Source organism: Macrotis lagotis, chromosome 2, assembly GCF_037893015.1.
Source record: "Macrotis lagotis isolate mMagLag1 chromosome 2, bilby.v1.9.chrom.fasta, whole genome shotgun sequence".
In the NCBI taxonomy this organism is placed as follows: domain Eukaryota; kingdom Metazoa; phylum Chordata; class Mammalia; order Peramelemorphia; family Peramelidae; genus Macrotis; species Macrotis lagotis.
In genome coordinates, this window is record NC_133659.1 from 5,960,754 (window position 1) to 6,032,842 (window position 72,089).

At 35.9% G+C, this 72,089-nt stretch overlaps 1 pseudogene; it reads right to left on the minus strand.

Moving 5' to 3' along the window:
* Window positions 1-2,675: 2,675 nt before the first annotated feature.
* LOC141510967 (glutamine synthetase-like) lies at window positions 2,676-17,138 on the minus strand (annotated as a pseudogene).
* Window positions 17,139-72,089: the final 54,951 nt, after the last annotated feature.

Genomic DNA, 72,089 nt, shown 5'->3' on the forward strand with positions numbered 1-72,089 from the left:
GTCATTGAATCCAACATTAATTTTTACATATGAGGAAACTGATGCTCAAAGATATGAAGTGACTTTCCAGGGTCATACAGATAAAAAAAAAAAACATATAGGTACAATCTGAACCTAGGTCTTCCTGATTCTTAGGTCAGCTGAGAATGTATGTAATTGATTTGACTTTCAAAATTTTTCTATATCTGTTAGATGTCACATGATTTGTTCTGATTAAATGTTTAGCAAATGATGATCTGACCAGTGGGTTATCCAAAAATAAATTTATCTTTCACCAGATTAATATTAATAATTCATTGAAAGAAACAGAATGACACAGTGGGTAGAGAATTGGCTATAGTGTAAGGAAGATTGGTTCATATTCTGCACTTATACATAATGGCTTATAAGTCACTCAGCCTTTCAATGGTCCAGGACAGTGATTATAAGGTTGTACAAGAATTATTTATAATTGGGTAACAAGCAGTGAACTGTCAGTGGGAATTTGCCATTTTGCAACCTTTTTATTCTAAGAAAATCACAGATATAGTAATAATAATAATAGCAATAATAATAAATTCTAGTTTAATAACCTATTAATTTCAGAATTTAAAGAAAACCAAAGCTTGATTTTTTTCCAGTGGAAAGAATTCTCCCCAGGTCTATTTTGTACATCTGTATTTTGTTTATGGAGCTGATTTTGAACATCTGTAGTAACCATCAATTTCTCTGTCTTCTTGTGGGTCATAATAAATTGAAATCCTCTGATCCTTCCCCCCACTGAGGTTCTAGCTGCTAAGTGTTCTGCAATGAGTGGCTCAGACTATTAAAAACCCAGGGATGCCCAGTGAGAAATACTTCATCTCTTTTATTAGTTTTCACTCAAATCTCCTTTCCCATAGTAGCAATTGACTGGCAAATGTTCATCCTTCTGCATCCCCTGGACTTGAATTTCTTCATGACAACAGCCCTGCAGATTAACTTGGCATAAATAACAGCTGCTTTGGCCCCTTGTGGTAGGAAAAAAAAAAATATATATATATATATATATATATATATATATATATATATATATATATATATATATATATGTATATATATATGTAAACTATCCAATGTCTTAGGCATGGAAATAACATCGATGGGGGATTTTGGTTTAGGTATTGAACTAGAGGAATCCCGGATTAATGGATAACCCAAAAATATCTATCAGGAATGTCCCATGTTTGCTCACTGAAAAACCATGTCTCTTTTTAAATCTTTTCCCTAATGCTCCCTCAAGGCTTTGAAAAACCAAATATCACATTCTCATTTTGATGAAAACAGACTATTTCCTCATTGAAAGCAGCTGAAACAAGTGTGTTCTTTTTTTTAATGTCTTAAATAATATATTCACTGTTTAATAAAGATACAATTCAGTTAGCAATTGAAGATTTACCTCACACTTTGTATAGGTTACCTCAGGTGAGTCTCAGGGCCAGCTAGGTGATGAGAGGATAGAAGCCTATCCCTGGAGTCAGGAAGATGAGTCTTCCTGAGTTCAAATTTGACCTCAGACACTTACTAGCTATGTTATCTGGGACAATCCTATTTACTTCTGTTTTCTCATTTGTATAATGAGCTGAGAAAAGGCAGAACAGAACTATACTTGGTGAAAAAACTGAGGTTTGAAGAAACCTTCAAATGGCAACACAAAGTCAGACATGACTGAACGACAACAGTGTTTGATCCTCAAAACATTACTATGATCAATTTATGCTCCTTTTTCAGGTGAGAAAACTGAGGTTAAATAAGTGCATTAATTTGCCCAGTCCCCCAGTTCAAACATATAATATTCCTGACTCCAAGTCCAAAATGCTCTCCAGTGTTCCATGTAGCTTCCTGTATAAGGAAAATGTTTGTGTGTGTGTGTGTGTGTGTGTGTGTGTGTGTGTGTGTGTGTATGTGTGTGTGAGTGTGTGTGTGAGTGCGTGTGTGCGTGTGTGCGTGTGCGTGTGTGTGTGTGTTTTACCTAGGCAGCATAATATATTGGAAAACTTGGAATCAGAAGATCTGGATTATGCTTTTCCGTTTTTTCCACTTGATACCAATTGATAAATAAACAAACATTACTTTTGAAACTGCTATGCTCCAGGCACTAGGGTTGTTTGGGGAGAGGAATTGAGGGAGAGTTATTGGTCATCAACTTTGCTTCCTGAGTCTCACTTTCCTCTTCTATGAATTGGGAATTCTACCATCAACACCGTCACCATTACTGCTACTACAAGGAACAAACATTTATACAAAATTATAGGATTTTAACAAATTTATTTGCATCTGAGCTTCACAATAGCCCTTTGAGGAAGGGATAAAGAGTACTGGTTTTTCTATTTATACAAAAGTGGAAAATAGAACCCATAGAGATTAAAGAAATTTGCTAATGGACATAGAGTTGGAATTGACATAGTTATAATTTGAATCCGGGTCATGCCTGACTAAAAATATTTCACTGTTTCCATCATAATTAAAAAGTTAATGATACTATGTCCTCCACAGTTTTTTTTTTCTTTTTTGTGGGTTCAAAAATACGGGGTATATTGTGCTCTGAACTACATCTAGTAGAGAACCTTGGAAAAGGGGAGAGGTGATGTGGAAGATGCCATATGAAAAGGGTTATGATGTGGGGGATATGGAAGGTACCTGTAGGTCTAGTTCACTTAAGTTTTATACTGAAAGGGTTTTACTCCTATCTCATTCAGGAGACAGATATGGATAAGTGCCTCTGTCAACGAGGAAGGGTCACCACTGGCAGAAGGGCAGCAATCTTCAAAGTAGCCCTTCTTGGCTTGCCCAACCATGCTGAGAATATGCTGGTGTCTCAGTTGGCCACATCAGTGAAGAACTCATTGATATTGGATGTTTCATTGAAAACTGTCAGGCCACAAGCAGAATCTAGACCCCTTGGGGTCTTAGGCTCAGATGTGCTCTTTGTATCATTTACTCAGTCTCTCAGTGGGTCTCTTCTCTCATACCTTGGTACTGAAGTTAACATGGCAAACAGCTCCATTGCAGTTTCCATGGATTGACTTGGGATCAAATGCCATGATCATTCCAAACTCTTCACACATGCTATGGAGGATGAAGAAGGAAATTCAGAGATGATTTCCCATTTCAATCTCTTCATGTGGTCCTGTCTGGAACTCCCATCGAACTGGCATCTTTTCAGTGTTTGTTGCCCACTCCCCAAATTTGACTCCAGTATTTAGGCAAGTGTGGTAATGAACTTCCACCATAACTCTTCCATAGGTTTGGTCAGCTTCCATGTCATAGTAATATGGACCCTGGGGCCCAAGGAATCTATTGGAGGGTCAACCAAAAGAGTGCCCATCTGTTCCCGTGAGAATAAACTCTTGCTTTCTATCAAACCAAGGGTTTCTGGTTGGTCACCACATGCATTATGCATGTACAGTGCACCTCAAATTGATTTCTGCACGCTTGCAGACTTCATAGAGAGCCAGTTTGTTGGGGTCCTTTAGGGAGGGGTCTTGGAGCAGAGCAGCAGGAATAAGGCATATGTCACTCTTAGAGCCTTTAGACTGAAAAGTACTGGAGCCGCTAAAATCCCATTCAGGTAGATCCATTCAGGCTTTTTGTGTCACTGCCTAAGGTCCATGTTTTACAACATGGTTCCTCGCCCGTGCCGCCCTTCCAAATGTACACTGCCAGGACTCTTCCCTTGAGGCAGGTTCCAGTACATCTGCTTGATACTTTTGTCCAAGTGAGACCTGACTGAGGTGGTCCTGTTAGAAGTTGTCCTGGACAGGGGGTGGAAGGGAGCGGAAAGAAGCTGAAAACTCAAGGGTGCAAGTGATTATTCGGCAGGCTCACTGCAGCCTGACTGGGCTGCTTGGAGGCTCAAGATGTTCCAATCTCAGCTCTTCCCCCTTCACAGGGGTTTTTAATTATCATTATTTCCATGATCACTTATCCCTGGTAATAAAATTATTATAAAAGGATTCTCAACTTTTAAAAAATGCCATTCAAATACTGGAAAACAACTCTCCTTCTCCCGGTGACAGTTCTGTCTCCTTATCTCTAAACCAAATATTTTGAGTTTTTTTTCAAAAAGTTACTATACATATATATATATATATATATATATATATATGTATATATCTGTGTATGTGAGTATGTAGTATATACATATCTCTATATAGTGTCTGCTGTTGTCTCCCCTATTTGATTATAAGCTTCTTGAAGTCAGAGACTATCTCTGTTTCTTTTTGTATCATTAGCACTTAGCACAGTAGCTCCCAGAGTATGCAATTACTGTTTATTGATTGATTGCTTGATCTCAAACACTTTTAGTGTTGTGGTTACCTTCATTCAGATCCACTGTAGCTTATAAATGCCCATCCTAAAATGTGACCTCTCTGCTCTGGACATGGTTCCAAATTTGTTTGCAATCCTTTAACTTTGTGATATCATGAGATCCTTTTTCTCCTTTTGAATGCATATCTGACTTTAATATTTCTCTCTTTTAAAATTTTATTTATGATTTAAGGAAAATGGGGTTAAGTGGCTTGTCCAAAGCCACACAGCTAGGCAATTATTAAGTGTCTGAGGTCATATTTGAACTCAGGTTTTCCTGGCTCCAGGGCCTGTGCTCTAGCCATGCACCACCTAGCTATCACTCAAAGACCTTCTAATTCTTTTGCACCAATATTGATCAAATATGCAAATTTCAAAATGAGTTTACAAAATACTTTAGGAAATATTTCGTATCCATGAGAAATCGCAGAGGAGGAGAACCTAAATAGAAAACATATCACAAGTTCTAAAATGTTTTAAATCAGTACATTTTTTTGCTTGGCTCCAGAAAGAAGAATTAGAAGCAAATAATGGATATTATAAGGAGAAAAAAATTAATTGGAGATAAGAGAAAGCTTCCTAAAACTAAAGTTACACAAAAGTAGAATGATCTATCTCCTGAGAGCTCATTGTACAGTAGAAATCTGCATGGTCTACTGAAGGATTTCAGAGAAATTCCATCTTCTCTCTAATCTGCCAAGGGTTACCACTAGAGTCCAATTTAACCTCCTTTTGAGTCCCAAACCATGAGTGAAAAGTAGATATTAAACAGGGAATATTTTATGCATAGGTTATGGACCATGCAGTAAATTTGACTATGAAAATGTTACAAAATCAAGACTTTTTTCCTAAAATAACTGAAAAGGCTTTATTAAAACATATAAAATAAACATAAATTAAATCACTTCAAAGATATTATTTCCACCCCCAATAAATAATTGCTTTTAAGCTTAACATGTCATTATAAATTTGCTATGTATTCTGATCTTTCCTAACCAGTGTTCTCTAACGAAGTTGTTTTTAACTATGGTTATGATTAAAGTTCACCTCATATCCCATTTATTTCACACTTTTTAAAATATATCAATATCATTCTTGTAGATGACTAAAATTTTTTTATTGCTATGGATCCTAAACCAACATATTTTAAAGCATGGGATGCTTGAGGCATTTTCCACATGTCAAATTTTAGATTTATGGGTCCTGAGTGTTTCCTAAGTTTCTCAGCCATGCCATTTCTACAAATGCCATTTATCTAATTTCATTTTATTTAATAGATTAAAATAATATTACATATAATCTGGGATGAATATATAGAGATGGAGAGAGATATATAGAGATCTATATCTCTATATAGAGAGATTATCTATCTACCATCTATCTATCTACCTATCTCTATCTATCATCTATTTATCATCTATCTTCTATTTATCTTGAATCTATCAATCCATCAATATTCTATCTATTCATCCATCTATCTATTTATCCATCTATATAGATAGCTAATATCAGTACAGTCATAAAGACCACAACTCATACAGACGAGGATCATTCATCTTTTTGGTATGAAACCAAGAAGTACATAGAATGATCACTTATACAAGACAAGAACTTTCTGATCATCTGTTCCAACAATTTTATTTTCACATAAGTAAACTGAGTTCTAGATAAATAAAGTGAATTTTCTAAGGTCAAAATAATGTTACTGTGCAGAGCCAGAGACTGAACTCACATTTTCGGTATACAATTCTAATACTTATACCTACATCAATATACAGTACATCTGAGAGATAAAATGAGTTTTTACTCATCCAAACAACTAATTTTATTTTTAAATAATAAGATGACCATCTAAATTCATCCATAAATACACAGCTGATTTTTACAAGGCAATGGGGTTAAGTGACTTGAGCAAGGTCACATAGCTAGGTAATTATTAAGTGTCTCAGGCCAGATTTGAAGTCAGGTCCTCCAGTGCTCTATCCACTGTGCAACCTAGCCAGCAGCTGATTTTAAAATTAATATGTTTTGCTTTTAATTTCCAGCATTCAAAATTAATTCACCAAAATTGGAAAACAATGAACCCTATTTAATATTGAGACTGAGAAACCTATAGATTTTAATTCAGTTTCTTTTCTCATCTCTGGTTTATGTTCACTATTCTGGGAGAAAGGTCGATAATGTTTATATGAAGAAAGAGAACTTCTCCAAAAACACTGTAATCGAAAGGGTCATGTTTCTCCTTTGCTGGTTGCTGTTGACCCTAGAGAGTCATAGAGGATATAAAGAATGGGAAGAAAGAAGGGGAAAGGTTTAAGCCCTGTACTAGTTGACCTGTGACTTTGTGTTGATGGCTTATTAAGAAAGATCAACTCGAGACTCCTGGGTTTTTCACAGAAGACAAAATGTTTCTTTCACTTTAATTTGCTATGTGCTACAGAGGAAACCTCCAGTTTCCTGGATTTTTATTATTATTATTAAGAATTCCAGAGAGTCCAACAATAGCTTTCAAATACTGTGACCTCCAATCAAAGGCATTACTTTTCTAGATGCTCTGCCCCCTTTAATAAAATCCATTTGCTTTCTTGTCAAACAATAGAAAGATTCCATTTTATAATGTGCCTGCTCTAACATCACATTAATCAGCTCCACAAACTGTTACATGAAAATGGGTGGATGCTTCCACTGTAAAAAAAAAACAAAAAACAAAAAAAACATCCTTTCCATGCAGAGAACAGATTTCTCTTTTAAACACAGGTAGACATTTTGGAGCTATCTTTAAAACCTAGTACTTGTAAGTCTGAAATTAAGCTAGCAAACATGCAAACATTCCTGCCTTATTCACTTTGCTATATTATTTTTTTGGTATAGAGAGAACATTCTGGCTTATTTTCATAGACTCAGACTGGTTATATCTGTCCCTCAAGGAAATAGAGTAAGCCAAAGAGCTAGGGATGGGTCTTTTCTAATAAAATGCCTTCAACTCAAAGCACCATCAGTTACGTTTTGTTCAGTGTTAGTAGCAGGAAACATTATTTTAATCAGTTAATACTGATAAGGTCTTATCAAGGAATATTAACTTTGATAATATAACAAGGAAAAAGCACAATTTTTAGCCTAATGCATTCTTACCTGTGTGGCTTTATTTATTCAGAGAAGGTAGGTTCAAATTTAACCTAGTTCCTACATTGTATGACACTCACAAAGTTCATAGAGAAATATATCATTGATAGACAAGTTCTTACCTAAAGCATGTTTTCTTCTCTGCTATTGGGCTGAGTTGTAAAGGTTTTTTGGAAATGTTAACATTTACTATTCAGAGCATAAATTCTATGTAACTGGTAAAATCTAGATGCTAGGAAATCATTCTTCCTTCATCTAAAACAAAAGACCAAAGCCTGCTTTTCATAGGGCCACATGTGGACTTCTGAAAAATCTATGACCTTCCTTCCATCATTACTGTCTCTCATTGCATGTTGTAAATGAAGGAATCAATGAAATACTCTCAAATCATTCAGAGAAGAATAATTAATCAAGCATAATGGCAGAAGCCAACACTGGCCTTCTTGAAGGTGCTACTAGTTCCAAACTTTACAGCTACCAGAAAAAAAAATAAATCTTACTACATAGTAAGCATAGTAAAATCAATCACCAAATGTCTCTTCCTGCTCTATGTTCTAAGTTACTTCTATAAAACCAGATTTTTTGAGAATCTGTACAGGTTACACCCTATACTAGTTGACCTGTGACTTTGTGTTAATGACTTCTAAAGAAAGATCAACTCTAGATACTTGGGTTTCTTTTCATCAGTTTCTCACATAGAGAAAATTTTCATCAACCAAAGTTGCTGTTGTACTCTACACAAGTCTCAGTCACATGGAAAGATGAAAATTGTCAAAATATGGGATTTATTTACCTAGAATTACAAATACAAAAATACAAACTGAACTCTTTGTTAACTAATCAGCTTGAAAACTTCCCCAACAGCCTCTCTTTATAAGTCAGAAGAAATTAGCCATTCCAAAGTTTTCTAAAAACCCAAAATCATTGTGTCTTACAGTATGCATCTTCCTTTCTATTCCCCATGGTTTACACTTAATGGAGTTAAAGCCAATACTGCTTATTGTAATTTGCCCATAATAATATTTGTGAAAGAGAGATGATTCAAATCCAGATACTTTTACTTCTGGATCATAGCTTTTTCTACTATATCATGATGATATGATAAGAGGCAATCACTGACAAAAGCCAGAGACAAAAGGTGATACCTGAGAGAAGGCAATTATATTTAAGAAAAAATGGTGCTTAATAACCATGATGAGAGAAGTTTCATTCAAGTGGTAAGGTGAGAAACCAAAGATAAATGTATTCAAAACTGAGTGACTCTGTTACCAAAAAAAATATGGAATACTAGAAACTTTCCTCAGCATTTATTAACTCTCTTTGTCCCTAGAGAGACAGAGACACAGAGAGAGAAATAAATTACACAGACACATAGAGACTGACAAAGAGAAAAATGAGATGCTGAGAAAGATACAAGAGAAATTTTGCAGCAAATGTAAAGCAATTACACTTGAATCCACAAAACAGAAATAACAAAACCCCAAAATGTAAAAAAAAAATATGAATCATCAATAAAGAATGTAAAATCTTAATGGCATTACTCAGCACCCTTGGTCACCAGCCATCATACTATGCTTCGCACACACAAACTGACCTATGAGATTTCTCTATTGATTCAGAATCAACCCTAATATCTCCCTATATCCTGTTTATTCCTAATGTTAACCCATTATTATGTAATTCTAACACTGCAAATCTCATAACTGAGCTACTTTATTTAAAGAAAGAAAAATAAAGGAAAGAGAACCATTGGAAAGAAGCTATAGTGAACCCAAAGTAAAAGTCACAAGTATACATATCTGGAAGATCCTTTACAACTATCCAGACCCACCAAACAGCCCAGCCAGGCAGTCAATGAATTCTCAGAGGAAAAGTTAAATGAGTTACAGGAAGACATAGGCAGTAAAACTATATTACTGGGAGACCTCAACCTCCTTCTCTCAGAATTAGATAAATTTAACCACACAGTAAACAAGAAGTTAAGGAAGTGAATAGAATTTTAGAAAGGTTAGATATCGTAGAAAGGAACATACCCTCTTCTCTGAGGTACATGGAACCTACACAAAAAAAAAATGACCATGTATTAGGGCATAAAAACCTCACAGTCAAATGCAGAAAGACAGAAATACTAAATGCTTCCTTTTCAGATCATGTTGTGATAAAAATTATATATAATAATGGATCAGTCAAAGAGAAATATTAAAAATTAATGGGAAAGTAAATAAGCAAGTTTTTAAACAAATGGATCAAACAGCAAATCATAGAAAGAATCAATGATTTTATGCAAAACAATGGCAATGATGACACATCATACTAAAACTTGTTGGATATAGTGAAATTTTATATTGCTAAATGATTACATGAATAAAAAAGAGGAAGATGAGTTTAATGAATTGGGCATGTACCTAAAAAGCCAGAAAAATAAAAAAATAAAAATCCTCAATTAAATACCAAATTAGAAATTCTGAAAATTAAAGGAGAAATTAATGAAATTGAATGTAAGAAACCTATTTAACTAAGAAATAAAACTAAGAACTGGTTCTATGGGGAAAAAAACAATAAAATAGATAAACCTTTGGCTAATATAAATTACAAAGAGAGAAAGAAGAAAACCAAATTACCAGTATCAGAAATGCCAAGTGTAAGCTCACTATCACTGAGGAAGAAATTAAAATTAATTCACAGCTATTTTACCAAGTATATGAAATAAATTTGACTATAAAAGAAATGTATGTATATTTATTAAAAATAAGCTTCCTAGAATAATAGATGAAAAATACTTAAAATAATCATTTCAGAAAAAAAAGAAATTGAAAAGACAACAATAAAGTCCTTAACAAAAAAATCTCCAAGCCCAGATGGATTTGCAAGTGTATCCTATGAAACACTTAAAGAACAATTGATTCTAATTCTACATAAACTATTTGAAAAAAAGATGAAGGAGCTTTAACTATAACACCAACATGTTACTGATACCTAAACCGGGAAAAAACAAAACAATGAAAATTATAGACCAAATCTCCCTAATGAATATTGATGCAAAAATTTTAAATGAAATATTGCCAAAAAGATTACAGCAAGTTATCTCTAGGATAATATATTATAGCCAGGTAGGATTTATACCAGGAATGCAGGGATGATTCAAAACTATTAGCATAATAGACTATAACAATATTCACACTAAGAAAAATCATATGATTATCTCAATAGATGCTGAGAAGTCTTTGAAAAAGTACAGTGTTAGAAATAGTAGTGAAGATAGGAATAAATGGAGTTTTCCCTAAAAATGGTAAGCAGTATCTATCTAAAACCAGCAGTAAGCATCACATGGAATGGGAATAAGCTAGAAGCATTCTAAATAAAATTATAAGTATGACCATAAGCTTCAACTCAAAATCAACCAACTAAAACCAAGTGTCTTGGAATTAACCTGCTATAACATATAAAGGAAAGAATACCCCTACAATGCATTCATTACATATATAAAGATAGGTATAAAACTGGATATATATACATTTTTGATTGCATAATTTAGAAGGTAATTTTGTTTAGAATTATTTAGTAAAGAGGAAACTAGAAGCATTCTAAATAAAATTAGTGGTGAAACAAGGATGCTGATTATTCAATATTGTATTAGAATTATTAGCTTTAACAAAAAGAGACAAAAAAGAAATTGAAGAAACTAGAATAGGCAATAAGAAACAAAACTCATTCTTTCTAAATGATATAATGACATACTTTGAGAATACTAGAAAATCTATTTTAAAAAGCTACCTGAAAGAATTAAAAACTTTAGCTTTTTTTTTCCACCTGTCCAGCCATCGTGGTGGAAGCTCGGCTGTCATCTCATCATCATGTCTTCTCATAAAACATTCAGAATCACGAGGTTCCTGGCCAAGAAACAGAAGCAGAATCGTCCCATTCCCCAGTGGATTTGGCTGAAAACTGGCAATAAGATCAGGTACAACTCAAAGAGGAGACACTGGAGAAGGACCAAGCTCGGGTTATAAAGAATGGCCAGGGAAATGAAAGACATTCTACACCAAGACCACCTCCCCCTCCCTACCATTGCATCCATCCATCCACCCATTCATTCATCTATTCATCCATCCATCTATCACTTAAATCGCCTCATTGCTCCCAATAAGAAGTAATGACTACTGCTGCCCCTCCCATTTTGGAAGCCTGTCTGCCAAAGCACAGACGTCAAAGAAACCCCCCAGCAAAGTATTCGACTTGGTTTGCCCTTGAATGTCTTCATCTCTTGCATCCATTCATTCGGTAAACTGTGTATTGTGATATAGTTAAATTCCTGTTCTCTCCATCTCTGTGTGGCATTCGTCTGTTTGAGGTTATGCTTAAGAGGCAGAGATCATCCCGCAACAAGTTATTCCTGTCATAAAGAACCAAGCTCCAGCCCTGCCTCAAACTAGCCTTCACAATCACCTCTCTGTGTTTTGTTTTGTGTTCTAAGCAGTTAGAAGAGAGCACCTGCCTCACAGGGCTGTTGTGGGGATCTAAGATCTGCCAGCCTTCAGCGGGAGCCTCCAGAGCTGCTAATCCGGGGCTGTCTCCGCCAGATTACCTGCAGCTGCCTGTGGGCATTTCTCTACCTCACAGTCAGAGAAGGAGCCTGTTTGACCCCCTGCTTATTTCACACGATAAGCCGTCTTCGTTCCTTGTTGGGAGGTGGTCAATTAAGTGTTGGCAACTTTCTTAAAAGTTCTCGGTTATTTGTGTGTTTGGGAAAGCCCAACCCTTTTGTTAGGAACTAGACCTGGTCCAGGTGAATGGCTTCATAATTTTCTGAAGATGCAATTCTGCTAATAAAGGGCTTCTACAAAAAAAAAAGAATTAAAAACTTTAGCAAGTAGGATATAAAATAAACTCACATGAATCATCAACATTTCTACATATGACCAACAACGTCCAACAGCAAGAGATAAAAAGAGAAATTCCATTTAAAGTAACTGTAAACAACATGAAATACTGCCAACACAAACCCAGAAACTCTATGAACACAATTACAAAACACTTTTCACACAACTAATGTCATATCTAAACAATTGGACCAATGTCAAGTGGTCATGGGTAGACCAATTTAATACAACAAAAATGACAATTCTACCTAAATTAAATTATTTATGCAGTGCCATATCAAACTACCAAAAAATTATTTTACAGAGCTAGAAAAAAGAACAATAAAATGCCTATGCGAAAAAAGGTCAAGAATATTAAGGGAATTAATGAAAAAGAAGACAAAGGAGAGTGACCTTGTATTAGATCTAAAACTATATTATAAAGCAGGAGTCATCAAAACTTCTTGGTAGAAACAGTGGCAAATGATTTCATTAATCTAATGTTTGATAAACCTAAAGATTTGAGTTTCTGGGATAAGAATTCACTATTTGACAAAAACTACTGGGAAAACTGAAAAATAGTGTGACAAAAACTATTCATAGACCAACATCTCACAATCTATACTAAGATAAGGTCAAAATGGAGACAAGATTTAGACATAAAGATTGCTACCACAATCCAATTGGGAGAATAGTGAATAGCCTTTCTGTCAGATCTGTGGAGAGAGGAGAAGTTTATGACCAACCAAGACACAAAGAAAATTATAAATTGCAAAATAAATAGTTTTGGCTATATTTAATTTTAAAAGTGTATAGCATAGACACAATGTAAAGACTTACAGACTGCCTTCTATGGGGGGGAGCAAGCTTAGGGGGGAAAAATTGCAAAATTCAAAAAAAAGTTTTTACATAAGTAAAACAAATGCAATCAAAATTACAAGGAAAGAGAAAAGCTGAGAAACAATTTTCACAGATTGTATTTCTGTTAAAGGACACATTTCTAAAAATATAGAGAGAATTAAGTCAAATTTAAAGAATACAAGTCATTCACCAATTGATAAGGGGTCAAATAATAAAAACGGGCAGTTTTCAGATGAAAACCAAGTCATATGAAAAAATGCTTCAAATCATTATTAATTAAATAAATGCAAATTAAAATAACTCCTGGGTACCATCTCATGCCTATCAGATCGGCTAACATGACAAAAAGGTAAAATTATCAATGTTGGAGAGGATGTGAGAAAACTGGGATATTAATGCATTATTTGCAGAGTTGTGAACTGATCCAACAATTCTGGAGAACACCTATGCCCAAAGGCAATAAAAGATAAAAAAAATGTACTATCTTTCATTCAGCATTACCTCTACTAGTCTGCATCCCAAAGATATCATAAAAAGGGGAAAAATCCATATATACAAAAATATTTTTAGCAGTTTAGAAACTGAGGGGATACCCATCAACTAGATAATGACTGAACATGTGATAGAATATGAATGTTCTGAGGTACTGCCCATAATTGGGCAGACATTAGAGAAGCCTGTAAAGATGAACTAATGCTGAGTGAAGTGAACAGAACCAGGGGAACATTGTACATATTAACAGCAACATTTGAGAGGATCAACTATGATGGACACAACCCCTCTCAGCAGCTTAGGGTTCAAAAACAATTCTGAGAAACTTCTTTTGGAAAATTTCAGCCACATCAAGAGAAAAAAACTATGAAGTCTGAATGTAGAGCAAAGAACAGTATGTTCACTTTTTAAAATTGTCTTTTATTCTTATTCTTTTCTTTCTCAGGATTTTCCCCCTTAGTTCTACTTTTTCTTTCACACATAACTAACTGGAATTATATTAAGCATGATTGTAGACATACAATCTATGTCAGATTGTTTGCTCCTTCGGGAAGGGGAAGGGAAGAGAAGGTAGAAAGGAAAAAAGAGGGTCAAAAAATGTATAGCTCAAAAGCTTACATAAGGATAAATGTTGAAAAATATCTTTACAAGTAATTGTTAAAAATAAAAATAAATAAGAAAAAAGAAGTAAGTAAAAAGAATACAAAAATAAATATTTCTAAATAAATGAAATCTACTGATGCAAAAACCTTATGCAAAACATATGGTCTATTTATATGTCACTATTCTTACATGTAAATTTATAAATAAAAATGTAAGTAAATAACATAATACAAGAAATTGCTATGAGAAAACATTTGATATAAGATCTGAATATATAATTAACAGTAAATAAAAAATCAATTACTAATTTATGCAAAGTAATTTAATATAACCTGAGTAAATGAAAAATTTCAATTTTCTATTGTTACTGACAGAACCTGTCATGAAATTATAAGTATAACCATAAGCTTCACCTCAAAATTAACCAACTGAAAACCAAGTATCTTAGAATTAACCTGCTAAAACATATAAAGGAAAGGACATTCCTACAAAGCATTCATTACATAAATAAAGATAGGTATAAAACTGGACAGATATATATTTTTGATAGCATAATTTAGAATGGAAAAATAATATAGATGAAAAAATGTGAAGAATATCAAGGCAAATTTATTTTTATGAAATAAGGTGAGGGTAACTCATGATAGACTTCAAACTATACAATAAAATAACCCATATTAAAAAAAAGAATTGTTGCAAAAACACAGTGGTGAAATTTACCTATCAAGCCCTATTTCTTACATGTACTAGGAATCTCACATGTTCTAGGAAACCTCACCCTGGTTGACGGATATTCTTCATTCTATATTGCCAGTTGCACTATGGATCTCAGAGACTGGATACCATTCTATACCCATCTTTACCGCTATATGGTGATAGATGTTCCCCACTTAAATGGTTTAAGGGTCATTTAACAAATCAGAATGAGCTTCAAGCCTTCATCCTACTGGGAACCCTGTCTCATTTCTAATCCTGGCTATATCACTCTTTTTCAATAATGTATGCTTGCCCCAATGTAGTCATTTTCCTGTAGAAACTGAAAAACATATTTAACTTCATCCAGTATATGAACCAAAAGGTATAGTAAGATATTACCAAATATCATTATGCTCACAATCCTCCACTTTTGAACTAAAACAGTATCTACATTGCATTTATTCCCATCTCTCTTAATGTATATGTATATCTCCTATATGTATGTCTCTCCTTTTCAAAATTTGTATGACCTTGTTCAAGTAAAGGCCAATTGTCTCTTCTGGAAAATGGGGATAAGGTTGTTTAAGAATGAAATGAAGATATGCATATAAAATGTTTCCTAAATCTTAAAGATCTATAGAAATGTTAGATGTTTCTTCTTTTTCTTCTACCTCCTCCTTCTTTTCTTCTTCCTCATTCCCTTTTCTTCTCATTCATTTTAATGACATAATTTCCACCCTTTCCATGATCTTAATATCCTTCATGAAGTATAATGTTCAGAACTGAAAACAATGTTCTTGATATAATCTAGCCTATTACATAAATATATTTTCTGAATTCTTAAGATTATACCTTTGTCATTCCTTTAAAGATTGAATCACCTATCCTGGCTTTCATAGTACTGCGGAGTCATATGATCTTGTAGACAACTAATGGGCCCAATGATTTTTTGACCTCATGCCAAATATTGGCTAGCCTTGCTTTCCCTATGTAAAATTGTGGAGTTTCTATTATAGACACAAAAGTAAGACATAACAAGATGGCATTCTAGGCTCTCTCCATTTGGGGTCTAATCTGTTTCTCTTGCCTATTTTTCACATTACTTTCAAAAATGGCTTAGTTTGCTTCACCCAGAAATTAATCTTGCATTTTCTTGCTGATGAGAGAAACTCTAGCGCTACTCTGCACCAACTGCAATAATATAAATATTTGAAGGGATCCCCTCCAGTCCACAGAACTTACCAACGAAGCAAATTACAAAGCCAAAGCAGAGGGAAAGCAAGAACCTGTTTGATCATTAATCACAGTTTGGGAAGAGAGCTTTCAGAGTATCTTGTCTTGACAGCACAGTAATTTCTGCTCTAGGTGTGGAAAAACAAAAAGGGAAAAAAAATCATGCATGAACTGTTTAAGCACACTTTGTCACTAAGTTCAGCCCTAAGATTTGAAAAGAAAGTTCTGATGCTTAACTTTGGAATATTAAATAAAATCAAGCTCAAAAAGCCTTTCTAAATATGCAGTCAGTTCCTTTTCTCTAGGTACCACAATGATTAATCTTTGTGACCTGACTTTAAAAATGCAAAGACAATTAAATAGCTCCAGTTTGACTTTTATTTTGGGTGAAAACAAGGAGAGATTTTGCTTATTCTTTAACATCTTAATTGGCCTTTGGACAAAAAGTATAATTGTGCATAATGTCATTTGAGCATCTGATCACCCAACACAATTTTTTTTTGTAAAAGTCTTATGAGATCCAGAACTTTCCCTTCTGTAAATATTTGGCCAGAAGTTTGCTATTTGTTCTACAAAGCACAGTAATGATTCTTACAGCCTTGTATTATAGATTTATTAACACTGGCCATGGGTTGTCTAGCTGTCTACCCATATTCTCCCCCTGTAGTTTTCAAAAATGATGCTTTATTTTTTTTTTATTTCTTTGGAGGCATTGATCTAAATGGTGTTCCTTACTTTCAACTCCCCCTTCTTTTTATTACCCAATCTGGACTGAACAGAACAGAAGATGACTGACAACTCTCATCTAACCTGCCAGTCCTTCTGGGGTCCACTAGCAGCACTCCAATGGTTGTACATTGTATTTAACGAACCATGAAGATAGTCAGGCCCATAAAAAGGGAAAAAAGTTCTCCTGTCCTCAGAGCAGGAGGCCAGGTTCATCTCCTATTACAACTGTTTAACAGCCCGAGACATCTGCCTGAGACTGGGGAAAAGGTGAAATGGTGATGTAGTTGAGCGACTCGCCATGTCCTGTAATGAAGCATCTGGTCTGAAAACAGGGAGGACTTGATCTTGCTCAAAAGGTTCCCCAAGCAAAGGTGAAGTCAGCATGCAGGGAAAGAAGCAGGCGATGGAGCCAGGTTTGCTAATTGGAACTGGGGAGAGGGAGAGGTTCCAAAGCACCAGGAAAATAACTGGAACCTTTTCTCTCACTGATGTGCTATAGGATATCGTAATTGTCAGTTCCGTGAGATTTATGGCCATCCAATACTTTAAATGGGGGGATGGGACCACCAACCTGAGTATGTTAATATGGTTGGATATTTATAGAGCCATATATGTGTGTGTGTGTGTGTGTGTGTGTGTGTGTGTGTGTGTGCGTGTGTGTGTGCATGTGTGTGTCTATGTAAATACATATACACAGTTATTTATATATGCATATGTATGCAAATTTCTATGAATATACAAAATACCAACCCAATCATCTTGGGTTGTCTTAATACAGTTAGATATTTTATATACAGATATAGATAGATATAGATATAGATATAGATATAGATATAGATATAGATATAGATATAGATAGATATAGATATAGATATATAAAATCCTGGGTTATGTTAATATGATTAGATATTATATATTCATACGTATATTTATATAAATATATGTAAATATAAATATATAAGTATATATAGAAAATAGCCTAGTTTATATTAATAGGGTTGGATATTTTATATTTTTATATATGCTCATATCTCTATATAGTTGGATATAATATGGATGATATGGATGTGCTTTTCCTCATTTTACAGAAGGTCATGGAAGTCTCTGAGAAGTCAGTTGACATAGAGACATAACAAATGAGGTGGGATTCAAATTCAGATCTGCCTTATTCAGAGTCAGTATTCTATTCATTATGTGGTAATTGACCCTCTTCCAAGAGTGAGAATGGACAAACCCATCAATGCTTGATAAGAGGGAATGAAATTTGAAAAGAGGAAAAGAAGTCATCTGCATAGAGAGATTTTTTCTTGCTTGTTGATCACACTAGGACCCCCATTTCCCCTTTTCATGGCTTCGTGACATTTTACCCCATATGTGCCCTTTCCTGGCCATGCTTTTGGCCATTTTATTTATTTATTCCTGTGATATGAAATGGGATTGGGGAAATGATTTAGGGGAAAATCCATTAGTTTATGTCTCAAAGAGGCAACCATTATACCCTGGAGGCATTATCTAGTCATTTAAAGGTTATCTTCCTCATTATAATGTAAAGTTCCTGAGGGCAGGGCCTGGATTTGGCTTTTTTTTCATCCACAGAATTTAGTGGTTATTTTCACATAGTATTTAGTCACTTGACAATCATTAACAAAGCACTTCCTGTGAACTAGGTACAGTTCTAAGTGTTGGGGAAATTCTCCCCCTCTATGAGATCCTCTTTCTTGTTTTTTTGCCTTGATGTTTTTTCAATGAGATTGAAGGAAGAGTTAGAATAAAGTTAGGACTACATAGAGCAGAAGGATGGTTCACATATTTCCAATTCGTTTTTTTTTTTTAGGTTTTTGCAAGGCAATGGGGTTAAGTAACTTGCCCAAGGCCACATAGCTAGGTAATTATTATTGTCTGAGGCTGGATTTGAACCCAGGTACTCCTGATTCCAGGGCCAGTGCTTTATCCACTGCGCCACCTAGCCACCCCAATATTTCCAATTCTTATGTATATTAAGTAAGTAGTGAATCATGTGAGGGCTTGAGGGTCTTCAAAAAGCCTCTCTTCACTGTTCCTCATCTACAGTGTTGGGAAGTCCCAAGGGTTTTCTCCTTGCCAAGACTATAGGCCTTCTTCTTCACCTAGGCCTCTTAGAATGGAATGATTGGTCCACAACACTTATTGAGCCTGTGTGCTGGATATTCTGCTAAGAGCTCCAATTTCTTTCAGAAATACATCAAACATATTCTTGAGAAATGCCTTGTTGATCCCCTCAACTGCTAGTACCTCCATCTCAAAATTACAGGTAATACTCTTTCTGGATACTTTAACTCAACTCTTTCTCTTTCCTTTTCATTCCATTCCCTTCAAAAATCTATCTTATTTCTGGCCACTGCAGGAAATCTGCCCTCCTTGTGATCGTCCCTCCCCCAAATCTCATAGCCTTCCCCTCCTAAGTCCCTATTAGAGAAGAAAGGTTTCAATACTCAATAGTGTATATTCTTCCTTCTTTGGAGTAATTCCTATGAGAGTAAGGTTCAAGTCTTGCCCATCTTCTCCATTTTTCCATTTACTATAAAAGTTCTTTCTCATTTGTCTTCTTTCTGTGAGAAAATTTCCCTGATTCTACCTCTCCCTTCCCCTCTACCCAATGTATTTCTTTTTTGTCACCCTACATTCTCATACCTTTTTCCTATAAAGACTCTGTTCAAGTGGCCTGATAAGGATAAAGTTCTTAGGAGTAACATGTATGTTCTTTCCAAATAGGATTATAAAGAATCTCACTCCATAGAGAGACTTATAATTATTCTAATGTTTACCTTTCTCTTGAATCTCTTCTTTCATTGTCAGATTGTCTATTCAGCTCAGTCTTTTTATCAGGATTCTTTGTAAGTCCTTTATTTTTTTTGTTCATTTTTTTTTCATCTGAAGGATTATGTTCAATTTTGTTGGATAGATGACTTTTTAATTATAATTCTAGTTGCCCTCTTGAATATCATATTCTCATATTCCAAGTGATCTGCTATTTTAACACGGAAATTCCTAAATCCTCTGTTATCCTAACTGTGGCTTAATAATATTTGACTTGCTTCTTTCTGACTGTGTGTAATATTTCCTCCTTGACCTGGGAGCTCTAGAATTTGGCTATCATGTTCCCCTGAATTTTCACTTTGGGACACTTTTCAGGAGATATTCAGTGTATTCTTTCCATTTCTATTTTATCCTTTATATCTTATCTTATACCAGCATATTTTTCCTTTATAATTTCTTGAAATATAATATCTAGGCTATTTTATTCAACATGACTTTCACCTAGTCCAAAAATTCTTAAATTATGTTTACTCAATTTACTTTTAGGATCTTTCTTTTTCCATTGAAATAGTTCATACTTTCTTCAATTTATGTTTTATTCCATTTTGAAGTAATATGAAATAATTGGCTTCCCTACTTGTCCAATCATAATTATTAGTGAATATTTTCTTCAGTGAGTTTTTGTGCATCTTTTCCCAATGAACCAACGCTGCTGTTTAAGGCATTCTTTTCTTCAGTGAATTTTTATGCCTCTTTTTACGAGTAGTCTACTGTTTTCTTTGGCAATTTTTTATTCTATCTTTAACAGTCTATTAATTCTCTTCTCATAATTTCCTTGTATCATTCTCATTTCTTTTTCCATTTTTTTTCTTTACCACTCATCTCTTTCTTCAGATCTTCCAGAGATTTTTGGAGATCTTGAGTTCAATTAGCATTTTTCTTTGAGTCTTTGCCTGTAGCTGTTTTCACATTCTTGTTTTTAAGTTTATGTCTTGGCATTCCCTGCCACAATAATAACTTGGTATGACTAAGTCCTTTTTGTTATTATTGTTTGCTCATTTTCCCTGCCTCTTTCTTCACCATGAGCTCTGTGTTAAGGTTGGGCTTTGTTCTCCTAAGATGAAGAAGCACTATGTCAAGTTTTAGGGGTTTTTTAAATTTTTTTCAGAGTTACTTCTGGGAAATTGTGATTTTTTTGATTCTTCCCAGATAGAGTGATCCAGACAGAGAAGTGTACACTTCTCTTCTGATCTGAGCTCTGATCTTTACTCAGGAAGAATCTCTGCTCATCTGCAGCCTTCTGTGCCAGAGTTAACTCTTGGCACTGGAATTATGATCAGATTTCCTTCTTTCCTGCAGACACAAGTGCCAGTGTCCTCCTTGGATATTGAACTGTGATGAGGAGCCCTTCTCCCTTGTGATAAGTATTTCTCTTCATTCTAAAATGTCAATCCAAAACTACTAATGAGTAATAGAGTTGTCAATTAGCACAAGCTTTACCCAGTGCCAGCAAAGACACTTCTGTAATCCTTTCTGATCAGATATCTGACTCCCTTATCATCTCTGGGTTGATAGTTCCTGAGGCTGCTGTTGCTACTGTCTCTACTCCCCCCAAAACCCCATCATGGTACTCCTACCATGCTCCAGTCCTGCACCCAACCTGGTATTACAGACCTATCCTTAAGACCTCTAAATTATCTTTTTTTTTTTAGTTTTTTTTTTGCAAGGCAAATGGGGTTAAGTGGCTTGCCCAAGGCCACACAGCTAGGTAATTATTAAGTGTCTGAGCCCAGATTTGAACCCAGGTACTCCTGACTCCAAGGCCCGTGCTTTATCTACTATGCCACCTTAGCTGCCCCTAGACTTCTAAATTATCTTAAGCTCAAAAATGTCTTCCTCTGAATTGTTGGTTCTCTGCCACTAAAAATCTTAATTTGAAGCATTATTTAAAGTTGTTTGGAATCGATATTCCCCCATCTTGGATCTACCTGCAACAGAAGGCATTTCCATATGTTCTGATTTAATTGATTAACTCTACTAATGGCTATAAGGTTTGTCTGCAGTGAACTATTATTTCCAGGGCTCTTTTTATTTGGCCCCTGGAATGTATTCCTAGAATTTGAAGGGAAGAGTTAGATGATGTGGTGATGGTGGTTTGATCACCTTATACCTCATGCTTCTTTTCTTTCCCTCAAAGTATTTTACTACATCAGTTATACTGGTTTATCTGTCCCTCTAGGGGGGATGTCAGTCAGTAGTTGCTGAACATAGACAGTCCCTTCTGTACATGGGTGATCCTTAGCATGAAGGCCCCTGTAGTTATGCTGGAATTATGGTCAAATAGGCTGGGGTCACTGATATTCCCAAGAATATTGGCTTATTTGCTAATTGATGCCAGTTGGTCAGTGTCTGGTGTTTGGAGGGGGGAAGGCTGGGGAATAGCTGTTTCCTTCTCTACTGGGATTACTTCCCTGGATAATGACTGCATGGGCTGGTCTAGAAGTGGCACAATTGTATGAGGATGGGGGGGAGGGAGGATGCCATTGATATTTTTAGAGCTCAGAATTTTAGTCTATCACTATTTGGTTTTAAGGTGATAGTGGTACTGTTTTGACTCCTCTGGAATATGCCTTACCTCATCTCTCCCTCAAGGGACCTTGCTACTTTGACTATACTTTTGTTTTTTAATTGCCTTCCCAAATACTGTGTCTATGGTGGCAAGTATGAGGAAGCTAAGGATCCTTCAAATCTTTGAGCTATTAGTAAACACTCCTATGTACCAGATTCTAGCCTTGTTAAGCTCTGACATTCTATTAATGGAAAAACATCTATGGAGATACAAAATTTTCAGTCAAAACAATCATGTCTGACTCTTCATGATACCATTTGGGTTTTCATCACAAAGACACTGCATTGGTTTGTCATTTCCTTCTCCAGATCATTTTACAAATGAGTAAACTGAAGCAAACAGGGTTAAAGGACTTGCCCAGGATCACACAGGTAGAAAGTGGTTGAGGTCAGATTTGAGTTTGGGACTTCCTGACTCCATGTCTGGTGCTTTATGTATTATAGGACTACCTAGTTGCCCCAAGATAAAATATGGACAAGGAAACTTCCTTGAGAAGAGAACATTAACAATGGTGGCCTCCCTATCTCCATGCTTGGAATGCATATGTATCTAGGCACTATAATATATATGTATATGTATTTGTCCATTTCTATGCATATATACATATATTTATTCAAATTGTCTTAAAGGAGGACTGAGCTTTGGGAATGCCCTGGCATTCCTCAATGCCTTCCCTTTAGGATTTGGTTTCATTTGCCATATATCTTATATATGCAAAGTTGTTTGTATGACATTTCCCCTATTCAAATAGGAGCTTCACAAGTGTAGACTGGTCAAGGCTTTGTCTTTTCTTTGTATCTCCGGTGCTTAGTGTAGCCCTGGCAAACAGTAAGTACTCAATAGTTGCTTCATGACTGAGCAACCACATAGGATAATCAGGAAAGGGCCTTGAATAAGAGGTAGAACTGGAGAACTTGAATGTTTGGGGGAGAAGATGGTAACAGCCAGGCCAGCTCGATGGCAGCCTGGAAGAACTGAGATCCATTCTGTTTTCAGATTCTTACTTACTCGATCTGTGACCCTGGGGCAATGACTTAAGAACTCTTCGACTCATTTTTTTTTCATCTATAAAATGGGCGTACCAGCACCAGCTTCCCAGAATTGCGACAAACAAGTGAAATCGAAGTCACAAAGTACTTAGCGTCATGTAGTCTTATTACCAATACCCTTGATAGCGGGGATCAAGAGGAAAATAACACAATAAGAAGATTTCGCGGGCTACAGTAGACAAGAGACATCAAACAATTGGAATTCCATATAGTCCCCAGCTTTGTCTAATGATCATCCTCCAGGGACCCATTTCCAGAGAGTTTTCCTGTTCTACCTTTGGGACATTCCTTTTCAAGAACCTGTGAAGTCTCCAACAAGACAGGAATCAAATCTGGAAAAATACCATGCTGATCACATAACTACCAATTGTAAGCCAATTGTCAATAAAGTCAATTCATTTGAAAATAACTTCCTAAAACATCCAAGTTTTAGGCAGGTGAGGCGTTTTACTGCTACTCTGCAAAGTAAGTAAAACTTCTGCCTAATCTAGAAGGAGAAATAAATATTTGTGTCCCCATAAGCTGTTCTTTCGCACCATGATTTTACTATATGGGAATTTTGCTGCAAGCAGAAAAATGTACTAACATTCTAAAAGAAGAAAAATGGAAAGACATTCTATTGGTCTGTATCACATAAGCCTGACCTTTTAAATATGTATTCAGAGATTACCTTGTTTATACTGCTTATGACAGGATTCTGTTATCCAGCTGAAGATGAACTTGACCAGGGGTTGAATGCAAGTCAAAATTCATATGTTCCCTGAAAAAAAATTAGATTCTTAAGTATCCTTTTGGCTCCTGGTGTGAATAATATGAAGCATTAGTTTGTCACGCTGTCCAGCAACTATATAAATATAGCCCATGTTTATTTGCCCTTTAAAATTTGTAACAAGCAAAGTATTCATTTAATTTATATTGGGGCACTCTACAATAAGCTTAGGATATTATCATCTGTTAGCACCACAATAAATAGTGAAGAGGTATTCATCAGAGATTATCATTATTCATCAACTACTTCTAATGACTGTACTTAATTCTTTCTAACAGCCCCAATCTGTCAGCGATGCTATTGTAGATAAAGCAGAGAGCTTTAAGATTTCAGCCATTTATAGGTTCCTATAAAGACAGTAATGTATAAGTAAATAGAACCTAGGTTTAGAATCTGCAAGTCCTGAGTTCAGATTCTGTCTGTTAGCTTGATGGGCCATTTAATACCACTGAGTCATAGGTGATGAATAAATAGCAGTTTTTGGTGATGAATGAAATTTCCACATAGGGAGACCTGCCACTGGGATGTGGGGCAGCTAGGTAATACAGTTCCTATAATGTTGGCCCTTGAGTGAAGACAACCTAAGTTCAAATGTGGCCTCAGACACTTGCATAATTCTGAGCGAGATGTTTACCCCTGTTTGCCTCAGTTTCTTATCTGTAAAATGTTCTGGAGAATGAAATAACAAACCACTCCAGTATCCTTGCCCAGAAAAGAGTCACAAAGATTCAGATATGACTGAACACCAACTAAACAAAAGCAGCATATAGGCTCATACCTATCTATATGTCTATCTATGTAGGTTCATATCCCAATTTCTATTTCTCATTGAAAAATATCACAGTTATATTCAATTTATATTACTATGTATGCAGAATTTATCGATGATTTTTTTATTTAAAAAACTCCCTAAACAGGACTTCTGTCCATTTGTAAGAATTGCAACTTATCAGTAATTTTAGTGGCTAGGTACTTGGAAGTTGCCTGTGACATATAACATTGAATCTCACCAAGTGTCACAATTATCAGAAGCTGGAAATTAATCACATTATATTATAATATAAATTCATTAATAGCATATAAATATTTTAGTATCAGAGATCAGGCAGTGATGCCTAAATTTCAAATATATAACAGGATTATATCATACGTATTATCTATAAATACATATGATACATATATTCAAGCATATCTATACATATATAGGCACTAAGAGATTTGCTGTCTTGCCAGAACAAACCTAATCACACAGCTAGTTAGATTTTATTAATCAGGGACAGAATTTGAAAACAGGTCTTCCATTCAGAATATTATCCTAGGTCAAAAGCCAAATGAGCCACCAAGGCAAAAGATTCAGCCCATGAATCTGAAACTGATGGTGGGGTCCAAGGATCTGACTCCCATAAGGAATATGGACATGACACCTCAACCAGGACCACAGAGTCCTGAATGTCTTTTTGTCTCTTTTCTTCAGGTTTCATCATTTTGCAAAAGCAGAAGGTCCTGGATGGCTAGTGGCAAGAGTAGAATCTGCCAGAGCAGCTGTGTTTGGAACAGAACTATCAACCTCAAGCTTAAAAAGAAGGGGAAAACTAAGACCAAAAGAGGGAATAATCCCTGGAAAGTGGATCCCCTATGGTGTTTGATTGGGCAATCCCAAGGAAGAGTGAAAAAAAATTGATTAACAATTTTGTAGGTGTTAGGTTCCAAGAAGGCTTAAATATTAGCTTCCCAATCCTCTGGTGCTCAATTATTCTATTTTCATCTGATCGTTCTATGATTCTTTTGCCTAATAGATTTTAAGAAATGATCTGAAAGAGACCTCAACAGCAAACTCTTTGGGTGACCTTGATCATAATGCCCTGGAATACATTCCCCTACAGACTTTGCTAATGCTCAGCAATTGCTCCAATCTCAGAGAAAGATACCCCCAAATGGATCTGAGACTCACTCCCTTTTTTTCTTTCTTTTTAGCATGACATTACTAATGTTTACTACCATGAGACTAGAATTATGTTAGGTTTGCAGTATATAAGTACAAATGTGAAAAGCCACTGCCTTCAAAGTTCTTAAATTAGGCCTAGTGTGTGCTTCACATACTATTATCACTTAATGATTTTTAATTGATTGTTAACAAAGTCAACTTTTAGCTCTTTTCTGAAGTGGACTATAAAATAGGATGCTAATAATGCATTTTGATTTGGTCTTGCACTAAATTAATTACTGAAAAGGGAATGAATAACAGAAAGGCTAAACTAGCTGCAAAAATTGGTCAATAATTTTGAGGAGGGGTACTAAAAACTGGGCCAATCAGACCTGAAAGATAATTGGAAATTCAACAGAACACAGCTTCTCCCCTGCCTTCTCAAATGGAAATAGTATTTTTACCTCCAAAGATTAGTAAGGTGACTGGTGATCGATAAATTCTATTTGACAGATAGTTTGATTGACTCTTCCCTAGAAATAATCTGGATTGGGTCCCTGGACCCTTGCCTGTAGTAGTTCAACTTTTGTTTCTTCTCACTGGAGGGCCAATTATCTCTACCACTTCCCAGATTGCTCCATGCCATACTCCCTAAGGACCTACTAGTCCTTGTCCAGTTTCCAAATGGATCATTGTTTCCCAATAGACTATAAACTTCTTGAAGGGACTTTTGCTTTGTCTGTAATTGCATTTTCCCAGAACTAGCACAACTCCTGGCACATATAAAGAAGTTCATAAATAATTGATTTCTGTCCTTTTCCTATCTATCCACCTACCCATCCATGTATCTATGGATATTTATCTCCCTATCCTTTCTATTCATCTAGAGGCCTAAGAGTTTCAGAGATGTCCATCTGCCTATTATTTCTCTATTGGGTCCTACTCTAGATCCTGAAGATAAGAAGGCAAAAGTGAAAGGACAGTCCCTATCTCAAGGAGTTCAAAATCCAGGCAAAAGTGATGACTAACACATATACCAAATCAGCACCATGTAACTCTGGAAGTAAGGTGCCGCCACCTGGGAGAACAGAAACACCCTCATGTTGAAGATGACATCAAGCAGTCACAGCAAAATACTGGGTGTAGGACATTCAACTAGTACTCCAAAGCATGATGGTAGGAAGGGTTTGTTGGGGCTGTTGTTAGTGGTTTGTCCTTGTTTGTTTGTTTTTTTCCTGTTGTTTGACAGAATTATTTAGAAATGCAAGCATTAAGGCTGCTATCCAAGGAATGACAAAAGACTATGGAGGATTCAAAGGGATGGTAGTGAGGAGGGGGGGACTATAGTTTAGTTCAGACAGATAGTCCAAGCAAAGGACTGGATATGAATTAGGGACTGGTGAATAAAAGAAACAGTAATAAGGTCCATTTCCTGGACTATTGTGTGTGGGTGAAGAAGAAGAATCTAGATTATGACTTGAAAAGGAAATTATTAGCAGATTAAAAAAAGACTTTAAATGTAAAATGAAGGACTTCCTATTTGATTATTTTACTGGTAAGGATCCCTTGGAAATAGTTGAGTAGAATAGTTTTCTTCTCTCTCTCTCTCTAATCATATATATATATATATATATATATATATATATATATATATATATATATATATATGTATGTATATATATATGAGAGTGAGGGATTATGTGCATATGTATATAGGCACAAGGACAATATAATATGTATGTATGTATGTATATGAACATATATTTGTGCATTTCTATGCACATATGAATACATATATACATACATACAAATTGTCTTGAAGGAGGACTATGCTTTGGGAATGCCCTGGCTGCTTTGATGTTGACAACTCTTAAGTCCAGACTGTATCACTCCCATTCCAGGAAAATATCAAATTTTAGAAGCCAGAGGTCATTTCATCTTTCTCTTGGCATTCACAGAACCTACCTTCATACCTTCCGCATAGTTGCTTTCTATGCATTGCTGGCTAGGGACTAGGGCTCTACAAGATGGAGGTTTATGATTAGTTTGTGTTTTTTTTTAATGGCTGAGAGGAAGTAAAGGAAATTGCCCAAGATCACACAGGTGTTGAACAGCTGATCCTCAAAACAAATCCAGGTCTCCAGATTCCAAATAGCTGGTGTTTCCCTCATATGTCATGTTGCCTCTGACTGTGATGGAATGTTCCCAAAGTCATAAGAATCTGGCTTTTTCTGCTTAGATAGTTTGGGCCAAAACCTTTCCAGTTGGGTAGGTAATGGAGATACCCTTGTCGGCACCCAAAGTCCAACTCAGGAAGCAGAAACCGCCAAGAACAATAAAAGCTCAGTGATCCATAGCCACTGGAGGACAGCTGTTCAGAGTTCTACAGCTCCAGCCCCATGATCCCTTTAGAACTCCCTCAGAATCCCTTTAGGCTGGAGTTTGGGAAACCAAGTTTTAGACACATATCCCACATTTCCTATCAATTACAAAGATTTTTTTTCTAAGAAAATGAACTCCACCTGGTGTGAGACTTACTATTCTCATTCCTTAGGCTTAATTCTTCCTGAATCTTAATTCATTATTACCAAACACAAAAGATTTTACTCTATAAAACACCTTATGGGTTCACTGTGTTTTCTTTATTACAAATGGATGGCCAAACAGACAAAGCAGATAGAGCAAGCTCCAACCCCTAAACAAATCCATATAACCTCTTAGCCAGATGTGCACAGTGAATAAATCATATTATGGTTTCATCAAGGGCTTGGGGAAGGCTTCTCTGTGACTAGAATCTTGGCAGCGTATACTGCTCATTAGGGAAGGGAGGCTGAGGCCCCAGCTGGAATAGTAGCCAGTGGAACAATATGAGTGAGTAGAGTGTTTGTGTGAAGTGGAGTCCTAACAAAGGCAAAGTAAACAGCTCATTTTTACCAGAATCCCACATTCGCAATCTAAGAAGACAAAAGGCTATAATAAGGGAATAAACTTAGAAATCCCATTATGACAGAGCTATAAAAAGTAGCATTGCAATATGAAGTAGCCAACGGGAACTATGGAAAAAGGTACATGGGTGACTTGTCAGCATTATTTTTAACTGAATTTTAATTGAATTATTGTTGGAAAATTTTTGAAATATATCAATTATTAGCACCAAATTAGAGGACTAAAGATTTAGATAATACATGAATGAAAAAATAATGCATTTATTATGTGCTACTATGTGTAATGATCTTTGCTAAGAGCTGGGGGAGCAAAAATTGAAAAGATATTCCTTGATATCTCCCAAGATAACATAGGAAAATTCAGGGAATCAGTAATGGGAATGGAGTCAATGTGAAGTCAGCTAGCATGTAGGTCAGGGATTCCAGAAAGTCAGGAAATGCAATGGAAAATTCTGATATGGGGAAAGAGCAAAGAAAATAGTGAACAAAACATTTATTTAGCATTAGGTTCTGTGGTTAACACTTATTTTGCTGATATTTGATTTGGAATTTTCTTGTTTTTAATGAATGTCTCTATGAATAATCCACTTATATAATGTCTAAAGTTGTTGCAAGATCCATAGATTCATTGGACTATAGATTTAAACCCTAAATAATTTTACTAGTCACTAAGTCCAGCACCCACATTTTATAGATGAGGAAACTAAGGCAAAGTGAAATAAGTGATTTGCCCATGGTCACACCAGCAGGATTTGACCTTCGGTTTTTCTACGTTTTGCCTTGTGGATGTCTGCAGGATTTAGAATGGCTACATTTTCTTTGGAAATGAGAATTATTGCATGGATGCTCTTGTTCAGTTGTTTCTTATCTTACTCTTCAGGACCCCATCTGGGGTTTTCTCGGCAAAGATACTGGAGCAGTTGCCCATTTTTCTTCTCCAGCTCATTTTACAGAGAAGAAACTGGGTGCTATTTATATATGTGTGGCTTCTATGACCTGAAAAGTCATCATGTACCAGGGTGCTTGAAGAAAATTTATGATTGAAACAAGTAGAAAAGAAGAGGGAGTACATTCCAGATTTAGGAGATTGAAAACCTGTGGAGACCAACATTTTGGAAGGAGTCAGTATTCAAAAGGATGTCAAGAAGTCATTACCCTTGGGCAAATTTAATTACCTTCATAATCTAGTAGATCTGTAATTTCCTTGATATGGATATATCACAGTGGTTCCAACCCAATTACACATTCCTAATCCCAATATGCTTGTCTCCTTTATACCCTTGCACAGAGGGTTTACTGAATAATTCTAGGAGACTTGTCTAAGACGTCCTAACGTTAGGGCACCAATGGAGCAGTTGGACTATTCATTCTTATCTTTACACAGGGAATCCACCTCCCTTTGTCATCATTTATTTCTTGGATAATTTCATTTATTAATGATGTTTGATTGAAATAAACAAATATAATTACCTAGCTATGTGGCCTTGGGCAAGCCACTTAACCCCATTTGCCTTGCAAAAAAAAAAAAAAAACTAAAAAAAAAAGAAATAAACAAATATTTGATTTTTAAAAATCATCTTTGGATAAGAACAGAATAGAGGAATAACTTGTATGATGAAATATCTTTTGCTTGTTTGTTTGCTTGTTTTTCAAGCAATGCAAGCTTACCTTAGGAGTTTATTGCATGCCAGACAAAAAAAGCAGCATCAACTTAGATCATGTGAATGAAAACATGACTTGATAACTTAGAGTTTTTCCACTGCCTGCCTGATCTGATCACATTATAATACATACTCATTTCAGTTTTGCATTCCCTAGGTTGGGAGAGACATTAATAAGCTGTTGAATATGAAGAGGGTACTTCTACCCTTCCTTTCTCTTCCATGAAGCCTTCAGAGAGAGAGCTCTTTTGCTGAAGATCTTTAATAGGATCTTACTTTTGGCTAACACTGTCTCCTGTGTGATGATTCTTTGAGTTTACTGATAACTCATACATATAACATATATATATATATATATATATGTTATATGTATATAACACGCAGAGAGAGACAGAGACAGACACAGAGACAGAGTGAGACAGAAACAGAGACAGAGAGAGAGAGAAAGAGAGAGAGAGAGAGAGAGAGAGAGAGAGAGAGAGAGAGAGTTTATCTCAAAGCCTGTGGTATCTATGACTGGACCACAAACTCCCTAAGCGCAATGGTCATGATTTACCTACCATTCCAACTTCATTCACCAGCACAGTCCTCTTTCCACAGTAGTTGGTACATCACTATTTGTTGGCTTCAACGATTAGCAGACAATAACATTCAATATCCATTGAATGATTTTGTAAGGCAAGTAGAGCTGAAAATCTGCTTATATTTGTTATTAAGAAGAGTCTCCTGTCATTTTTTCCCTGGAAACAAAACTTCAATATGCTATTATCCCACATATTAATAACCATTCAAGCAGGGGAATCATCCAGTTCCTGCCTAGACTTTTATCCCCTGGTAAAGCCACAGCCAGTAGGCACCAGAACCAGTAGCTTCCCTATTGTCCTACCAGTGGACATTGCGATAGTGAAAGATCCTTGAGTAATTTATAATAGGGAAGCTCCCTTTGTTAATTCAGATCACAACCCAACTAAGACTTTAGTAAAAAAAAAACTATTCAGTTTCCTGAGATTCAGAGAGGTTAAGCAATTTTCCCGGGGTGACATGGATAATCAGTTTAAAAAACTAAGTCTTGAGCCCATTACTTCTTACCTCTGAGCAGAGTATTCTGGGCCATGCATGGCCTCTGGAAGAATTCTGCTAATGAAAATTATAGGAAATCAAGAAGAGATCCCCACAGACAAATTCTTTCTTTTTTCACACAGTTATCTTTCTTGTTAGAGTTAAGAAAGAGTTCCTTTGACTTTAATTAGTGCATCTTCCCCTGATAGCCAAGTGATCTATTGAACAAAATAGTATAGATTTTAATGAAGCAACAACTTCTGATGGAGCCTTCTTTTCACAAACACATTTACTTGGCTAATCAGTGAACCAGAAAAACACAGTGCTTGTACCTGAGGCTGAAGCATTTCGTTTTCCCCCTGAGGTCTGTAGCACTAATGAGTATTGATGACATCTGTGTATGAATCACAAAGAAGTTGGCAATTTGAGTTTTCAGAGTAGAAAAGGGAAATAAATTCATTCATGCAACAAACATTTATTGAGGAGCCACCCTAATCAAAGTACTGTACCGGGTAAGGATGCAAGGAGGAATGACATCTTCTCCCTCTTTTCCAGTATCCTGGAATCTAAAGAGATTGTAGGTACCTAATTATTTGGATATAGTACTTCAGGGTCTCCCAGATAGAACTGTCACTTGTTCCCTGAACTCACCATTGAATCTCTCATCTCCATGTCCTTTCCCAGCATACATCCCATGCAGGAAATGCACATCTTCCTCACCTCTTCATTCATCTCTTCTAATCTTTATTGCTTTCAAGACTCATATCATGGACACTTTCTTACAAAAACCTTTCTGGACTTTTCTATGACTTAAGGCTCTTTGCTTCTCAAATTTCCTGTAGTTAACTATCTATATCAAAGATTTTGAATCTTGGATCCCTTTGGCAATCAATCTGGAGAGCACCCAGAATAGCATTTTTAAAGGTAATAAACTAAAATACAGGGATTTCAATGGAAAGCAATTATATTGCAATATAATTAATGAAATTTTTGGAATTTTGGTTTTATTTTGTTATGAGCTACAAGGTAAGAATTTCTTCTCTCCATTTCATGCAGATCAGAGGTATCAAACATGAGGCCTGGGATCAAACTCCCAAATTGAACCCAAACCAGATTAAATTGTAATTTTAAATAGTTGGCAAAATAAATAAAAATATGCTAAATAATGATAATGTTAATGTATGATTTTCTGCCAATACATGCCAATATTTATTATTATTATTATTACTCTTCTTCCCCATTTTCTTCCATCTCTTCCTCTTCTTCCTCTTCTTCTTCTTCTTCTTTTTCTTCTTCCTTCTCCTTCCTCCCTCTCCTCCTCCTCTTTTTATTTCTCCAAACACATAATCTTTGTTCCATAAAGATACTGCTAGTACATCACAAGTTCTATCCATGTCTGAAAAGATTTGAGTATGACTTTGACATCAGACTTTGAGCCCAGAATCAGAGAAAAAGTGTAGCTGAGACTAGACAAGCCTCAAGTAAAGACATATCATAGTGACAGGATAAAGAATTATCAAATGTTAACTATCATCTACCAAACTGTAAAAGGGATGCAATCTGCATGGGAATACCAAGAAAGACAAAAATTGGATTTCATGATGTATGCAAGTTTGGAAATGAGATACACAAAGTCAAATACAATAATATTTTTGCTAAAATGAGAAATAACACCTTTTTTCCTCCTTAAATGTTAAAATTATCTAATAAGTTTGGAAATGTAGATGGAATGGTACAACTGTCATACTTGGATATAGAAAAAAAGCAAAATCTAATGCTATTCCTAGTAGCAGAGTGAGATATCAGTTGACCCTACTAAGATAAGAAGTTCAACCAATCTCCTTAGTGAAACAAGATCTCCCTTTAGAACAAAGGCACATGTCTGGCTCATTATTTATTGGAGGGGGCAAGATGAGGAGCATCACCAGACAAAGAGGTCTTACTGAAATGTAACCTAGAAAGCAAGTCTGAGGATTCAGCTTTTTCTGACTGTTATTCCTTTTCCCATGGCCTCTTCTGGATTATGTAATTCAAATAGTTTTCTTCAGGGCCACCACATCATCCGGAAATCAAGGCAGATTTCAGTGCAATGGCTGGATTCCTGTATGTATTAGGATTGATTAGCTGCATTCATGAATCTATAATCACACCTGCAAACGATGAAGAAATCTATAGAAATGAGAAGCATTTTGAAAAAAATGCCATAAATATGCATGCAGTGTATATTGCCAGAAATATCATAATAAAAATAGTTTGTAAGTATTCAGGATCCAGCAATGATACTTTTATTTTCCAGATGTCAAGACTCAGCCAATTTTGCTTAAAGATAATAAACCTGTGGGTTGACATTCAAAAGTCAACATTCACATGGCTCATCCAGCTGTGGTTGTCTCACATGGAGCCAAAATGATAGTTTTGAATGAATTGTACAGTCATGTCCAACTCTCTGTGACCCCATGGACCACAGCATGAAATTTTCTTGGTAAATTTACTGAAGTGATTTTCTATTTCCTTCTCCAGTAGATTAAAGCAAATGGGGTTTAAATGACTTAACTAGGATCACATAACTTGTGTCTGAAGACAGATTTGAACTCAGATCTTCCTGACCCCAGACCCATCTCTCTATCTACTAAACCTTTAGATGCCTAAATTAAACAAAGGCGTCCTCTAATTTTAGTGTGTTTATATGAATACCATTAAGGCCTGATGGTTGAAGAAGATATAATTTCACTAAAATTTATAGGCTGAATCTATTATCACCCACCATAACCTTCATTCTATGACTGAAGGCTTCTTTTTATTATTAAAAATCAAATATTCCTTGAAGGCATAATTTTTGAGCCTCAAAAAGCCTTTGAATTGACCAGTAGGCTGAAATCTATTAAGATGAGATTTTATATTGATTAATGTAATCTAATTGTATTAATCTAATTAATGTAATCTAATATTACTCTTGAGTTCAAAAATGTATCTCTCCAAGTTCAAAGAGGAGACATAGAAAACATCAGTTAGTCTGATAAAAGATCTTGGACTTTAGGTGGACAATATATTTCATATGAATCAGTAATATGGTGTGGTATCAAAAAGGGTTAAAATTAATTTGGACTTCCTCAAGTCAAACCTAATGTGATGGAGTCTTGTTGCTTGGGCAATAGTTCCTCTGTAATCAGATTTGTTCAGACCATAACTATTTGAGATCTGGTTGTAAAATTTTGGAAAGGACATGGACTGGAGACCCTAGAAGGATAGTGAATGACTGAGTTTATGCCTTGTGAAGATGGAAGAAAATTGGAATGTTTAGCTTGGAGAAGAGAAGGCTCTTGGGGGGTGGAGAAAGAATAACTATTTTCCAATGATTTGGCACATATTAGTCTTAATTTCAGAGGAAAATGCAAGCAAATAAAAACAAAACAAGCAAACTTTTCCAACAATGAAAACTGAAAGTAGAATGAATGTTATAGAGGGGGATGGGTTTCCATTCTTTGTCCATCTCCAAGCAGAGGCAAAATGACCACTTCTCACATCTGGTGTAATGTTGACTCCTTTTGGTTATAGTTTAGGCTAATTGGTCTCTGAATTCCCCTCATGTTCTCAAATTTTGCTCTTCAAAAGTTGACTGTTCAAATCCAAGATTTATGAAGCCTCGTCAGATAGCAATTTGTCTTTATTTTAAAATCTATTTATCTTAGTCAATCGTCAGCAAAATATGAATAGTAGGGTGGTCTCAAATAGAGAAAAAATGTTACTTTGAACTGAGATTAGATAAAAAGTTTGATGTCCAAGATGGAGACAGTGATTGTCCCCCTTTTTATTGGGGGTAAGGCAACATTTGAAGCAATGCATTAAATTGTGGAAGTTTCAGAAACCAGAGCACCTTCCACCTGCATCTGTCATTCTGAGGAGCCTTTAAAATGTGCATATGATCTTTGTACCAGAGATGTTCTGCCCTATTTTCCAGGTGAAGAAATTGAAATTAGAAGAGATTAAGGGACTTGCCATAATCACACATGTGCAAAGTGAATATAGCTTGGAAGAGATGCTGATAGCAATGGAGGTTTCTATATCTGTATTGAGAGAACAAAAGTTTGAGTAAGTCATACAGAGCACACAACCTTAGGGTAGAGCTTTCTTAGTGTCCCCTTTTACTGCCATTTTATTATAATTGAGATTTCAAAGAACTCCATTCAGATATAAGTGGGACATTCACAATAAAGTGTCTCCAAACAGCACAGGACAGTCACATAGTGGCCACATCAATGTCTCTATTTTCTAAGATCTGACACCTGTCTCTAAAATAAGCTGTCCTGGTTGTCTTCCACAGGAAAAAATAGTAACCCCACATCTTGTTGCATTTAAGCTAATATTCTGTCAGCAATTATTTTTAGACCCTGGTATTCCTCAGAAATGGGCAGACATAGGCAAATCAATTCTAAATACACTTTATTCTTTTCCTAAAGAGGCCCTTACAACAGAAGACCTTTGACTATACCCAAGCAGAGATTCACATCTTAAGGCATCTTATTTATAAAGTTCCTCTAAGATTTGCTCTCAGTCTCCCATAAATAATGTAGACATTCCTTCTGTTAAATAAGGTCTATGGATTTAACTGTTCCACCATGCTATCAAATAGCAACACTAAGATATATATATATATATATATATATATATATATATATATATATATATATATATATATATATATATATATATATTCAAGTCAAAAAGTGGTGAATAAAGACTGAAATCACAGCCCCCATTCTTAGGGAGTCTTGTTCCTATTCTTTCCAGAGTGATTAGGGTAATAAACTACATCTTAAAGCACAGAAATGTATTAGGGTCGATTTAGACAATACTTCCTGCATCCAGAATGAGGTTTGGAAAGTTCCTTGCAAGAAGTTCAGAATCAGAATGAAAGATGCCTAGGGCAGGTGGTGGTGGGAGAGTCATATGATACAATCGATAGTAAACAAGAGTCCCCAGTGCATCAGAACCATCAATTGGTGCTCTTTCAGTTCTGCTATGGACCACTAGGAGAGGTAGCTCACTACCTTCAATGATAACTCAGCACTTTATATTATCTTAAACTATTGGATTTTCCCTTCTTATTGGACTAAAGTTTCTCCTTTGAAACTTGTAACTATTATTCTTAGTGCTTTCTTCTTGGGATAAATAGAAAAAAATTCTTAAAAGAAATAACTCTTTTCCATGGTCATATGAAAAATATTCTAAATCCTTATAGATTAGAGAAATGCAAATTAAAACAACTGTGAGGTATCACCTCCATATACAGATTAGCAAATATGACTGAAAAGGGAAAAATGATCAATCTTGGAGGGGATGCGGGAAAACTGGGACACTAATTCATTGTGGGTTGTTATGCATAGCTCCAAATTTCTAGAAAGCAACTTCGCATTATCCCCAAAGGACCATAAAACTAAGCTTACCTTTTGTTTCAGCAATGTCACTACTAGGTCTGTATCCCAAGGAGATCACAAAAAGGTTTAAAAAGCCACATATGCAAAAATATTTATAGCAGCTATTTATATAGGAGCAAAGAATTGGACATTGAAGGGATACCCATAAATTTAGGAATGGCTAAACAAATTGTGTTATATGAATGTGATGGAACACTATTGTTCTATAAGAAATCATGAAGGACAGACTTTCAGAATAGCATGAAAAGATTTGCACAAATTGATACTGAATGAAGTGAACAGAACAAGAACATTATAGCTAATAGCAATATGCGATCATGATCAGCTGTGATGGACTGCAGTATAAAAATCAAAAACATGTTTGATAAACCCAAAGAGTCCAGCTATTGGGATAAAAACTCTCTCTTTGATAAAAGCTGTTGGGAAAATTAAAAGTTAGTGTGGCAGAAACTTAGATGAGACCAACACCTCACATCCTATACCAAGGTAAGATCCAAATGGATACAGGATTTAGACATAAAAAACAATATTATAAACAAACTAGGAGATCCAGGACTAATTTACCTGTCACATCTATGGAAAGGGAAGCAGGTTATGACCAAGGAAGAGATGGAAAACATTAAAAACAAACTAGATAATTTCAATTACATTAAATTAAAAAACTTTTGCACAGACAAAACCACTGTAACCAAGATCAAAAGAAATGTAGTAAATTGGGAAACAATTTTATAACTAGTACTTCTGATAAAGGATGCATTTCTAAAATATACAGAGAACTGAGTCAAATTTTAAAAAAAGCCACTCCTCAATTGACAGATGGTCAGAGGATATGCAGAGGCAATTTACAGATGAGGAAAATAAAAGCAATCCATAGTCATATGAAAACATGGTCTAAATCACTACTTATTAGAGAAATGAAAATTAAAGCTTCCCTGAGGTACCACCTCACACCTCTCAGACTGGCCAATATGACCAGAAAGGACAATGATCAATTTTGGAAGGGATGTGGGAAATCTGGGACATTAATACATTGTTGATGGAGATATGAACTCATTCAACCTTTCTGGAGAGCAATTTGGAACTATGCCCAAAAGGCAACAAAAATGTGCATCCCCTTTGATCCAGCAATACCACTACTGGGTCTATACCCTTGAAGAGATGATGAAAAAGGGTTAAAAACATCATTTGTACAAAAATATTCATAGCAGCCCTGTTTGTGGTGGCAAAGAATTGGAAATCAAGTAAATGTCCTTCAATTGAGGAATGGCTTAATAAACTATTTGTATTTGTATGTGATGGAAAACTATTGTTCTATTAGAAACCAGGAGGGATGGGAATTCAGAGAAACCTGGAGGGATTTACATGAACTGATGGTGAGCAAGATGAGCAGAACTGGAAGAACATTGCCCACCCTATAACAGCAACATGGGGGTGATGAGCAACCTTGATGGACTTGCTGCTTCCATCAGTGCAACAGCTAGGGACAACTGGGCTATCTGGGATGGAGAATCCCATCTGTAACTAGAGGGAGAATTGTGGAGTTTGAACAAAGACCAAAGACTGTTACCTTTAATTTTATAAAAACGTTATCTTATGTAATTTTTCTATCTCTTAGACTTTATTTTTTTCCCCTTAAGGACAAGATTTCGCTCTCATCACAATCAATTTGGATCAGTGTATACATGGAGACAATATAAAGACTAACAGAATGACTTCTGGGGGGGTTGGGAAGCGAGATTAGGAGGAAAATTGTAAAATTCAAAATAAATAAACAAATTAAAAAATAATCAAAAGCAATACTAAAGATTTGTGATGAAAAATTCCATCCTTTTCCAGAGAAGGAATTATGGGATTTAAATAGAGAACAAAGTTTACTATCTTCAATTTAAAAAAGAGCTCTCATGAATTGTTGTTTTTTTCTTTTTTTCTATTTGGATATGGTTATTCTTTGAAGATATGATTAATATAGATCTATGTTTAGCATAGTTATAGATGTAAAGCCTAGATTATATTGATTTGTGTCAGAGGGAGGGAGGAGGGAAGGGAGGGCGGGAGAAAAATATTTTTTTAAATTATTGTAAAGTACCATTACATGTAGTTGGAAAAATAAATAAAGAAATGAAGGAGGGAAAAGAGATAGCTTTTCAAATGCTTGAAATGATCATTTACATCTCTTTTACTCTTTTCTTTCCCGAACTAAACATCAAGAGATCAATGGCAAACATTTTCAAGTAACTACTATATGCCAGAGGCTATAGTTACAGAAACAATTTTTGCCCTCAAGATTACATGACTTTATAAGAGACCACACGCATAGCCAAATGAAGATACAAAAGATGTGCAAGGAAAATACAAGTGAAAGTTGAAAGGAGGCTACTATCACGTCACAGCATCAAGAAGAACCAAATTCAGATCCATTTTAGATACTGACCAGGTCACCCTCGGCAAGTCACCACAAGTCACTTTACCGCTAAGCGAGTTTATTAAATACTGACTGTTCACCAGGAACTGTGCTTTCTTTTTTCTTTTCTTTTCTTTATTGCTAATTTCTTAAGGAATATTATCTTATTTGATCTTCACAACCCAAAGAGGTCCATACTGCTATTCCTATTTCACAGTTTTGGAAACCAATGAGGACAGAAGTAAAATGACTTACCCAGGGTCACCCAACTAATATGTGTCTGAGGCTGGATTCTCTCTCTTCTGACCCACTGCTCTTATGAAACACATTGAACGATTGTCCAGTCTCTTGAAGAGGGTAAGCTCACCATAATTCCTACTGCTCTCTAAGTAAGGGGGTTCTTAAAATTTTCGTATGTAATGGACCTCTTTGGAATTCTATTAAGAACTAAGTTTGCTTTCTTAAATGAATGGTTTAATAGTGTTTCTTTTCTTTGATCTGATAATTCTTGAAATTAGCTATGATATGCGTTAACCTTTCATTCTGGAGTGTCTTTCAGGAGGTGACAGGTGAATTCTTTCAAAGACCATTTTTACCTTCTGATTTTGGGATATCAGAAAAGTTTTTCCTGATGATTTATTGAAAGATGTCCAAGTCTCTTTTTTTGATCATGACTTTCATGTAATCCAATAATACTTAACTTTTCCTAGATCTATTTTCCAGGTCAGTTGTTTTTCCAGTGAGGTATTTTACATTTTCTTCTATTTTTTCATTTTGCTCAAGTAATTTGTGCTATCTCATAAATTTATTAGTTTCTATTTGCCTGATCCCAGGTTTTTTGTTTGTTTATTTTTGCAAAGCAATGGGGTTAAGTGACTAGCCCAAGGTCACACAACTAGGTAAATATTAAGTGTCTGAGAACAGATTTGAATTCTGGTCCTCCTGACTCCAGGGCTGGTGCTCTATCCACTGTGCCACTTAGTCACCACATAATTCCAGGTTTTAAGAAATTATTTACTTCAGTTAGCTTTTGTATCTCCTTTCTCCTCTGGTCAATTGTATTTTTAAAGAATTGTTTTCTTTTTGCCTTTGCCCAGTAGAATTTTTTTTAATTTTTTAAAATTGATTTTAAGGAGTTAAGAGTGACTTGCCCAAGGTCAGACAGCCAGTCAATTATTAAGTGTCAGACTGGATATGAACTCAGGTCCTCCTGACTCCAGGGCTGGTGTTCTATCCACTGCACCACCTGGCTGCCCCTACCCAGTTGAATTTTTAAAGGAGTTGTTTTTTTCAGTCAACTTTTCTGTTTCCTTTTTCAAGCTGTTCAATTTATCTTGCATTTCTTTTCCCAATTTTTCTACATGATTTTTAAGATCCTTTCTGAGCACTTCTAAGAGTGCTTTTGGGGCTTGAGACCAATTGAATTCCTGTGCAGTACTTTTTCTGCTGAGCTCTTCTGAGATGGTGCTGTGATCTTCCCTATCACTATAGTAGCTTTCTATGGTTAGGGCTTTTCTCTGACTTTGCTTGCTCTTTTTGAGCACTGATGCTGGGCTACAGGGGCTGCTGCTCCCCCAAGCTTCTTGTGGTGGCCCACAGGGGCCTCCTTATAGACTTTCCACTGTGGTTGTTTGGGCCTACCAGCATTGGAGCCCACATAGCTGACTTGCTACACCATTGGATCACTGGACTGGGACCTAGAGGACTCCGTGGCTGGTCTTTGCTTTGGCTGACAGCCTCCAACTGGCTTCCCCAGCTTCCCACCTGCACTGGACTCTGCTCTCTGAGCTGGGAAATGTCCCCGCCTCCAATGAAATCAAACTTTCCTGAAGTCCTTCTAAGATATATTAAGCTTGGAAAATTCACCATTCTCTCTTTTTTTATGGACTCTGCTACTCCATAATCCTTCTGAGGGAAGCTGGAGAGTTCAGGGAAATTCCTGGCTCCCCACCCCCATCTTATCTCTGTTCCCAAAGGAATGGTTAAATGGTTAAAATTTGTTGAGGGAAATTTCTTTTTGGAGGAAGAGAAAATTTTTTAAAATAATTTTTTCATCCATTGTGGAAGACTGCCTGAAATTTATCAACAGATGCTGTAGCATCACAGAACAGGTGCCAGTGTGTTTTCTCAACAGACCATTCTTACACAAAGAAATCACATGTCTGATTTTTAAAAGTTTTATTTATTTAAGGTAATGAGGTTAAGTGACTTGCTCAAGGTCACACATCTAGGAAATGATTAAGTTTCTGAGGCTGGATTTGAACTCAGGTCCTTCTGACTCCAGGGTTGGTACTCTATCCACTGCGCCACTTAGCTGCCTCCACACATCTGATTTAAAAAAAATCTTATAGGTTGCTCCATCAGTGTAAGGGAAAGAAATTATGATCAAATAAGAGATAGAAAACATTATAACGTAAACAATGGATCATTTTGATTTTATTAAATTTAATAGGGTTTTGTACAAAGTCAATGCAATAAAAAAGCTAGAAAAAATTTTACAGTCTGTATTTCTGATAAAGATCTCATTTCTCCAATATATAGAGAACAGCAAATTGATAAGTGGTCAAAGGACATGAACAGGAAGTTTTCAGTTGCAGAAATTAAAGCTACCATAGTTTCCCATGTAGAGGATGCACTTTAATTTTAGGGCCTAAAATTTTTTTAAAATGAATTACATAAAGTTATTGAACGCAACTTTTATTCATCACAAAATTCATACAACTCCACATCACTGTCAAAACACTCATCCATGAGCTCATCATCATCTGTGTTTAATGTTGCATCACCATCTTAGGAGAGGCTCTGACTGCTCTCCTGCCTGGGCTGTGATCTGGGTTTGACCGCCAGCACTCCCTGGGCAAAATCTGGTGCCTGGACACATGCTCAGTCCATTCTATTTCATGAACCTGAAGTACCCGTTCTGTCCTCCTTGGAAATCAGTCACTTCTTTTTTATCAACAATCCTTCTGGCCTCCTACTGAACCATCTTGGTGGACACAGGAATTCCAATGGCCCTTTGCTCTTCACTCCATCTCTTCAATTCCCTCTCAAACTCGGGCCATTTGGCTGCCCTGCCTCTCATGGCCTTCTTCTGTTGAGCTGTTTTCAGTTAGGTTTCTTCTTCCTATAACCACTCTTGAATTGTTTTCTCAGTTGGAGTAGAACCAAACTGATGTTCAGCAACATAATTTCCATTCACTTTTGCAAACTGAATCACTTAAAACTTGAATTCAGAACTGGATGAAAATCTTTTCTGAGCCATTTCTGGACAGAATGTGGGAAAACATCACCCAATATATCAGTAACAAACGTGAAACAATGAATGCAAAAACGAGGGTGGAAAAAAGCAGGAAATGCAAGTCAAAAAATCTACAATCACTGTATGATGCTCCCAATTTTTAGACCTCAAATTTTTTTTAAAAAGAGTATGTCTTATACATGGGGAAATACAGTATCTATAGTCATAAGAAAAATGTTCTAAACCATTGTTGATTTGCAAAAGGTTAAATAAAACAAGTCTGAGGTACTAACAACCCCCTATCAGAATGACTTCTATGACAGAAAAGGAAAATGGTAAACACTGAAGGGGCATGTGGGAAAATTGGGATGCTAATGCATTGTTAGTGAAGTTGTAAACTAATCCAATCATTCTGGAGAGCAATTTGGAACTATGTCCAAAGGTCAATCAAATTATGTGTTTCCTTTGATCCAGCAATATTACTACTAGATCTTGGGGCCGCTAGGTGGCGCAGTGGATAGATCACTAGTCCTGGAGTCAGGAGTACCTGAGTTCAAATCCGGCCTCAGACACATAATAATTACCTAGCTGTGTGGCCTTGGGCAAGTCAACCCCATTTGCCCTGCAAAAACCTAAAAAAATACTACTACTAGATCTGTATCCAAAGAAATCACAATAAAGGGGGAACCTAGATGTACAAGAATCCTTGTAGAAGTTCTTTCTGTGTTGGCAAAGAACTGGAAATTGAGGCGTTGTCCATCAACTGGGGAATGGTTGAAGACATTGCAGAATATGAATATACTATTATACTATAAGAAATGATGAGGAAGCGAATTCAAGAAAGAGTGTGAAAGACACTGAAGAACATTGTGCACAGTAAGAGTAAAACTGCAATGAGCAAGCAGGACAGACAAGCAATACAATGATCCAAGACAATATCAAAAGTCTCCTTCTGGAAAATATTATCCACGTTTCAGAGAAACAACTAAGGAAACTGAATGCAGATTGAAGTATATTATTCTTATTTTATTTAAATTCTTTGTGACTTTTCCATTTTGGTCTGTTTCTTCTTTGACAACATGACTGATGTGGAAAATTTTGACATGATTGAACATATACACCTACATCGAAATTCTTGTTCTGTTGGGGACGGAGAAGGGAAGCGATTGGGGAGGGGGGGAATTGAACTCAAAATCTTAGAAAAATGAATGTTGAAAACTATCTTTGCATATAATTGAAAAAAATACTATTTACAAAAAAAGAATTAATTTGTAAATTCAAAAGAAAAATATTCCTAGACCTAGAACAGAAAAAGTCTTCATAAATAATTGTTGAATGAATTGAGTTGAACCAAAGGGAAATCAAACAAGTGTAGGTTGCTGTTTCTAGGTATAAGGCAAATCATTTAATGCTTTTGCCTTCCTCTCCCTTGTGATATAAAACTAAAACCTTGGAAAGCTGAAAGCAGTAATGATCATGACCACAGTTTGCAAGCTAAATTGTCCTTTAATGTTGCAGAAAAGCAGGAAGACTAAGATCTAGAATAATCCTCTCCTTTTACATTTATCTAGAGAAAGCAGGAGTTTTGTTCATCACCTAGATGTTCAAAAAAATTGTTATTCTGTTCACATACCTGATTTGTATCTCTAATTAACTGTTTGAGCTGTATAGGACAGAAGGTTGCTAAATCAAAATCATTCTTGGAACTAAAAGAAAATAGTGGAATATTGCATATTTTTCCATGATAGGTTGGAAAAGAAAGGTGATTTTGGATTTATCTGTGGTTGCATGTAATTTCACCCAGTACAATGTAAACTCTTTGAGAATAATCATGATTCCATTTCTTTTAAATCTCCAAAACTTGGTCCAATGATTTTCATGGGATGAGTGTGACAGAAGATTGGCCAAAGAGAGTCCAGTCTTGGAAGCATGTGCAAGTGACCCACATAGATATATGGATATTAGGTGAAACTAACTCTGTGCATGCATAATGGAATCCCCTTATTGCAGAACATGATGGACAGTCTGTGATTTCCTCGTGTCCTTCCTTTGTTGTAAAGAGAGGCTGACTAATTGAATAAGAATCCCCTTTAAAACAAATAAGGCAAGGGGTGATTGCACCTTTGTTGGAAGATATTCAGTGTGGAGAGTCATCACCTCTTCTGGGAACTCATTCGACTTTTGAACAACTTTAATTCTTATATATTCGTTTCTTTATAGCAAACTTGAATTTGATTTTCTGCTTCTGTCACCAATTGGTCTTTGTTTTGTTCTCCAAGTTCCAACAGAGCAAGTTTCACTCTCATCCAAGAGACAGCTCCTTAAATCAGAGAATAGATTTAGAGTGAAAAGGGACCTTAAAGTTAATCTAGTCCAGCACATTAATTTTACACATGAAGAAACATGGACCTGAACATGTTAAGTTACTTGTTCAAGGCTAAAAAATACTCCAAAGCAGACTAGAGTTTCAATATTAAATGTCAAAATCTCCTCTGGGTGTACTCAGGATAACACCCAACACTGACCCAATCAATCCTGGGTCAAACCCAACTAGCTTCAGATCCACCAAGGCTCGGATAGAAGCCTTGGTTGCTTGCCTCAATTCATCCTGCCCTCTCGGAGGCACCCTTATCATCGTCACCGTGAATATTATCCTGTGAATGCTCCAGTAACCGCAGGAGAAGAATTGTTGTTATCCTGCCATCTAAAGACTAGCATTTGGAAAGCTCACAGTCAATAAGATATATCACATCAACCTAGTGCCTAGCCATGCATCTGATACAAATTTCTGGGCTCCTATAACAAAGCCCGTTCTCTACTTGGGCAAGAGAAAACCTGTTGAACTTCAGAATACTAACATTTTAGAATACTAACATGATTTTTATATAGTTTCTAACCATGCTTTAGCATTTTTACCAAAGTATTATATTAGGAGAGATGGCTATTTTATTTAGCCAGCAGCATCAAAAGGAATCTGAAATCCAGACGGCTAAAATGTCGACCATCTGTTTTTTGTTATTTTTTTCCTATTCATTGATCAGAACAAGCTTGAATATTTTACTCAGATCTCATCCAACTGAAATCTGTTCATTCTAGCTAGTGTTGCATATAACCAATGAAGATCCCATATCCTGTTGAAGGAGAGCCATATCAAACTGTGGGTTCTATCTTTCAAAAGATCACACATCTGGCTTCCTTTAAGAAATTCCAAGAACAAGTGGCTTAGTAGACCTGAAACAATTTTAGTCATGGTGCCTCAGTGTCCTATTTACACACTCGTTTACATTCATCCCTACTGGGCTCTGTTTGTGAACTAGGCAGGTAACAACTATGATCCTGGAGAGACGAGTAGTAATCACATCAATGATCTATTAGGTTCTACTCTTGGAAAAGCTCGACATTTACCCCTGACTAGAGGAAGAAGAACAACAATGGAAAACAAAATAAAATAAAAAGCAAACCAACAAAACAACGTGCCTTTCTTTGTGGAGTTGCATAAACTCAGCCTCTTATCCAGAGGCTGCCAGGATCCAAATCAGGACCCAAGTCAGGATTCTTTGAGCTCATTACATTGTTGAGGTAAACACATTTGTGGAGCTCATTACAGGGAACATAGAGGAGATCATTAAAATCCTTCCCCAAAAAGTATCCATTTATAGATGGCTCCATCTGTACTGACGGCCACTCAGCTATGTGTTTTTCCATCAACATGTGTAAATGTAGTGGGATTTAAATTGCTTCTCTACAATGCAACCACAATTTGGTTCTAGTTCCCTGATTGTATATTATATTCTTTCAGAGTATTTTTGTTGGGTCCCTTGAGTGGTAATTGGCATTCATCCCTCACATGTTGTTTCATCATGTGCTTTTCTCCCTGGGTTCTGAATTTGGCTGTGAAAAATATAGGATTCTGAGTCCCCAGTATTTGTATTTAGGGAGATCTATTCTGGCTAAAGAGGAAAGGAGGGAGCAGGAACTTGGAAAGAGAATAAACTACATTTCACAGGTGGAAAAATAAAGGTTGTCTATTTTGTAGCTCACCATGGTCATTTCTTTTTCTCAAATAAGATTTTGAATTTTTAGAGAGAGACTTTCTCTGCAATACAAATTACTTCATACCCGAAGTAGGAGTTCAGGTAAAAATATTCCCATTTGATTTGAGTATTTAGAGAATAGAGACCCAGTCTTGGAATTAGAATTAGAATAAAAAGGTTTTAGGATTCTTGGAAAGCAACTTTGAAGGTCATTTTCATTTAACCTCTTCATTCTCTCAGATAAAGAAACAAAGGACCAGTGAGTTTGTGATTTCCTAAGTTCACGTGTTGTTTACTCATTTCAGTTAAGTCCAAATATTTTTTGTGAACCCATTAGGAGTTTTCTTGGCAGAGATGCTTGAGTAGTTTGTCATTTTTTTTTCTCCAGTTTATTTCACAGATGTATAAATTAACCCCAACAGGGCAAAGTGACTTGTCCAGGGTCACCCAGCTAGGAAGTGTCTGAGACCAGATTTGAATGGAGATCTTCCTAAATCCAATCCTTGAGCTCTGACCACTGCACTACTTAACAGCCTTCAGGGTCACATGGATATTATCTGGCATGGTCTGGATTTGAAGCTGGTTCCTCTCACTCCAGAGACCTTTCCATTGGTTTCAAGATCTGCTTTCCATATACACTATCTTTGTGATTAGGAGCAAGTCACCCTTTGGAAGCAGTGAGAAAACTTAATGAATAGAGTATGTTAAGTGGGATCAAGAAGACCTGTGTTTGAATCCTGTCTCAGAACCAGCTGAGTGTTGGGAAATAAGTTCTCTAAACCTCATTTCCCTCATCTGAAAAAATAAGACAACAATAAAGAACTGCCTTTTAGAATTATTATGAAAATTTTAAATGAGTGAATGTGTGTGATTATACCTTGTAAATCTTGAAACACATCCAATCTATTTGTGATATACACACTCATATATAGATGTGATTTTAGCTATCCAGAAACTTTCCACTTTGGGACTTGCCACAGGGAAGCAAGTGGCCAAGCCATTTGTCCAGTGCTGACTTCCATCATTTATATGGTAATATAAGGTTGACAAAGTACTCGATAGACCTGCACATACAAATATCATACACACATACATACATCCTATGTGTGTTTATATATGTGTGTATTTTGCAAACCTTGATAGATCATCAATATAAATGATAGACATCAGACTTCTCAGCCTTGGCCACCTGATTTCCCACCCTCTCTGACTGTGGAAGCTCCCACCATGGAATTTCCTCACAGATGAGAACTTCCCAGACAGATTCTACCCCCAGCTCTGGAAGCCCGTATTTATTCAAACATGTAGGGTTTTGTGGTCTTTGCAGCACTTTCCTCACATCAGCCCTAAAGGTGAAGTAGTTCAGCTTTAAACATATTTTATTTCTGTGAGCAAGTCACTTAACTTTGTCTTCCTTGGTTTTCTCAAAATGAGGATAACAACAGAGCTTTCCTCCTAGGGTCACTGTGAAGAGGAAGGAACGTAACCCTTCTAGATCAGACTGGTGAAGTAGAGACAAAATCCAATTTTTGAATCAACTATGTTTTAGGAATAATGACAATGGTAATTAATATTAATAGTAATAATACTTAGATATTCTATAGCACATTAGCGTTTGCAAAGTGTTCACATATATTATTTACTTTGTGTGCATGTGAGTGTGTTTTGCATTCATCCTTTAAGTTAAGAGATATGAATATCATGTTTATTTTACAGAGCAGGAGTCTGAGGCATAGAGAGATCAAATGATTTGACCATTCTTCAAACCTAGTAAGTGTCAGAGACAGGAAATGAATACTTCACTCAAATTTTAGCTATCTGCCCACTGGTGGATCTGAGAGGTAACAAATTGTGCTAAGTAATGGAGATAAAAAAGAAAAAAAAAAAGAAAAAGAAAAAAAGCATTACTTCTGGCCTCAAGGGCACTAATATTCTGCCACAAATAGTTACATACATGCTAGGGAAACACAGTTTTTATTACAGATATTCATAGAGGGAAAGTGCTACCACTCTATAGGTAGATGGATGGCTAGAGTGAAATAGAATCCTCTCACACAGTACTGACTCAAGTCAGCCATGCAGATAGATAGCTAGATAGATAGCTAGATAGATAGATAGATAGATAGATAGATAGATAGATGATCCGATGGATGATTGATGCTTCATTGTTTTTTTATCTTTCAGATTTAAAAAAAGACCAAAATGACATCACTGTGTAAGAGACAAGTTGCTCAGTAGGCCCATCTGTGTATGATCAGAGTACACAAGTTTAGAATGCTCTGCCACAGGTTGGGCACAAATAGTCCATGTGAACACCTGGGGGGAATCACTTTAAATTTACTCATCTCATGTGTCCTTTGAGCTGTTTCCATTCTCCATATCTCATAGAGCATGCCCCTCTCTGTAAGGGCACACCATCCTGGGTGATCATATACCAGTGTCTCCCAAACTGTCCAATCAGTTCCAAAGTTCTCAAAAGAGACCTGGATGGTGTCCTTGTAGCACTTTTCTGACCCCTCTGTCAGCACGTGCCTTGTGTGAGTTCTCCATGGTATAGTCTTTTTGGTGAGTTTACATTTGCCATCTGAACAATGTGACCAATCCTATCGGAGTTGCTCTCTCTCTGTAGTCATGTCTGAATGCTTGACACTTTAACTTGAGAAAGGACCTCAGGGTCTGGGATCTTCTTCCACCAGGTGAGCTTCCGAATCTTCCTAAGACAATTAAAATGGAAGCGATTCAGGTTCCTGGCATGGGACTGGCAGACCATCTAGGTTTCACAGGCACACAATGAGGTCAACACAATAGCTCTGTAGACCTTCAGTATGCTAGTCCATCTAATAAATGTATGGATACATAGAGAGAGAGAGATGAGAGAGAGGGAGAGAGAGAGAGATGGATAAATGGATGGATGGAGGGAGGGAGGGAGGGAGGGGGAGGGATGGACAATAGATAGAGATAGAGATAGAGATAGAGATAGAGATAGATATATAGAGAGAGATGAGATAGAGATAGAGATAGAGAGATAGAGATAGATGATATAGATATAGACATAGATATAGATGTAGATGATATAGATATAGATATAGATATAGATATGATATAGATATAGATATAGATATAGATATAGATATAGATATAGATATAGATATAGATATAGATATAGATATACCTAGAAGGTCCAGTTTTGTTCCAGGTATCCCTTCTTTCTGAATCCTGTGAGGATGTTCAGAAAAGGTATTGATTAACACTATTATAGTCCATTCTGAATGAAAACTAGAACCCAAGATCCCTGAGTGATAATTCTTTAATTCAGCTCTATGATTCACTTCTACAGGCTCAACTAAAGTCATCCACCTTCTCTCCAGAAATTGCTACTTAGAGGCTTCCCTCCAGTCATGTCATCCCATATGACTCCATTTGGATAATTAGATGCTTTTCTGTATACATATTTATGAATGCATATCTAGAAATAAACACATGCACATATGGAGGTGACTGCATCTCTATGGCTCTATATCTAAATCTCTCCAGCTATCTCTCCAGCTATATTAACAGGCTCTCTCTATTCCCTTGCTAGACTAACTTAAACATATGTATATGAACTAAATTAAGAAGAAATCAAATTTATATGAATGTCTGTGTCTCTGTGTGTATGTAAATTATGTGGGTATGTGTGCACACAGACACACATACTGATATCTTGCAGGGGAAAGATGTTTGTCTGATTTCTCCCATCCAAGGAACTTCTGGTGTGAGAACACCTCCTGCTAACAGAGATATAAGCAATTCATCCATATAATCTCAAAAGAGGGGGCAGCTGCATGACAGGTAAGTGGAACCATAGTCCATAGAACACCACACCTAGATTCCAGAAGACCTGAGTTCAAATTCAAACTCAGAAACTCACTAGCTGTATGACCCTTGGCAAATCACTTTACTCTATTTGCCTCAGTTTCCTCATCTGGAGAAGGAGATGGCAAAGCACTTCAGTAGCTCTGCCGAGAGAACCCCAAATAGATTCATATAACTAAAACACTGACAACTACGACAGCCTTAAAGAGTGACCTGTAGTACCTGGAGGTGAAGTCACTTGGCTGTTGAATCCAGGCTTTTTTAAAATTCCAGAGCCAACATTCTATTTATTGGATACCTCTGTCTTCCAACAGACAAAACACAGGACCTAGAAATATATCATCTAGCTTTTGTATAGACTTGAAAAGAGCTGTTTCATGTATAGATATAGATACCGTTGTATATGTGCATATATAAAACATACTATAGATATCGTCTGCTATATATAGTACATATAAATATGTTATATATCTATATCTATGTATAGATAGATAGATATTATAGAATTTTATCCTAACAATAACCTTATAAGATTTTTTATCCCCATTTAGCATATGAGGAAACAGTGTCAGAGAGGTTAATCATTGACCAATGTTCACACAGGTGCTAAGTATTCAAGGTAAAGTTTTTGAATGTCTTTTGCATCAAAGATGAGGTTCTTTTTCCTTTTATATGACTGTTTTTTTTCTGAAATGGATCCATTGGGCTAACACTAATTTTTACAAGCAATTACATTAATAAAATCAGGAAAAAATAATATGTAAGAGATGAATCTCTATGGCACAGCTGAAAAAGAAACTAAAAAACAATTTTGAAAGAAATAGTCAAAATAAAGCCTGTTCTTCCTTAGCCAACTGGCTGGGCATATTTAAGAAACTGGGACTTGTTTGAATCAGGAGTCATTTTGGGTGTATTTCAAGATACCCTGCCACTTCCCCAGAAGATTTCCCCTTGCATAATAGACTGTCTCTGTTTTGGAAGTCAACTCTTCTATCAGTCAGAGAACACTTGGGCTACATAGAAGGTCCGAGTTCAAACCCATAACTCACTTTTGCATCCTTAGAATGGTTACTTCAACTCTCAGGGACCCAGACACTCCCCAAGTCTATACATTGGCTAGATTAGTGTCCACATAGCACCTTGTGGCACCTCCTTCCTCATCCAGGGATTTCAACTCACAGGTTGAGTAATGATCTTTTTAAAATCATCATTATAGTCCAACTCTCTCCAATATCTCTAATCAAGGAACTGAATTCATCCTTTACCTTCTCAAAGGTCAGAGTTTCTTAACCTTGGATCCATGGACTCACATACTATCTATGGATAAAATTCAGGAGTTAATTCAATTTGAAAAAAAAAACAAAAACATCTTTATTTTACTGAACCTCTGATTGTAATTTAGTATTTCCTTCAATTAGGAATATTTTATTAAAAAGCATTATTCTAAAAAGAGGCACATAGGATATATTAGACTGTAAAAGGGACCCCAACACAAAAGAAAGGTCCTTTTGTTGATTTGTTTCAGTCAGGTCCAACTTCTCATGATCCCATTTGGGATTTTATTGGCAAAGATATTAAAATGACTTAAAATTTCAGTTTCCAGATTATTTTACAGATAAGTGATTCATCCTGTATCTCACAGCTAGTATCTGAAGCTGGATTTGAATTCATAAAGATGAGGCTTCCTGATACCAAATCTACTGTGCTCTATCCATTGTGGCCCCTAATGCTTCACAATGTACAGTTTTGAAAATATTAATCGACTGACGTCCTCCCAGTATGAAATATTCCAGATGGCGATTGAAGGCCGCCCTACACTGTTCCCTTCTACAGGTTCTACACTCTAGGCCAACTAGACTACACACCATCTGCACCCATCACCCCCACTTCCCTGCTCCTCTGGATTTATTCATTCATGTATTGTGTCTAATTGTTTTATAATCCTTCTACATATTAAAATCCTACACTTTTACCCTTTGCTAAAGTCCTAGATCCATTGGGAACTGATTCATTGAGGCTTCCAATAGGAACCATCTCTCCCACATATGAAGGACCAGACCTATTCTTCCTTTCCTTGACCCTTGTTTATGTGTCAAATCGCATTGGACTTATGTGTACATAGGCCGTTTATGACATCTAGGTGGTGAAGTGGATACAGCACTTGACTTGGAGTTAGGAAGACCTGAGTTCAAATCCAGCCACAGATATTTTACTAGCCATAGGCAAATTACTTAACATCTGACTGATTTAGTTTCCTTATCAGCAAAGTGAGAATAGAAATATTATCTAACTTCCAGGATTACTGTGAAGGTAAGATACAATATAGTTTTACAGTAAGCTTAAATTTATCTATTATCTATCTGCGCAATAATAATTATTATGTAGCCCAATAATTATTATGACTAATTATCATTATTATTAAATTTAACTCCCTCCAGACAGGGTCACTTTTTTATCTTCCATGGTGTCTAGCACAGATCCTTTCCATAGTGAGTGAAGAAAACATTTGTTAAATAAATATGTTTAAAAAATAGATAAGAGAACTACAATTTGGAGTAATATATATATATATATATATATATATATATATATATCCTTTTCAAATAAATCAAGAATATGTTAATATTTACATGTTTGTGCCCACACATGCCTATATATTCACATGCAAACAAACCTCTATTGAGAGCAAGTGTCTAATGAATAGAGACCAATCTTTGAGTAAAAAAGTAATGGGTTTAAGATCTAATACTCAAGCATTCTAGCTATGGGCAATTCAGTTCCCCTTTAAAGCCCCAAATAATCTTTTTTATATCATGTTACAGATGGTTATTATCTCTAAAGTTAACTTTTTCCCAAAATAGTGCATTGCAAACAATTAACATTCCTATAGATGATTTACACATTCAATTTTCCTATACACATGAAATCACAAGAGATCTTGGGAAAATATATTTATAATTTTTTGAAACTCTTTTCTTGAGTCTCTTTGGGTCATAGAACATTTGCTGGCTTCCCTCTTTCTATTGGGTTAGAAAGGCAACATAATAATATATTTCCTTTTCCTATGCTCCCCATTAGAAAAGTTTACTTTGAAAACAGGGAACTTGGATTTCTTTTAGTGCATCATAATTAGAAACAGCTTAATGGGGAATGACTTACCTTTACCATAAAAGGAATCCCAGAATAGAAAAAAAAAGTATTCAGTGTCATTGAATCTGGCATTGAGTTCAAATTATCTAAAAAAAAAAAATAAAAGGTTATCCTCAAACCATCCTTCGAATTGAATATTCACTAAAGATTGACAACCAGGAAGATAGAGATGCACAGTTGGAGCAGAGGGCTAGTGTGGAGAAGGCTCAGGTGACAATAAGAGCTGCTTCCCTAATTCTCTCCAAACTGAAGCTTGTGGGAACATCTCTATGGACCCAAGTAAGGGCTGAAGAAATGTCACATTGTCCATAGTTGAAAGACTGCTAGCAATTTTCTCTTCTTCTTTGTTACCCAACTTTAGATGGCCACACTAATCTGGTCCCATCCAAAAGAAGGATTTCTATGAATGTATGGAATCAGCAGCAGCTATGAGTCCCCAGCCTACAGGAACCCCAAGTCCTCCTAGACCTGAGCCCTGGTTCTCTGTCTTTGTCATAATGGAGCAGGAAAGGACAAGGGCAGGAATGTTTGGATATTTGGCAAAGAATTAAAAAACTCAATGAAATACATAGTAACAAAGCTCTGAAATAAAACATCAGCCATATGTTGTTTTACACACACACACACACACACACACAATACACACAAATATGCATGCATCCTCTTCTGAAAACAAGCAAGTCATAAACCTGCAAGAATTTCTAAGAAAACTCTTTTTGTCTTGGCTTAGCAAGAAGTCACTCTTCCTGAGGGTGAAAAAAGTGGATTGTAGAAAATATAAAATAGTCATAGTAGAAGTTTGTCTCCCCCTTCCAATAGAGCCAGTTCGTTAGATGAAGACTCTGGAGCTCTGGACCCAGATCTTGGGATCTCATTGCAAAATGGCAAAGCGGGGAAAAATTTATCAGCTCCTACAGAAAGAGATCTTTGGAGGAGATGAACACTTGTGGGACAAGGGACACAAGTGGACATTGTCCCGCCCTGGCCAGAGTCTCCTAGGGTACTGTGCCTTAGGAGCTCCAAAATGTTTTGACCTTCCAAGACCCAGTTCCTCCCTCCCACCTCTGATCCTTTCTGTTCCTCACTTCCTCTCTCACTCCCCAACCACGGGTGTAGCCTTTTCCTTTTGGTCCATGTGAGTCATGGCAAATCACTCATCTAAAGTGGACCTGCATTTAGGAAGGATGTGAAGGCACTGCAGATTCACAGAATGGCAAAAGGGAAAGCAGCAGCCCTTCCCTCTGGAGAGAACATACTCAGAGTCCTTCTGTTCATCACCAGCCATAGAGAGGTTCACCTTCTCTTGCTGGCATCCCCTTTGCCCCAAAAGCAAGGTCCCAAAGGCACTTTTGGGTCCCTTTCCCCCTTGGCTGGGAGTTGAAGGTCTGCCTTCCTCTTGGCCTCCTCTCAGCTACCAATTAGAGCATCTCTAAAGAAAGCACATCAGGGCTTTGCAATCATATTTGAAATTATTTGTAGAAATATTTCTATGTGCTTTTTACATGCTACCCTTGAGCATCACGATAAAATGTCACTTTTCCAAATCAAAAGAGCTCATAGTTGGGAAAAGTACTGGAACACTCTAGTTTTCATGTAAATGCATATTCTCTTTCCCTTTCCTACCCCCCTTTCCCTTTTACTGAGTGTGCATTTTTGTATTTTAACTAGAATTCTCACTCCCCTTGCCAGCATCAAGTCCTACCTCTCTTATTGGGGGGGGGGAATTCCACTCTCAGCAATGTTCTATTAGCCACAGAATTCAAAATCCTGAGAGCTGTTGGTGGGGAAAATAATTGATTTCTGAAGCCGTGTTCATAACATTTCTTTATTCTAATGGCATCCTTACAGGTAAGGAAAGGTCAGGTCATGGACTCCATTGTGCACACAGAAGTATTCTCAGAACAAGATGACCTGCTCAAATGCTCCCCCAAAACTAGACATTGGAGCTAATAATAGTGTCTTATATTTTCATCTCTAAAATTGTGCTATAACTACAGATTTCCGATCAGCACAAAGGAAGTTGAATTCCATTTCAAGAGAAATTTTGCCATTAGTGATAGATGAATTTTTAAGTTTTTATTAATTCCTTTGTCAGTATTTTTACTTTCAGTTCAAATAGAGCACCTAAGATACAGCTGCTGTAGGAACAGTGTTAAGATCTTGCTTTCTAAGTGTATCTGTTAGAAAAAAGTGTAATGAGCCTACTGGGTCTTTGGGGATTTAACACTTAGATCTGATGTGTGAAGAGTCAGAATAAGTAGCAAAGGCAATGGGGAAGGAAAAAGAGGAAAAATGGAGAGATTTATCATTTCATTGAAATCCTTCATTCTGCTGTCATGAATTTATACACTGCTTTCTGAGACTTCTTATATTCTCTTTGTTCACTTCAACCTTTTTTTGCAATTCTCTCTCTCTCTCTCTCTCTCTCTCTCTCTCTCTCTCTCTCTCTCTCTCTCTCCCTCCCATCCCATCCCATCCCTCTGACTCTCTCTCTCCTCCTCCACCATCTTTCTCTTTGGAAAGGAAGACAACTAATCTTTTATTGATTTTGGTCTCCTCTAAAACAAATGGCCAGTAAGCATTTATTAAGCCCTTACCGCTATGAGAGAGACATTGCCCTAAAAGCCAGGGCTCCAAAGATGCAGATCCGATGAATCCTGGCCCACAAGAAACCCATCTTCCAGCAAGGCATAAGAGGGGAGAGCAACGTGGACACAGATAAAAGAAAAATAAAAGCAATACAAAGTCATGTCAAGAGGAGGAGAGAATCCACAGAACTTGTTGGAGCAGGATTAGCCACCTGAAGAATGCTTCCAATGTCTCTCAATTATTTGACTGGAATCTGGCAAGTTGACTCAATTCTGAAATATCATATGAACACTGCAGCTGGAATTGGTCAGTATTGTATTCCCATATAAGAGGACCCCTATTAGGAATCTGCTTTGTCGCAGCTGTTAGAGACAGTGGGAGAGAGAGAGAGAGAGAGAGAGAGAGAGAGAGAGAGAGAGAGAGAGAGAGAGAGAGAGAGAGAGAGAGGAATGGACAGGCACAGGAGGCTGTTACCATATAATTTGCTTTCTTTGAAACATAAATAAATATTTTGTAATATATATCTAAATATATACATATATGTGTATTTCTCTCTGTCTCTCTCTCTGTCTCTATCTCTCTCTGTCTCTATCTCTCTTGTCTCTCTCTCTCTCTCTCTCTCTCTCTCTCTCTCTCTCTCTCTCTCTCTCTCTCATTCATAGGATTCAGCAGACTGGAGGCAGAGGAATCCATGGCACAAATGGTTTCATGAAGAACCCCTATTCCTTCTAGAGAATGAGAGTCTAAGGCCCTTCAATGAATTATATCTTTTCCCTCAGGTTTTTATTGAAATCTATAAATTGACATTTTATCATGGTTTTCAAAAGCCCAAATAACGGATTATTTCATATACCTAGAAGAATGGAAGTAGAGAATTTTTACAAGAAACCAAACCTTTATTATATTCAGCAGCTTTTAAAAAATCTTATAAATTCAACAAGCAATTTTCAAATATGTCACATTTATCATCATGTATCTTTTCCCCCCCTTTTGGGGATAAATTGTCACAGGGCATCCATGACAGGGGCCTCTGCTGACTTTGTCTTCTTTTTTTTCTTCTTGTGACTTCACAGTCTTGTTTGCAAACCCCTTGAACTTCTTCAAGAATTGTGCTCTTTTGTAGTACTAGTCATCTACTGATGTTTTCTCAATCCTTTTTCCCCCTTTTTTCCTTTGTAATTGATATTGTATTTTTCCAATTACATGTTAGGAAAGTTTTTCATCATTATACCTTGCCTATTTATGTTACACATCTTACCACCTTCCCTTCCCATCCCCCTTCCCTCAGCAGACTACTAAATGTTTTTCATGTACATTTGTATTTAACATCTTTACATATTAGTCATTTTGTATATGAAGAATTAGGATTTAAGGGGGAAAAGGAAACCATGAGATAGGAAGGAAAAACATAAAAGAAGCTTTTTTAAAAAAAGTAGACATCGTGATCATTCAGATTTTGTGTGTTTTGTTTTCTTTCATTTGGATGTGGATGGCATTATCCCTAACAGGTCTCCAGGGTTGTCCTAGCTCTCTGAACTGTAGTATCCATCAAAGATGATCAACTCATCTCTAGCTGATGTACTCACATCATCGTGTTTGATCAAGATGGGGAAAATGTCAAATATAATAATTACTATGAGTTTTTATATGCTATTTTTTCCGGCCAAACATTGTTTTCCTTAGCTATTGCAAGGATTGGAATGTGTCCTCTTTAGACTTTGAAAGGAAGACTTGTCCTGCCCTCTTTAATCCCTTGATAAATTGAAAGGAAAATTTTGTCTCACCCTCCTTATATCAAGAAAAGAATTCAGGCCACATTTAGACTTCCAGAACAAATGCTTGCCCTGCCCTCCTGGTACTTGGACTCAAAACTCAAAAATGGGTCACCTCCCTCATGGAAAATGGGATGGCAGAGGAATGTTCCTCTGAGATCAAATAATAGAATGGTCTCCAAGAAAGTTTAGGATTTTGTCTCCTCTGGTTTTATTTTCTATTCCCCTCCCTTTGTTACTGTATAGATTTTCTGATCTCACTCAGCTCAGAGTAGTCATTTTCTTCTAAGATGGTCTCTATTGCCCAATGGTGTTGGGTAAAATCTCAGAGAAATAAAACATTGGGTCTAATTTAAAAAAAAAAAGCTGATCAACACAAAGTGGTTGTTAATGTATATTAGCAATGTTCTCTTGGTTCTGCTCCCTTCACTCATCATCAGTTTCTGTAATTCTTTCCATGTTATTTTATAGTCATCAGACTCTAAAATTTGTTTTCCAATTACATACATGTAATTTTCATCAATCTTTTTTTCTTGGAAGATTTTGAGTTTTACAATTTTTTTCACTCCTTCACTTCCCTCCTCCCCCAAAATAAAGTAATCTGATATAGGCTTTACATGTGCATACATCATATGCATAGATCAGAATTGCCATTCATGGTTTCTTACAGAACAATAATATTCCACAGTATTCATGTACCATAACTTGTTTTATCTATTCCCCCAATTGATGGGCATCCCCTCAATTTCCAATTCTTTGCCACTATAAGAACAGTTATGAATATTTTTGAATTTGTGGCACTTTGCCCTTTTTTATGATTTCTTCTGGATATAGGAGTAATGTTGTTATTGCTAGGTCAAAGGGTATGGTCAGTTTCATTGCTTTGGGGGCATAGATCTGGATTGCTTTCCAAAATTGGATTAGTTCACAACTCCTCTAACAAAACATCAGTGTCCTAATCCTTCCACAACCTCTCTACCATTGGTTGTTTTCCATTTTTGTCATCTTAGTCAATCCTATAGGTTTGAGGGGCTACCTCATAGTTGTTTTAATTTGCATTTCTCTAATCAATGACTTTCAGATGTTTTTCATATGATTATATATAGCTTTAATTTCTTTATTGAAAACTGCCTGTTCACATCCTTTTTTTCCATTTATCGATGAAAGAATGACCTGCAGCCTTATATATTTGATTCAGTTCTCTATATAATTTAGAAATGAGACCTTTGTCAAAATCCCTGGTTGTGAAAATTGTTTCCCAGTTTCCTGTTTTTCTTCTAATCTTAGCTGCATTGGTTTTATTAGAACAAAAACTTTTTAATTTAATTTAGTCAAAATCATCCATATTGAAAATTATAATATACTCTGTTTCCTCTTTGCTCATAAATTTCTCCCCTTTCCATAGATCTGCTATATAGAGATTCTTAATTTATTAATTGATCTATTGTATCACCTTTATATCTAAATCCTATACCCATTTTGACCTTATTTTAGTACAAGGTGTGAGATGTGCCTCTATGCCTGGGTTTTGCCATATTATTTTCCAGTTTTCTCAACAATTATTGTCAAATAGTGAGCTCTTATCCCAGAAACTAATGCCTTTGGGTTTGTTAGACAGTAAATTACCATAGTCATTTTACTGTTTCTTTTGAACCTATCCAAATCAACTGATCCATTTCTCTATTTCTTAACCAATACCAGGCAGTTCTGATGACTTCTACTTTATAGTATATAGCTTTTGGTCTGGTAGAGCAAGACCATCTTCCTCTACATTTTGTCATCAGTTCCCTTAATATTCTTAATGTTTTTGTTGTTCCAGATGAATTTTGTTATTAATTTTCCTAGCTCAGTAAAATAGTTATTTGGTACTTTTCTTGGTATGGCACTGAATAAGGACTTAATTTGGGGAGTTTTGCCATTTTTATTATATTAGCTGGGCCTAACCATGAGCAATTGCCATTTTTCCAATTGTTTACATCTGACTTTATTTGTTCTCAATCCTTCTTGACTCTCAGCAATCTCTGTCACATGCAATCATACTCTTCTTGATTCTCATCTGGAGAGTTTTGTAACATCATACTTTTTCTCTTTCTCCAACTACTTTTTTGACCATTCTTTGTCTTTTTTTCTTGGTCCTTCATCTAGGTCAGCACAGACAACTTTGGGTGTCCCTCAAAGTTCTGCCCTGGTTCCCATGAAATTTTTCTGTGGTATTTTAATTTTGTGATCAATTTCACATATCAGACTGGCAAAAATGAAAAAAAAGGAAAATGATCAATGTTAGAGAGGATGTGGGAAAAATAAGATACCAATGTTCCACTGATGGAGTCATGAGCTCCAATCATTCTGGAGAGCAATTTGGAGCGATGCCAAATTGGACACATCTTTGATTCACTAATATCACTATTGTCTCTATTGCAGAGATCGTAAAAATGGAGGGAGAGACACACATGCAGAAAACTTTTTACTCTAATTCTTTTTAAGTGGCATACAACTGGAAATTGAGAAGATGCCCATCAATTGGGAAATGGCAGAAAAAACTATGGTATGAATGTTATGTAGAACAATTATTATGTAAGAAATTATGAATAGTCCAACTTCAAAAAGGCTGGAAAGACTTACATGAACTGATACAAAGTAAAGAAAGCAGAACCAGGAGACCATTGCATACATTAATAGGAACACTGTGAGATAGTCAACTTGAATGGACACAGCTCCTCTCAGCAAGTCTGTGGTCAAAGACAATTCTAAAAGATCTGTGATGGAAAATACCATCCACATTCAGAGAAGGAACTATGGAATCTGATTGCAAACCAAAGCACACTCTACCATTTTTAAAATTTCTTTTATGCTTTATGATTTTCCCCCTCTTGTGATTTTTCTTCTTTTGTTCTGATTCTTCTTTAAAGCCATGATTAATATGGAAATAAGCTTAACATAGTTATACATGCATAACCTCTATTGGATTACTCACTGTCAAGGGGATGGGAGGAAAGGAAGGGAAGGAGGGAGAAATATGTGGAACTCAATATCTTGCCAAAAAAATGAATGTTGAAAACTATCTTTGCATGTAGTTGAAAAAATAAATTTATATAAAAAAAGCTACTCTGAGAAAAAAGAAATGGTCATGATTTATGTAGGTCTACCTTATAAACTGCAACTGTTAACATTATTATTGAAAGTAGCTTTTGGGGAAGCTAGGTGGCACAGTGGATAGAGCGCCAGCCCTGAAGTCAGGAGAATCTGAGTTCAAATCTGACCTCAGGCACTTAATAATTACCTACCTGTGTGACCTTCGGCAAGTCACTTTACCCCATTGCCTTGCCAAAACAAAAGAAAAGTAGCTTTTGAGTTGATTCTCTAAATATATCATTTGCAAAGATAGTTTTATCCCTTGTGACTTCTTCTAATTCCTGTATTTTTTCTCTTAGGGCTATAGCTAACATTTCTAGTATAATAGTGAATAATAGTGGCGATAATTGACATCTTTGCTTCATACTTAGCCCCATTACAGACAATGTTTGCTGATGATTTTAGATAGTGCTACTTATCATTTTAAGAAGAGCTCCCTTCATTCTTATGCTATCTAGTGTTTTTAATAAGAATGCATATTGTATTTAATCAAAATCATTCTGAGTATATAATATATATATATATATATATATATTGAGATAATAATATTATTTTATTTGTTTTTGAATAGGGTCAATTATGCTGATAGTTTTCCTAATATTTAGCCAACCATGCATTCCTGGTATAAATCCCACCTAATCATATTAGAGAATTTTTGTGATATATTGTTTTAGTCATCTTATTATTTTTAAAATAATAAATAATAATACTTTTTAATTTTCACTCAATATGCCTTAGGGAAAATGGTCTATCCTTTATTTCTTTGCTTTATCTCTTCCTGGTTTAGTTATCAACACCATATTTGCATCATAAAAGGAATTCTTCAAAGACTTCATCTATTTTTCCAAATTGTTTATATATTATTGGGGCTAGTTATTCCTTAAATTTTTGGTTTAATTCACTTTTTCTTTAGGTTTTTTTTTTTTTTTTTGCAAGGCAATGGGGTTAAGCGGCTTGCCCAAGGCCACACAGCTAGGTAATTATTAAGTGTCTGAGGTTGGATTTGAACTCAGGTCCTACTGACACCAGGGCCGGTGCTCTATCCACTGCGCCACCTAGTTGCCCCTTTAATTCACTTTTGAATCTATCTGGTCTTGGGAATTGTTTTCCTATGGAATTTATTGATGAATTGGTAAATTTCTTTTTTTTCCTAAACCGAGGTTATTTGAGTATAATATTTCATCTTCTGCTAATGTGAGCAATTTTTATTTTTGAATATATGCATACATATTATCCAGGTTGTCAGATTTATTGGCATATAACTGAGAAAAACATTTCCTAATGATTGCTTTAATTTTCTCTTCATTTGGTGGTGAATTCACCCTATTCATTTTTGGTATTTGATATATGCCTTTCTTTTTTCTTTTCAATCAAATTAACCAAACTGCATATCTATCCGACTTATTTTTTCATAAATTCAGCTCCTAATTTTGTATTTATTAGCTCAATAGAATTCTTCCTTTCCATTTTATTAATCATACCATTTGCTTTCAGGATTTCCAGTTTGGTGGTCAAGTAGGGATTTTTAATTTGTTCTTTTTCTAGGTTTTTTTCTCATTGCATACAGCATTTATTAATGTGCTATTTCTCTATTTTATTGATGTAAGAATTTAGAGAAACAAAATTTCCCCTAGGTACTGCGTTGGCTGCATCCCATAAAGGTGGGATGTTGTCTCATTGTCATTCTCTTCAATGAAATTAGTGATGGTTTCAGTGATTTGTCTTGGACCCACTTTTCCTTTATGATTATACTATTTAGTCTCCAATTAATTTCCCCTTATTTATTTTTTCCTGATTGCACAGAAGGATAGCTTTCTACAATCATATTTCTGAAAGCCTTTGAATCCCACATTTTTCCACCATTCTCTCTTCCCAAACTTCTCCCCATGGCAGCAAACAGTCTGATGTAGGTTGTAAATGTACAATCATGTTTAACATGTTTCTTTATTAGTCAAACTGAAAGAAGGTTTAGAACTAAGGGGAAATGACCTGAGAAATGAAGAAAAAATAAAGGAAGTTTTCTAAAAAGTGAATATAATATGTTTTGCTCTGCATTCATAATCCTTAGGGGGCCCCCCTCTCTATATAGATGGTATTTTCTAAAACATAAATATTGGGATTGTCCTAATTCCTGAAGTGCTGAGAATGGCTGCATAGATCATACCTGATCATCTCACAATAATTCTGTTAGTGTGTATAAAGTTTTCTTGGTTCTGCTCACTTCAATTAACACCAATTCATGCAAATCTTTTCATTCTTTTCTGAAGTCAGAGGGCTCACAATTTGTTACAGAAAAATGATGTTTTGTAACATTCGTATACTATGGCTTATTTAGCCATCCTCCAATTTGGGCAACCCCCAAATTTCCTATTCTTTGACACTATAGAAAGAGCTGCTATCAATATTTTTGTATATGTGGATCCTTTCCCCTTTATAATGATTTCTTTGTCATATAAACCTAGTAGTAGTACTGCTGCATCAAATAGGATGCACAGCTTTATTGCCCTTTGAGCATAGTTCCAAATTGACTCCAGAATTGGATCAGCTCACATCTACACCAACAAAAAACATTGGTGTCCCAGTTTTCCCACATCCCCTCCAACATTAATCATTTTCCTTTTTGGATTGTGAGGTGGTACCGCACCTCAGTTATTTTAATTTGCATTTCTCTAAGAGTGACAGAGCATTATTTCATATGACTGGATACTTTTAATTTCTTCATCTGAAAACTGCCTATTCATTTCCTTTGATCATATATCAATTGGAAAATTATTTGTATTCTTATAAATTAGAATCAGTTTTCTGTATATTTTAGAAATGAGTCCTTCATCAGAAACACTAGCTGTGAAAATTTTTTCCCAACTTTCTGCATTCCTTCTAATCTTGCTTGTTGTGCAAAATGTTTTTAATTTAGTATAGTTGAAATCAATTTTACAATTTATTATATTTTCTATCTCTTCCAATTAAGTTTTATGTTAAATGATCTTAATTTGCTAAGCTCAAGAAATCAAACATTAACATAGGAATTTATTCCAACAATATGGTCTTTAGTTAGTCCAGATTACAACTTAAAACTTAAGACATCATAAATAACAGCATTCATCAAAGCTGGAAAAGTATTCTTGAGATAAAGAGGTGAGAAGGAAGACAATTTTTTTCACTACTCTCTTTAGGGAAAATGAAGAATAGGGTGAAAATCGATATGAGCTAGAAAAATGATGTTCTTTAATAGATGTTAACAGCATGTGAATACCACATTGAAGTAAAGTTGAGAGGCCACACAGACACAGGATGTGTCCATAGGGCTCAAGGACTTACTGAAGGACTGCAACAGCGCAGATCACAATTCATTCTTGTCTGTTTATCTTCAACAACCCTTGTGCATGTATTCTTTTAAGTAAATCACATGGGTTCATCCAACTGCAAAGGTACCAATGGAACACAATGATTGTCCATCTGCCATCCCTTATTCTTGCCACATTACCAGCTCATATTTTCATCTTATTATATAAATATTTATGTGTATATGCATGTAATTGCTCTACCTTATCTATATATATGTAGATATATTTGTATTGATTTATATGAATATATGCATATATATTCATATAGATGTGTATATTTGTAGGTATGTATGTTTACATTCAGAAGGAGTTTATTGCTCTTCATTCAAGCCTCCAAGCATGGAAAGATAAAAAACTTCTTCCAAAGACTTTTTTAATAGAGCACCTACCTTTTTTGTTTTTATTTTTACATTTTTAATTTTATTTTCCCCAAGTTCCATGAAAAAGCAAGTTTCTACATTCACTTTTAAACCCTTAATTTCTAAATTTTGTTCCTTCTTCCCACCCTAATCAATCTCATTGAGAAAGCAAGCTATTTGATATCAGTTAAAATGTGTAATCATTAACTACATTACCACAATAGTTATGTTGCAAAAGCAAACATAACCCCCCAAAAAATATTTTAAAAGAAATTTCAAGAAAAATGAAGTTAACAAAAGAACTTTTCAATTTGTATTCAGGCACTATCAACTCTGTCTTTGGGGTGGATAGCATTCTTTATCAAATCCTTCAGAGTTCTATTAAATCTCAGCATTGCTGAGAAAAGTAAGTCATTCACAGCTGATAATCCTAAAATACTATTATTACTTTGTTTGTAGTACAAATAGTGGTTCATCACAAACACATACTAGAATTTGTTCAGTTGGTCCCAACTGGTAGGCATCCACTCAATTTCCACTTCTCATCATGAGAAAAGAACAGCTATAGATATCCTTTCTTCACAGAGGTTCTTTTCCTTCCTGTTTTTCATCTCTTTTCGAATATAGACCTGGTAATGGCATGACTAGGTCAAAGGGTAGGTATGATTTTTATATCCCATTGGACATAGTTCCAAATTGTTCTACAGAATTGTTGCACCCTTTCACAATTCCTCCAACACTGCATCAATGTCTCATTTTTCACTCATCCCCTCCACCATTTGTGGTTTTCTCTCTCAACCCTACTGGCCAATTCAATAGTTCTAATGCAAACCTCAGAATTGTTCCAGTCCCCATTTCTCCTATCAATAGTGAGTTAGAACCTATTTTTAATGATTTAAATAGATAGCATTGATAGTCTCATCTTTCCCCCATAGTTGCTATTGTTTATTGTATTTCCCTCCATCCTATTTCCGCCACCCCATTTATTCAGTTCTCTCTCTTTCATCCATTCCCTCCCAAAAATATTTTGTATCTGACTACTCCCTCCCACAATCTTCCCTCCTTTCTACTACCTACCCCATTCCCTTTCTTCCATCCCTTTTATACCTCTTCTACCTAATGTCTTCTAGGTTAAGACAGATTTCTATATCCAATTGTGTGTATATGTTATTTGCTCTCTGAAACAATTTTGATGAGAATAAGGTTCAGTCACCCTTCCCTCACTAGACACCTCTTCCATTCTACTGCAAAAACTTTTTCATGACTCCTTTATAATAACTTTGCCCATTCTACTTCTCCTTTCCCTTTCTCCCAATACAGTCTTCTCTCAACCATTAACTCCACCTTTTTAATATATTATTCCTGCAAATGCATCACCAGTCTATGCCTTGTCTATACATGCTCCTTCTAACTGCCATAATAAATGAGAGTTCATGAGTTATGAGCATCATCTTCCCATGCTGTTATATAAGTAGTTCAACATCATTTGAACCCTTATGATTTTCATTTCCTGTTTGCCTTTTTATACTTTACTTGAATATTGTGAATTGTTTCTTTCTGGTTACTTGTAATATTTTCTCCTTGACTTAGAAGTTCTCGAATTTGGCTATAATATTCCTGGGATTTTTGATTTTGGTATCTTTTTCAGGAGGTAATCAGTGAATTCTTTCATTTTCTATTTTATCCTCTGCTTCTTGAATATCAAGGCAGTTTTCCTCAATAATTTCTTGAAAAATGATCTCTAGGCTTTTTTTGTCATGGCTTTTAGGTAATCCAATAATTTTTAAAGTATCTCTTCTGGATCTGTTCTCCTGGTCAGTTCTTTTTTGCAATGGGATTTTTCACATTTTCTTCTAGTTTTTTTTTCCCATATCTTTAATTTTCTTTTATAGCTTCTGGATTTCTCACAAAATCATCAATTTCTCTTAGTTCCATTCTATATTTTAAGGAATTATTTTCTTCAGTGAGCTTCTATATCTCCTTTTCCATTTGGTCAATTCTACTTTCCCTTCCTTGGTCTTTTAGAACTTTTTCTATTTGGCCCAGTCTGTTTTCTAAACTGTTGACTCAATTTTCATGATTTTTCCCTCATCCCTCTCATTTCTCTCCCAAATTTTCCCTCTACCTCCCTTACTTGATTTTCAAAATCCTTTTTGAACTCTCCCATAGCCTGAGTTCACTTTGTATTTTTCTTGTAGGCTTTGGATATGGAAGTTTGATGTTGAGATCTTCTTCTGAGTATGTATTTTGATCTTCCGTATGATCATAGTAAGTGTTAATAGTTGGACTCTTTTTAGGTTTTTTGCAAGGCAAATGGGGTTAAGTGGCTTGCCCAAGGCCACACAGTAGGTAATTATTAAATATCTGAGACTGGATTTGAACCCAGGTACTCCTAACCCTAGGGCTGGTGCTTTATCCACTGCACCACCTAGCAACCCCAATAGTTGGATTTTTTTCCCTTTTGTTGCTTGCTCATTTCTCCAACCTATGACTTAATTTTTGACTCTCTGTTAAGGTAGGACTCTGCTTCTACGGTACAGGACACTGTCCCAAACTTTTGAGGGTTTTTGTAGCTATTTTCAGAGATACTTCTAGGTATCTGAAAGTTTTCCATTCTTCCAAGGTCTTATGATTTAAGGAATTGTGGAGGAGAGTCCCTGCTCCACTGGGGCAGTGAGCTCCAGGAGTGGAGCCTCAGGCTGTGACCTGGATCTGAGGATGGCAAAGCAACAGAGTCCTGTTTCAGAGATAGCAGAGAGAACCTTGCAATCTTCCCCCAACCACCATCCCATTTGTGGACTGAGAGATCTGGAAACTGCTGCCTCTGCTGATTCAGTGCTCCAGGGACCTGCTCCTGGTCTGGTGGGGTCGGGTCTTTGCTGCTGAAGCCTGTGGTGGCTCTCACCCCAGTGCAACAGGGTCTTCCTGCTGATCTTCTACTTTGTCCTTGGCAATCTCTGGATTGAAAGAACCCCACCCACACTCCAGGGCCACAGACCCAGTCATTCCACTGCCTCTTCCTGGACGGCTGGGCCACTTTGCTCAGGTGCAGCCCGGGCTGCTTTGGGTTCTTCTCTCACTCCTGGCTAGCAGACCCTTCCCCAGATCTAAGTTGCCTTGACTTGGAAGATTGTCTCACTCAGTCTTTTTGTGGGTACTGCCTATCTAAAATTTGGTTAGAGTCATTATTTAAAAGTATTTGAAGTGATTTGGAGAATAGTTTGAGAGAGTCCTTGCCTTTACTCTGTTACATTAGCTCTGCCTTTCTTCCAATTACATTTTAATCGATCTTTCCACTATCCTTTGTTGAATGTATTTTTTATTTCATTATGAGCTGAAAAAAAAAGATGCATTAGATAGCCTTCTTTTCTATATTTGATTTTGAAGCTTTTATGTTTTAATATGTGGTCAGTTTTTTTGTACTTGTCTTGTACTACTGAGAAAAAAAAGGTATATTCTTTTTTATCCCTATTCATTTTTTTCCAATGGCCTCTCATGTCTGACTTTTCTAAAATCTTTTTTACCTCCTTAATTTCTATCTTGTTTACCTTTTGGTCGAATTGAACAACTTCTGAGAGGGGACAGTTTAGGTCCCTCACTAGTTAAGAGAATCATCACAAAGACTCATTCACTTGGAAAAAGAAAACAACTCCTTAAAAATTAGGATTGGCCAAATGGAAAAAGGGTACAGAAATGAATTGAAGAAACTAATTACTAAAAAATATAGAATTGGACAAGGGGAAAGTTCCCTTCTGGCTTAAAAATGGAAATGCTATGCCACTTGTATAAATTTTTAATACTGCTATTGCTTCATTGTCTATGGTTCCTCTTTTTTCATTTTTTGTCTTTTTTTTTTAGTTTTTGCAAGGCAATGGCTTTAAGTGACTTGCTCCAGGTCACAAGGCTAGGTAGTCTTTTAACAAGATTTAGTTTTCTTCCTTCTCTTTTAATTAGATCTATTTTTGATTTTGTTTTGTCTGAGATATGATTACCATCCCTGCTTTTTCGTTGTGTTTTAATTTTAACAGAAGCATAATAAATTATCTTAATTTTGTTTGTTTCTCTTTGCTTCAGATTGTTCCTTGTAAACAGCATCTTGAAGGAGTTTAGTTTTAGATCTCCTCTGCTTATCTACTTTTGTTTAATGGGAGCTTTCAACTCACTGACCTTCACAGTTATGAGTAAGTGTGTATTTCCCTCCCATCCTATTTTCCTCCAGTTTGTCATCTCTTTCCTTTTATGCTTTCTCTGGTTACCAGTATTTTGCTTCTGTCCAACACCTTCCCCAATCTTCCATCTTTTCCATCATACCTCCCCCCCTTTATTTAACCTTCTCCCCTCTTTTTTCCCTTTAGGATAAGGTAGATTCCTTTATTCAAGTGATTATGCATGTTATTCCCTCTTTTAGTCAATTCTGATGTGAGTAAGGTTCCATCAATGCCCACCCTTCTATTTTCCCCTCTTTTATAATAGGTCTTTTATTCCTTTCCATGTGAGATAATTTACCCAGTTCTACTTCTCTTTTCTTTTCAATTCCAGTGTAATCATTCTTCTTATCAATTGTTGTACCGGTCTTCTGTCTATGTATACTTCTGACCATACTACTTGTGATACAATTCATATAAATTATAAGTGCTATCTTCCCATGTAGGCAAGTAGAATTTAGCCCTATTGAATCCCTTACTTTTTTCTTTCCTTTTCATATTTTTAAGCTTCTCTTTAATCTTCATATTGAAAATCAATCTGTTTTGTTCAACTCTGATATTCTTATAAAAACTTGAAAGTCTGGTATTTTATTGATTGACCTTCCCCTCCCCCCCATTGAAGGCTTATGCTCAGTTTCACTGAGTAGTTGGATTTCCTTTCAGAAGTTTATGTTGCATGACCTTTGATTCTTTAACCTGGTAGCTACTAAGTCCACTGTAAGTCTAATTGTGGTCCCCCAATATTTGATTTATTGCTTCATTGATCCTTGCAGCATTTTTTTCCCTAAACCTGGGAGTTCTAGCATTTGGCTTCAATGTTCTTAGGAGTTCTCATTTTGGGATCTTATTCCAGAAGTGAAAGGTCAGTTCTTTAAATTTCTATTTTACCCTTTGGTTCTAGCATATCATGGTAATTTTCTTAGATAATTTCTTGAAGTAGGAGGTCTAGATTCTCTTTTTGATTATGACTTTTAGGTAGTACAATAATTCTTAAATTATTTCCCCTAGGGCTATTTTCCAAGTCAGTTGTATTTCCAAAGAGTTATTTTAAATTTTCTTCTATTTTTTTCATTCTTTTGTTCGATTAATTCTTGATGTCATTAGCTTTCCACTTATCTGATTCTAATTTTTTAGGAATTAGTTTCTCCAATTAGCTTCTGTTCCCCTTTTTTCCATTTGACCATTCCTAATTTTTAAGAGTTGTTTTCTTTTTTCAAAATTAGTGACTCTTTGTCATGATTCTCTAATAACACTCTCATTTTTCCCAATTTTTTCCTTATTTAATTTTGAAACTTCTTATCAAACCCTTGCATGGGTTCTTTCAGGACTTGAGAAGGATTTTCATGGGGGGGGGTGTTGACCTAGGTGTTTTGACCTTGCTACCCTCTTATGAGTTTATGTTGGTTCATCTTTTTCAGTCTTTTGTCTAACTTTTCAATTTGAGTTCTGTTCCGGGGTGGGGGTGGGGGGTCAGGGGACAGTGTTAGGAAAGGAAGGGCACTTTCTCAAGCTTTTTGTACCAGGGACTGTTAGCCTGGTATTGTACTAGTGCTGCCCACTGTGGACCCTCTTGCCTGGTGCTGTTTTAAGTGGGTAGAGTGGAGTGAGATGGCTGGTGCGGTAGTCTGGCAATTTATCTGCTGCATGAAGGATTATGGGGGATCCTGGGGCTGGTTTCCAAGGGAAATTTTCATTTTAAATATGGATGGTATAATGAATAGTATTACATTTCAAATGTAATTTCAAATATTATAAAGGCATAATTGCAAGATCTCTCTGCAATTGAATTAAAAAATAGAAAAGTAAATCATCAGATAGATTATACAAGTCCTAGAAATAAGCATTTATTATAATTCACAGATCAATTAATCTTAAACAACAGTGGCCTATGAAAGTATTCTTTATTTTAAAAGAACTACTTGGAACATTGTAAAGCAATTTTGTAGGAAATAGCTTTAGACCAACATCACCAGCATATTCAAAAAATAAATTGAAAAATGATGAATGATTAAATATTTTAGACCACTATATTAGAACTGAAACTGTGTGCATATTAATATATACACAAATAAATATATATTTCTGTATTATATACATTTTATTATATATATATAAACCATCAATATGAATAGAATTTTTAACCAAACATGATAGAAGACTGTAAAAGACTAAATTCTCTAATTTATATAAAAATTTAAAAAGAAATTTTCACAGAAATTAAATTGTTGTATCTAGAATTAGAAGAAAAATATGGATTATAAAACTACTTCAAAAAGTTCTGACAATATTTTGTTATTCAAAACTATAGCAAATCAAAATTTCTATATTAAAAACTACCTCCCAATAGACTTTTTCTTCTTTTACATTTTTGCAAGACAATGGGGTTAAGTGGCTTGCCCAAGGCCACACAGCTAAGTAATTATTAAGTGTCTGAGTCTGGATTTGAACTCAGGTACTCCTGACTCCAGGGATGGTGCTCTGTCCACTGTGCCATCTAGCCACCCCATCCAATAGACTTTTGAAGTCTTGAATTTTTCTAAGTGAGTAAAGCAAACTACCAACAATAATCAGAAAAAAATTTCTCAAAATCATTCATTAGCAAAGGTAATTTAAACTACTAGGTAGCTTAAATCCCTAAAATTAACAAAGATCTTAGCCAATAATGATACTAAATACTGGAAGTGTCTAAGGAACACAGATGAATTAATTCATCTCTAATAGAACTGAAAATTAGTTCAACCATTCTGGAATCAAATAATAGACACTGTTAGATTGTCCATCGTTTTTTACCTCAAGATTCAATTGCAAGATTTAGATT